Source organism: Malus sylvestris, chromosome 12 (genome assembly GCF_916048215.2).
Source record: "Malus sylvestris chromosome 12, drMalSylv7.2, whole genome shotgun sequence".
NCBI lineage: Eukaryota > Viridiplantae > Streptophyta > Magnoliopsida > Rosales > Rosaceae > Malus > Malus sylvestris.
This window is the reverse complement of record NC_062271.1, coordinates 20,762,992-20,835,080: the sequence shown is the minus strand read 5'-3', so window position 1 is coordinate 20,835,080 and position 72,089 is coordinate 20,762,992. Positions and strand designations below refer to the sequence as shown.

General features: G+C 38.4%; 3 protein-coding genes, 2 long non-coding RNA genes and 2 pseudogenes across 5 annotated transcripts; 5 read left to right on the top strand and 2 right to left on the bottom strand.

The window, feature by feature from the left end:
• Nucleotides 1-15,224: 15,224 nt before the first annotated feature.
• On the bottom strand, nucleotides 15,225-16,008 carry LOC126593796 (uncharacterized). The gene is made up of 2 exons (XR_007613028.1): nucleotides 15,792-16,008; nucleotides 15,225-15,454 (listed from the first exon to the last, which is right to left on the bottom strand). It is a non-coding gene; the product is annotated as an uncharacterized LOC126593796 (long non-coding RNA).
• A 7,881-nt stretch (nucleotides 16,009-23,889) lies between these two features.
• Nucleotides 23,890-26,761, top strand: LOC126594314 (uncharacterized). The gene is made up of 2 exons (XR_007613207.1): nucleotides 23,890-24,078; nucleotides 26,302-26,761. It is a non-coding gene; the product is annotated as an uncharacterized LOC126594314 (long non-coding RNA).
• A 774-nt stretch (nucleotides 26,762-27,535) lies between these two features.
• On the top strand, nucleotides 27,536-28,844 carry LOC126591749 (uncharacterized; annotated as a pseudogene).
• Nucleotides 28,845-44,332: 15,488 nt separating this feature from the next.
• On the top strand, nucleotides 44,333-48,655 carry LOC126592463 (uncharacterized). Its single transcript, XM_050258139.1, has 7 exons — nucleotides 44,333-46,191; nucleotides 46,290-46,380; nucleotides 46,684-46,841; nucleotides 47,020-47,071; nucleotides 47,172-47,251; nucleotides 47,348-47,441; nucleotides 47,526-48,655. The coding sequence occupies exons 1-7, from the start codon at nucleotides 44,530-44,532 to the stop codon at nucleotides 48,260-48,262; spliced, it is 2,874 nt and encodes a 957-aa protein (XP_050114096.1). The 5' UTR covers nucleotides 44,333-44,529; the 3' UTR covers nucleotides 48,263-48,655.
• Nucleotides 48,656-52,018: 3,363 nt separating this feature from the next.
• Nucleotides 52,019-54,808, top strand: LOC126592437 (uncharacterized). The gene is made up of 5 exons (XM_050258120.1): nucleotides 52,019-52,692; nucleotides 53,006-53,063; nucleotides 53,152-53,269; nucleotides 53,383-53,500; nucleotides 54,469-54,808. Exons 1-5 carry the CDS (start codon nucleotides 52,114-52,116, stop codon nucleotides 54,520-54,522), a joined length of 927 nt encoding a protein of 308 aa, XP_050114077.1. The 5' UTR covers nucleotides 52,019-52,113; the 3' UTR covers nucleotides 54,523-54,808.
• Nucleotides 54,809-56,046: 1,238 nt separating this feature from the next.
• On the top strand, nucleotides 56,047-58,050 carry LOC126592242 (uncharacterized; annotated as a pseudogene).
• A 696-nt stretch (nucleotides 58,051-58,746) lies between these two features.
• On the bottom strand, nucleotides 58,747-61,850 carry LOC126593770 (putative E3 ubiquitin-protein ligase XBAT31). The gene is made up of 8 exons (XM_050259885.1): nucleotides 61,494-61,850; nucleotides 61,356-61,418; nucleotides 61,146-61,217; nucleotides 60,925-61,046; nucleotides 60,680-60,820; nucleotides 60,484-60,591; nucleotides 59,683-59,941; nucleotides 58,747-59,434 (listed from the first exon to the last, which is right to left on the bottom strand). The coding sequence occupies exons 1-8, from the start codon at nucleotides 61,671-61,673 to the stop codon at nucleotides 59,048-59,050; spliced, it is 1,332 nt and encodes a 443-aa protein (XP_050115842.1). The 5' UTR covers nucleotides 61,674-61,850; the 3' UTR covers nucleotides 58,747-59,047.
• Nucleotides 61,851-72,089: the final 10,239 nt, after the last annotated feature.

The following is a 72,089-nucleotide window of genomic DNA, read 5'->3' as shown; positions in this document are numbered from 1 at the left end:
TAACTTAAGTCTTACAGAAAGAATTTCAATCACAACTTAGTGAATGTTAAGAGGCCATGAATGTAGAACTTGTCCCTAAAAAACAGGCTTGTATGGAAAGGGTGCCAAAAGCACGCTTCGTACCCAAAGTCCTCTCGTTGGCCCCCTCTATCGACATTAATTTGGCGATAGCTAACTCTTTCCTTCCTTTATAGCTACTTCACTCACCTTCCAGTTTATAGGTTGCACCACGTTCTGAAGAGTTTGAACTTAATTGCGTGATGAAACTAGACTCTAATACAAAATTTTAATAGCTCATGAGTAGAACTAGCCTTTAGAATACCAGTTGTAAGATTCCAAGAACTACTAATATGCAATACTACCTATATCGAGAACTAGTCATTTAACTAATATCAATTGCAAAGTACAGCTAGGGTTTTTCTGGAGTAGATCTTGATATGGAGAACGAGGTACAGAAAGTCATGATTATGGAAGATGTGTTGGGCTGGCTGGGATCTTATTTCCTGATAGAAGAGTCATGACTATACGAGCGACACAACATAGTGGGCAATGGTCCCAAATCTCCTTTCGACACATAACACGTGCATGCATGCTTTCATACATTGATCGTTCACAAAATAGGCAATTGGGCATGGAGAGATCAAGCTATGTGAGAACTTTCATGGAGGATCAGTTAGGCAGTTAATTTGTTAATTATTATTCTTTTGTCAAAGTAGTTTGTTAATTATTGATAAGTAGTGAGGTTCATGATCAATTGATTAAGGGAGTTTTAACGAAATACATCCGGTATTGTTCACTTTGAACGAAAAACCACATTTTTACATTTCCTTGGTACTATTCATTACACCTTTATTTGTCTTTTTTCATTAAAATTAAAGTTTTTTTTAACTTTTCGTTAGTTTTTTTATTGATTAATCCTTGAAAAGTAATTTTATATAGAGCTCAATATTCCTTGGTCTCAGTCAAATCTCTATATATCCTACCGACCACTTTGTTTGATTTGATGACTTTGGAATTCTAGAGTTGTTGGTATTATGTTATAGTATTATACAACACACATGCATATAAGTATTAAGTCACTTACACGCACATATAAATGAATGTGTGCATATGTTAATGTTAGTTGCTTGCACTTAAGCAGGTGTCAACTGTTGATGTTAGTCACTTACACGCAATGAAATATCTACATATTCAATCTACCTACCAATTGAGACTTTGTTTGATTTGATGACTTCGGAATTGTAGGGTTGTTAACATGGTACCATCCATGTTACAGGATATGACACACATGTTAATCAGTAGTTACACGTATATAGGTGATTGTCAACTATTAGTGCTAGTCACTTACATGCACGTAATTGATTATTAGCTGTTTATTATAGTTGCTTACCCACACACATAAATATTGTGGATGCAAATTTTCGTCGTCTTCTCCTTTGACGAAAATGCACCTGCAAAATAATAACACCTAAGATTAAGGTCAAAAGCCTCACGCGCCCATGATGAATGGGAGGGCTTTGCCCCGAAGAATCTCTGATGCCAAAGTTAAAATTCTGAAAATAATGTGTCTAGGAGTTTGCGGGTAACAAATGTCTTAGCTTTTTAGTAGAAGAATAGGGTTATTTATAGGGGTGTGGCCAGCCCTATTTGGAGAATAGTGACTGGCCATATATGGTGAAATTGTGTGAATAATTGCAAGGTATTATGTGAAATAATATCTTGCAATTAACATGGTAATTAATCCTAAATTAAAAAGGAAAATTGGGAGTTACCTTTTGAATAAGGATTTGATAAGGAGTGATGAGAGTGATTTGAATAAATACCATTTTGATCACCTTTGACTCTTCCTTGATTGAGCTGTTATTGTCTGTTGCATGCGCATGGGAATCTCGACGTGCCTCGAGAGTAATTTTGTCATTTTCACCCAAAAGTTCACATATCACCTCCATAATTTTCTTGACCATTTTTTGCTCCACAAATACTGTCAGCTATAATAATAATCGCTTACATGCACATATATAGATACCTATCATGGAGCCAAAAATAATCAAGAAGCGACACGTGGATTTTTGGGTAAAAATGATAAAATTACCCTCGAGGCACATTGGGATTCCTACACTCGAGTAGTGGACAATCATCCCTCAATCAAGTCAAAGGTGCCCAAAATAAGTAACAAATTCAAAGTTATTTCATCCATCATCATTCTATATTTTCCACTAGGTAATTATTTCATAACCTTCAAAACATTCCATATAAATTGAGTTAATTGGCTAATTAAGGAATTTATTCCTAATTAATCTATTAATTACCAATTAAATCACCCATTTCACACAAAAATACCCCAAAGGGCCGGCCACATTTTCTCAAAAGGGGGACCCGCCATGCTCTATATATTGAACCTCATTTTCTCTAAAAACCTAGTTCCAACACTCTTGCAAAACTCCCAAAAACTCTCTAAACAATTTTCTCTCTAAATTCTAACTTTGGCATCGGAGGTTCTTCGGCCAAAGCCTTCCCATTCATCGTGGGCGCGTGAGGCTTTTGGCCTTAACCAAAGGTGTTAGTTGTTTTGTAGGTGCAACTTTGTCCAAGATCAAGGAGGAAGAAATTTGCATCCACAAATTGGTGCTTTCATTGAGAGTTGAAGTATACACACTCGTACAAGACTCTCGCACAAAAGGTTTTTCTCTATTTTTTCTTGTCCATTTGTATATTTTTCGTACGTTCTTATATTAGAATTTTTTATTTACAAAGATTCTTTGATAAAACGTAAAAGAGAAATACAATGGCTAGAATTTTATAAAATTCCACAAGTGAAAATTTCAATATTCAAGAGATGGGACCACGGCAATCCACGAGGCTAAATGTGACAATAAGTGGAGTGACACCACCACTATGAGGCTCCACCATGGCAACCACCGTGGTGACCACTACGGTAACCACCCGCAATGAGGTCCATGGCACCACCATCACGGCCCGAGCCGTGCCATCTAAGTAAGGCCAAGCCGTGTCATCCAAGGACCACGGCACCAAAGCCACAGCCCAAGCCATGTCACCCCAAGCCTAACGTGAGCCCAACGCATTGCCAAACTGAGCCCTGGCCTTGCACCTACATGCGCCACATGCCGAGCAGCCTACTCCCGTGGCCCAACCTGCTCTAGCTGAGCAATCCACTTTCGTGGCACAGCCCACTATCGTGGCCTAGCCTGTTCTTACCGAGTAACCCACTCATGTGGCCCAGCTTGCTCCCGTGGTCTTCCAAACAGCCCAAATCGATCCAAGATTAGTTCAACCATCCTGGCTTCAAATTTTCGGACCGACGATCGAACCAGGAGCATTTTCACCACATTTTTCTGCGGATTTGACATTTCCCAACTCAAATCTCGCACCCGGAGTCTACCACACTTCCACTGCTCAAAGATATGCATTCCTTCCAAGCAATTTTAACCCAAATGGAGAACAACACTTGTCTCGACAAGTCATAGAGTTGACGAGCGCCCTCGCACAGCAGACGACCTTAGTGAACCAATTTTGCAGCGCACCGAGATGCAATGTGCCCTAGACGAGGTGTCCCAAAGTAGGACAAGGGCAAACAAAGAACCTCTCCAGCAGTGTCATGGCAAGTAGCCACTCGACCAGCCACGAACTTAGCGTTCGGGCAGTGTACAGTCCTGATTAGGCCCCCAAGATAGCGTATACTCCCATCTTAGCGTGCAAATGAGCGTGTACTCTCGACTAGGCCTACAGACGAGCATACATTCACGGTTAAGGCCACACTCCGATAGTCAACATGAGCAACCTTCCAGGCGAAGTGTTCATTCGTGGTTAAGCTTGTAAGGAACATCCTCCACCTCACATTGAAGTAGGCAGTACGACGGATTGAGAGAAGCAGTCACTCAATCTGGTTCAAGTTCAACAAGCAGCCTGCGAAGAACTCACTCGCCTGCTAAGAACACACCACACGTACCGCATCCGCGGCATAGACGAGCCAAACACATGGAATAGCAGCCTAGACAGGCAAGTCATGGCTGGGGGCAGTCGAGAACTCCGCTACCTTAACAAAGGCAAATTCAGGAAGAAGTAGAGAGACTATTAACCAAGCGATTACGTAATTTCCAAAGCAATGAGGTCACCGACGAGGCACTACGACGGAACATGACCAACATAAGCATGTCACCCTTCACGGACGAGATCGGACAGGCAAAGCCTACATGCGAGTTCAACATGCCACATTTCACATCTTTCAAAAGGGATAAATACCTGGATAACACTTAAAGTACTATCGAAGCGCAATGATCCTTTATTGAAACAACGATGATCTCATGTGTAAGATATTCTCCACCACTCTACAAGGCGAGGCGCAAGATTGGTTCTACACCTTACCGCCACAATCCATCCGGAGTTTCGACGAACTTTCTTTGGTTTTTGCCAAAGAATATTCAACATATCGCTTGATCAAAAAGAAGTTTGACCATTTGTTCAATGTCAAGAAGAACCCAAAGGGGTCGTTTCACGACTATGTGAAGAGATTCAAAGCAGAGAATGCAACGATAATCGGGTGCAACGACTCGATAACTAAAGCAGCCTTCCAAAAATGACTTTTAGCAGACTACCCGTTATTCAGAAAATTGATCATGAAATAAGATCTAACTTTGGCAGACTCTTTCACTCTGGCAGAGAAGTATACACTTTGGGACGAGGCTTGCCAATGCACATTCAAGGACTTGAAGAAATACCCGACATCACCTCCCTACTATCCAAACCAAAAATAGCCAAGGACTTATTCGTATGTTTGACGGTATCAAAAACAGTAATAAGCTCTACCATCATGCAAGAAGAGTTGGGGGCCCAACTACCTGTATTCTACAGTTCAAAAGCTCTCTTCGATGTTATTAGAAATTCAAAAGCTAACTTTGATGATAGTTGTTGTAACCCGGAAGCTTAAGTTTTACCTTCAAACGCATGCAGTCATCCTCATGACGCATTATTTCGCCCAATCCAGACACACGATGATAAAGGCGTAAGACCCTGGCAAATGCAAAGTTTTCTAACAAACGCAACAACTCGGCCCAAAAGACACGCCAAGGGCATACGAACACTGAAAGGACATATTCGAAATCAAGTTTTGTCTTCATCGTCCCAAAAGATTCTACATAGGAGCATCATGTACCGGCAGTTGAGCACCACCTCCTGTTATGCATCACACGACCCTAACCGACCCTTGCTCCATAATTTAGCTCTAGAGTGGTCCAATACCGGCAGTTGAGTATCTATTGCTACGTGTAACATGGTCCTAGCTCCACAACTCCCTACCAAGCATTCACAACGCAATAGAGCGGCCCAACGAGGCCCCGAAGGAAGCTGAGCACGCCCTAGCCGTGCCTGTTCTACCCGATGGAGACTTTTGGTATTTACATGTCGATAGTGCATCCAACTACAAAGGTTCGAAAGCAGGTGTAGTCATTGTCACCCTAGACGATTCGATACCCAAACAGGTGATCATTCTAGGCTTCAAAGCATCCAACAATGAAGCAGAGTACGAGACCCTACTAGTAATCCTCTGAATAGAAAAAGACTTAGCAATGAAAAAGCTGGCAATTCATTCTGATTCCCAGCTAATCACTAGCAAGATTACTTGAGGCATTTCAGACTTACATCATTATTCAAGTTCCACAAGCAGACGACGCTCACGTGGACGCACTAGCCAACCTAGGCTTCGCCTTCGATCACCAACTCAAACTCTCTATTCCATTGGAGTATCTAGACGAGCCAAGCATAGAGGCGAAGCCAGCAGCCGAGGTGTCACAGGTTAGTACAACTCCATGCTGACAAGATTCCATCGTAGACTACCTGGTCAATGGCACATTCCCCACAAAAAGATTGGAGTCTAGGAAGCTCTAAATCAAGGCAACACACTACTACATGTGGAACAACATTCTCATCCGAAAATCCTACACCGGACCACATCTCCGCTGCCTAGCACCCCCCGATGACTTGAAGGTTCTAAGCTCAATCCATAAAAGCGTTTGTGGAAATCACTAGAAGGTTCTTAACGCAGGCTACTACTGGCCTACCATGCACCAAGACGTTAAGGAGTTAGTACAAAAGTACGACTGTTGCCAATGCTACAAACATGTACCAGCACTGCGTGTCAGCGAGCTACACCTGCAGACGAGTCCTTAGCCGTTCATGCAGTGGGCAATCAACCTGGTAGGACCTATGCCACCTACTACTAGGGGCAAAGGCATGATAATCGTGGCAACCGACTACTTCACCAAATGGGTAGAAGCAGAGCCCAAGATGACCACAACTCAGATGGACATAGAGCACTTCATATGGAGGAACATCATTTGCTGATTTGGCATCCCTCAATCCATTATCACCGATAACAGCCCACAATTCGTGGGCCAAGATGTGGCAAAGTTTTTCCAAAAGTATGGCATTAAGCAGCACATGTCCATACCAAGATATCCTCAAGGCAATGACGGGCCGAAGCATCCAACAAGATGATCCTCGACTGCCTCAAGAAATCCTTCACCAACAAGAAGGGAAAATGGCCAAACGAACTCTCTGGATGTTTATGGGTATATCGTACCACCAAAAGACGAGCAACCGATGAAACTTATTTCTCTTTGGCATTTGTCTCAGAAGCAATCATTCATCCCAATGTCATTAAGCCAAGTATCACCGACCTACTACTAAGCATTGAGCAGAACAGTAAGGAGATAGCCATAAGATTAGATCTGGTAGAGGAGAAGCACGAGCAGACCATCATCCGTATCGCAGCCTATCAGCAACAACTCATTTCTAACTACAACAAAAAGGCCAAGATCCAGCAATTCCAGCCCGAAGATCTAGTCATAAGAAAAGCCTTCGTCACTGCTCGCAGAGAAGACTCCAAAAAGATATATCCCATAAGGGAAAGTCTGTACAAGATTAGCAGAGTAGGCGACAAAAGTAATTACACCCTCGCCATCATGAAACGATAAAAAGATCGAAAAGCAGTGGAGCGCCTACAATCTAAGGAAGTACCATATGTGACCTCCCGCTACATCAAAGCCCAAAGACTCAAGCAACTCAACGAGCACCACCTCATAAGCCGAGGACTATCCAATTGTTATGTAGTTTCTACCTTACAGCTAAGTTCTCATTCGTTTCACTTATTTTTCAATGAGGAATTCAGAAGTAATCACAACTTGGCCCGGCTGCATGCTTACAACAACTGATCACTCCTGCACTTCAAAAAAAGACCGCGCCCTTCATAGGGACTCATCGCATGAATTACGCCCCATGAGGGACCAACCATGCTCTCCAGACATGGATGAGCTTGGATGCCCTAGTATAACTAGATGCATGATGGCTTACGCCAGGATTCCTAGAAGTAGCCACAATGGTCTTTTTCAAGGCTTAGCTAACTGAAGAATTTTGGGTCTTTTGGCCTAATCTGCAAGGAACCGGGCCCTAAAGACGGATGAGGCACATTACGCAGTATGCCTTACAGACGGCTGCCCTGGAACCCTAAAGCTGTTACTGTGTGCACTGAGGTAGCCTACAATTTCTGAAAGACTGCCTACGACTTGCCTTTCGAGCAGTAAAACCACACTAGACTTATATAATCGCACATTATTATGAAAGGTTAAACAAGCTAGTGTGCATATACGAAACTTTATCCACTACCAACATGCTACATAGTCAATAAGCCTCAGCTCTTCCAAGTGCAGAACAACTTACACTAAGTCCTAAAGTGTTGTGATACTTGCTATGCAACCTACGGAATTGGAGAAAGTCAAGGGTAATAGCCTAGTGATTATGCAAACTTGTTTACTTTTGTAAGTAAGGCATCCGGCTACCAACCCTATGACTTACAACTTTGCAAAGTTCTACACCAACACTTACGGCTGCATAAGCTATGCGGGCCTGTTTGCTTATAAAAAAGTAGCACGCCTGCCACTAGTTTATAAAATCTAAAGGTTAGGGCATGAACCAAAGAAGTGAAGATGAAGAAAAACGAAGGAAGCATGTTTATAAACAACTAGCAAAGGCCGAAGGAGTTCAAGCAAAATAAGAGCTACAAGGAAAAACAAAGAAAATCCTAAAGGCTACTTAGAAGACTACAATTCAGTAGCTTGGACATCCCATGACTACCCGGTCACCACACCTTCAGCAGTTGCGACGCTCTTAGCAGTGGCATCATCCAGCGCTTCACCCCCGGCTGCTTAAGTCTGGGCACCAACTTCTCCAACTACTTCACCAATGGAAGCCTCAAAAGTAAAACCAAGCAAGTCTTCCGGAGAAATAGAGAAGGTCTTGAAACCTCGAGCTCATCCTTATCACCCTTCAACTGCTCATCCTCCTTGAGCAAACCAACATCGATGCGCTGCAACTCATCCACTTCCTTTTCCAGACTTTCGTTGATCTTCAATACACCTTAAAGTTCTAACAATTGGGCTTTAAGCCTATCGACGATTCTCTTAGTGAATCACTTGATTATAAGAAGCAATCAACTCTTTATCCCTTGCATAAATAGCGAAATAAAGCTCAGAAACTGCAAACTTAAGATCTTGAATCTGAGGTATGTAACATCCAATCTCCTTCTCTACACTTTCATACTTAACTTGGATCACGTCAAGCTTAGTCTTCAAGTCAACAATATCTTGGCAAACGATCTCAAGCTGTAGAAAAGTGGGGGCATAAATATTAGACCCCGTCAAAGCAACGAGCTCAAAATCCAACCTTTTAATCTCCTCGGTCGAGGAATAAGCTTCAGCTGCCATAGTCTTCGCCACCTCCTTGGTAACCTTACTATATCTGCATCATAACAAGTAGAGCAGTCGTTCTATATTAGGTCGTATGCTTCGCAAAGGAACTTAGGCAAACAAACCTTTCTAAACGCCATCAACAAACTTGGCACAAGCGTCCATGTCTTCAAGTAGATCTGGTTTCAAAAGCACACAGATCTCAGTAGCCTCCCTAGAAGCATGTTTAGTGAATTTCTCACAGCTACCCATGCGAATAGTCTCCTCCTTCCCAGCAGGTGAATCAGTCTCAGCAACAAAGGGAGTGAGCCTTAGCGCCACTTTAGCAGCAGAGTCCACCTTATCACTATTCATAATAGCAAGCCTTTCTGAAGGAGAACCGAATTTTGCTCCCAACGGATGTCTTAGCACAAACTTGGGTGTTGAAGGCATGACAAGACCTCTACACTGAGCAATACTATCAACAATCATATATGACATTCTCGACATGGCAGACGCCACATGCTCAGATCTAGCAGCCTCATTTTTCTTCCTATTGGAAAAAGTCATGTCAATCACAAGACTCTCGGCAGTAAGCGGTCCCTCACAAGCAGTGGAGGAAATCTTCAGTTTTCTTAACTGGCATCTCTTGAGCAGGCAGGGAAGATCTCTTCTTTCCACCTTCATTCATAATAGGCTCCACGACAACGTTTAAACGAGCCAATGCATCCGCCTCGATCCTTTTTACATTCTATCTTGGGAGCAGCCCACCTTTCTCCCAGCGAAACTAAGCAGTCAACGCCATTCATGGTACTCAACAAGGAAGCTCAACCCATACTGGCTTTTCCCTCATTTTTTCTTTTATACTAGCAGGCAAGAGGCCTGCATGCCCAACATTCTAGCAGCCCATGAAGCCCACGACCTTTTCATTTCTCTCAATCGCCGACCTGGCCCGTATTAGGACCAAGAGCCTAAAGGACAAGAACCATGCGACTCGCCTAGCACCGCGCCCCAGCCGCGCAAGCTGCCTTGGCACTAACCAAGCCAAGCGGCCCAAGCAGTGGTCCCTGCCACAATATCTCCTTGGCCCATGTCAAGCGGACTTCTGGCCCTTGCTAGCCAACATGCCACACCACCCCAAAGGCTGCCCTGTGACAGCATTATCCAAGAAGAAGACAAGGAAAATTAATTTTTTCTTACTTCGGTGCGGCATAAAGAAGATGAAGAAAACAACGAAAGACAGTCATTTGCACATGCAAGATGTAGAAGATTGCAAGAGAAGGGGGAACAAATATCCTCTAAGCTCTCTCTCTTATAGGGTAGAATAAATTACTCTCCAAAGTTGATTTAATAACCCACTTTAGGTGGACTTAAATAGGCTTTGAGAGAAATTTATTTCCCTTCCCTAGGAGGATTTAATTTCCAATTAAAGAGAGAATCAACATTGTGGGGGCATTTGTGGAGCCAAAAATAATCAAGAGATGACACATGGATTTTTGGGTAAAAATGACAAATTACCCTCGAGACACATCGAGATTCCTATGCGCGAATAATGGACAATCATACCTCAATCAAGTCAAAGATGCCCACCAAAATAAGTAACAAATTCAAAGTTATTTCATCCATCCTCATCCTATATTTTCCACAAGTTAATTATTTCATAACCTTCAAAACATTCCATATAAATTGAGTTAATTGGCGAATTAATGGATTTATTCCTAATTAATCCATTAATTACCAATTAAATCGCCCATTTCACACAAAAATACCCCAAAGGGCCGGCCACATTTTCTCAAAAGGGGGACCGGCCATGCTCTATATATTGAACCCCATTTTCTCTAAAAACCTAGTTCCAACACTCTTGCAAAACTCCCAAAAACTCTCTAAACACTTTTCTTTCTAAATTCTAACTTTGGCATCGGAGGTTCTTCAGCCAAAGCCCCCCCATTCATCGTGAGCGCGTGAGGCTTTTGGCCTTAATCAAAGGTGTTAGTTGTTTTGTAGGTGAAACTTTGTCCAAGATCAAGGAGGAAGAAATTTGCATCCACACCTATTAGCCGTTGATGTTAGTGAATAGATGGTGTTATTCATATACTCATTTTTACTTCTCATACACCCCTTATTGATGCGAAAATTATATAAGCACACAAATTAAACCCTCTTTTGACAATTGTAGTATATATATATAAGTAGGGATCGTTCTTAAACCGGGGATTATGAGGGATTGCTAAACACTCTAAACTAACTCAAATAGATAAAACTATGCTTTAAAACACTTAACTAGACTCAAAAGACTCAAAACAAGTTCACAAGACTCAAAATAAGCTAAAAACACTCAAAACTGCCTAAAAACACAATCTGGGCAGTTTTTGACTCTAAACACAATTTTGGACGAATTTTGGTTTTTCCTTGACTCAAAACACTTAAAAACACAATCTAAAACATATTCTAACTAGTTAGACACTCTAAAGTAAAGGGGGGGGGGGTTTGGTTTTGACGAATTTGAAAACAAAACAAGTAAATTAAAAAACTAATGAAATCTGAACAAATTTGGGTAAAACTACAAATGATAGGCTAGCTAGGAGGTTCTTCTCCACACATGACACACTTGCAAACAAAACGATTTCCAGTTACTTTTCAATAAACCATGAATTCTTAACGCCCCAGATTAATCGTGAATTGCACTAATTAACCCTCAGATTTTCCTAATTTCATTGAATTGGATGATTGCATACAACAACCCAAAGCATTCCCCACAAGTTCCCTACATGAATTATATAATAGAGATACAAGCAAGAATCATTAAGTTCTATGAAAATCATAAGCATTGACGAAGCACTTGTAACTATGAACTGCATGAAACTTATGCCAAGAATTTACTTAACGCGATTGTGACTAACAACCTTCACTACTTGGGAATATAAGTTCATAACGATTAGGTGAAACTCCCTTATATCCTAGCATCAGATTCATGCATGAAAATTAAGCGTGCACTCTCAACCAACACACACAAATCAGTTTTAATTCAAACGGATAAGTAAATTGAATTCACAAATTATGAATCACAACTGAAAGTAATCAAATCATATTGCAAGCATGAACATGGCTTCGAATTCCCCCTAGCTAAGAGAGGTTTAGTTCCTCATACTCATAAAGCAAAGATAAACAAATTTAGACATTGAAAACAAAAGAACGAAAACACCTAGACACTCCAGCGATCCAAATTGAACAGCAAGCACGTTTACAAACTTCCCTCATTCCTCTTTGTTGCGGCACAAGGTTTAAGGTCAAATTTTGGGGGTTATGAATGGTGTAGAAAGATGGGGTTAAGGCTAGGATAGGTGTATGGTGCGGCAAGGGGTGTTTTAGGTCAGGAACTATGGAGAATGGTGAGGGATGGCTGCGGCAGAGAGGGAATAATGGTTTCTAGCGTGAATTGTGAATATGGGAGGTGGTGCTGCGGCAAAGAATGAAACATGAGTATATATAGGCACATAAAACCCTAGAGAAATCAGATTATGACTTGGACTTAGCAGAAAATAAGGATTAGGGCCCAAACAATCAGAATCCAAAAGGGAAAAGGTATAAAAGGTGCGGCAGATATGGATATGGCTTCTAGAAAGCCTTGCAAGGCAAGGAAACGGATTCTATAAGGGTTTAGGTGCGGCATAGATTTTTAAGTGTTCTAGAACCTTCATTTCATGTCCTCAGATGCTTTAGGAAACCTTCAATGTTGCGGGAACTTAGGCCTTTTAGGTTTACGAAAGATCAAACCAAAATAGGAAACTTAGGCTTAACTTTCCTACTTCAAGTAGGAATCCTTGTTTGAGTGGGAATCTTCATTCTTCTAGGAATCCATCTTCAACTAGGAATCTTACGTTGATTAGGAATCCTTCTTCAATTAGGACTCCTTCATTGATTAGGAATCCTTCTTCAATTAGGACTCCTCACATCTTCAAATCTTCAATTTCGTCCATTCCTTTCGCTCCAAGCATGTGATATCCAATCCAAGCTCAATTTTGCTCAAGAAGGCTCCAAAATACACTTCTTTGCATACTTTGCCCTTAAAACCTAAAAACACATGAAAGTGGCTTAAAAGACTAACTTAACTAAGAAAACACAACGTAAATGCACAAGAACAAGCTAACTAAGTCGCATAAATATGCTCCTATCACTTATTAATTTATGTCATTTGATCTTCTTCAATTCTTCAATCAAACGGCCAAAATTTGAAAAATGTGTATAGAAGGCAAAAATGGGCGTGTGAATAGCACCATCATTATGAATCTCACAATAATACAAGTATATGCCACAACAATATTGTAAGGGTGAATTGCCAATTTAATCCCTGAATTATCACCTGAGTGAAAATTAGGTCCCTAAACTATTTTATCAGAAAAATCAATCCAAGAATTATATAAATTTGCCAATTACATCTAGGGCTGGGCACTGTTGGAAATGTGCCCTAAAACCAATCATGTGATGATACTTTACGGACATTTCACATGTTAAACTAATCTAGTTTAATATCAAGGGCAAAGATTATTGTTTTAAGCCATCTCATATAAATGTTATATGCTTAAACGATAAGTCCAAGGAATATGTAATTAGGAGAATGTAATTTAAACAAGTTAGATTTATGAGACCATTCTCTTTCGTATACATATCCTAAACGTTCCTGATCATAGGATTGCCAATTGGGCATTGACAGTCCGTTAAGATCAGTACGTGTTGTGTCTTCTCTCATGGAGAGTGACTGGTCTCGAGTCATTGGTGTGACTGACACCAAGACAAGTACGTAGGTGCTCAATAAGGAATGAGTTCACTGAACACGATCAACGAAGAGTTCTCATACTCATGTCACATGAGAACTCATGGTTGGGATAATGCAAAGTAGTCCTTTGACCTGAGGCATCATAGTTGTCTTATGGTTAGGTCCTTGATCTTTGATTATGTCAAAGTCACTCCATTCGTAGGTGTCCACGGCATAGTTGGGGTTAAGCCACTTAGCCATGGAGGCAAGTGAATGCGCAACAAGGGATCTCTAACCTTCAAACCGTTTGAGGGATAATACTCTATGATATGATTAAGAATCTCTGGCCAGAGTATGAATGAGATTTAGGAAGTCGTTCCAAATCACATTCAAGATAATCATATAAGTAAATGAATCACATTGGATAGTAGACATGAATAAACTATCAAACCAAACAATGTGGTCAAGAGTATTGTATTAGAGAAAGACCGTATTGCATTGTAATCCTAAACTGAATAGGTTCTCCACCTCTTCTGATTAGCTTGGGTAACCATGATATGCTGCTAGGTATCACTCATGGTTTGTGGAAGCCCTAAACGTGTATAAACACTAAAGGGAGAATTGAAAGTAAGTTTCAATTCACAATCGATTTGAAAGAGTTTTAATCGCCCACTGCCTCGCTAAAAGGAACCTAATGGATCATACACCGTGTAAGGTAGAGATTGAAGAAACAACGGAGATGAGTAAGAATAATTAAATGGTTAATTATTTATGGCAAGGATTAATTAATATGTTAATTAATCAAACGAATAAGTTCGTTAAAGACCTCGGGATAGTATTGGACCTTAAGGCCCAATGGGCTTTGAACGTCAAGTCCATTGACTTAAGTTGTATGACAACTTAATGAATAATTATTCACAAATGCCTAATAGCCCAATAATACCCTAAGGCCGGCCATTTAGAGGAAGGGTAGTGAACTTGCTTTAATTACAAGTTTGCCACTCCAATGAATAAAGGTATAAATATGACTTTATAGCCAAAATTCATTTAGGGTTTTTTGAGGAAATTGGAGAGAATACAAAGCTCTCCTTTCTCTCTAAAGAGGCCGGCCACCCTTGGAGGGATTAGCTAGTAATTTTTCTCCTCCAAGGTCACTCATCTCTTCTTCACATCTTACCTTGGTGTGGAGACTTAGAGGTTCTCAATTTTGGGAACTTGGAGAAACCTATTCTTCCATCCAAATCCATGGATCTAAGAAGCAAGGAATGAAGGCCCTATCTCTTGGGTGATTATCCTTTTCTTTTGCAAAGAGGAATCTACAAAGGTATAAATTTCTCAACTCACTTTCTTTTGAGTTGAGTCTTGGTTCACCTAACTACTAGGCTTTGAATTTCATGGGTAATGTTTTGTTTTGAGTGCATGCAAGCATGATTCCGCCTTTAATTTGTTAATTGCATGCTATAGATGTTGCTCAAATGAACTTGTTTTTCACAAAATTTCCTTCAGGCACAGGTCGAGCTGAGTCCAATTTTGAAGGTACTAGACCGGACCCAGGTTTAAAAGAAATGAGTTGGGGCGGGCTAGATAATGAAATTTCAGAATCATAAACCAGACCTAACTCGACCCGTTTGAAACGGGCCAATTTAGGTTGGGTTCACAGGTCCAATAACATTTTTTTTTTAATTAGAATAGGTTTTTTTTTTTTTTTGGTTAAAAGGTTCAACTTTTATTACCAACACAAAACTTACAAGCACAACTGGAGGCCCAAATTTACAACAGCCACAAAACAACTAAGAACCTCCAAAACACCAACAAAAGAAGAGCCCAACCCAAGAGTTGAGCCTAAAACAAAAACACACACACACACAGAAACCTAATCGACTAAATCCTCTGTCGCTGCCAAAGCCTTTCTGCCGACCATGAACCAAGCCCCTTGCAATTGCTGAAGACAAATCACAACCAAGCCCTATAAATAGAAACATAAATAAATTGGAACTATCACAAGACATGCATATATATTCAAATTCAATTTAATTCAACAATAGATTTGAAATTGGAACATAATAGAGGTCAAGATTTAAGAACCTAACAAAATTCCTTCGAGTTTTACAGAAAGAGAGATTGATTTAGAGAAAGTGAGTGAGAGAGACATAGCAAAATCAAGGAGCACTAGATCATTGACCACGATTGCATTCCCATTCCCAATTTCTTGCATGCATTCAGAAATTAAAGCCACACAAAAAAAAAACAAAGAAATTAACTATAAATTGACAGGAAAAAAGACGAGAGAGGATTTTAGTGACCATGGATCAAGATCTGATGATGATGGCGACAGACGGAGCTGATGATGATGGCGATGGACGGAGCTGATGATGATGGTAGCGGAAGGAAGTAGGACGGTGGGAGCGAGTCAGGATGAGAGATATCAACGTCTTAGTGAGAGGAGAGGAGCCAGGAAGAGAGATTGAGGGAAAGGGAAACTGAATAAATGGATAGATGATTATGAATGACTCAGATTAGGACATGCTAGAAACGGGTCAGGCCGGAAGCCTGTTCACTCCTATTTTAAGAACCGCCCCAACCTATGGGTTCTAGACCCATTTGTCCACCCCTAATTACATCCCTAATATTAGATTCAAGGGTACTATATTTAATTTTTCGTCAATTTAAGTCACGTTACTTGTATATGATACACATTTTAGGCGAGATTGGTAATTTTTCATAAAGAAATAGTGTATGGAGTTAACTTTAGACGGTAAATTAGATGTTAGATTCACAGTCTATATGAAATGTTAAGGGCTTATAGGCGATCAAATGACGGTATTACACTCTAAAGTATGTCAAGTGACTTACGTTGACGAAAAATTTGATAAAATAGCTTTGAATGCTATATTAGGGAAGAAATTAGGAACTTATTTTACTGAAAAAATAATTCAATGACCTAATTTTCACTAAAGTAATAGATCATAGACTAAATCAGCACTCATTCATATTATAATAGAAAACAAGAAAAGTTGGGTCATACAGCTAGCAAGCCAGGCTAGGAATATCCTGGGTAGGGTTGTGATTGGCAGCTTGTTAATAAGAAATAGCAATTAATAATGCAAATTTCAATGAAGATTCGTAGGGTTAAGACTCGAGAGTGAGTGAGAAGGGTGTTGAATCTGGAGCATGAGAAGTGATCATGGTTGGCGCAACCTGGCGTTGGGGCCATAATCATGATGAAGAATATGCATAAACCCTTTACAATATTCCCCATGCGAGTTTGTGCCGTCTGCAGTCTGTACACTGTTTTGTTTATATTTTGTATTTTATTTTTGTACGTGACTTCACCTCCCATCATTACTAAACAAGCAGATGATCTTTCTTACCATCTTAATTAATTGCAACATTAAAAAACACTTGTGATTCTTTTTTTTATACAACGATATATTTTATATTAAGGGAAGATAAATGTTCGGCTAAACTACTTAATGGGTAATCTAATTTGATATCAAACTCATCATTCAGAAAATTCGAATCTAAAACCTCTCACTTATAAATGAAGATGAATACCACTTATTGCAACATTGAAAAACAGTTGTGATTCTTATTCAGCCTTAAGAACTTGGGACTTGGATTGTCTGCCCTCCTATTTCGGTGCCCTCTCTGTGCCCTCCTGTTTTATGTGGTCACGGTTAAGCCACGTCAACATTTTATATTATTTTTTTATAAAAATAATAAAACAAAAAAAAAATAGTAATATAAAATGTTGACGTGGCTTAACCGTGACCACACAAACAGGAGGGCACGAGGAGGGCACCGAAATAGAAGAGCAGACAATCCAAGTCCAAGAACTTGATCAAATTCTTGAGGTACACGTCTAATGAAATGACAGCACTTATTCCTTCAAATTTTGCAAGAGATTTTATTTTGTTTTATTTTTTGACAATCGATATTATTATTATTATTATTATTATTATTATTATTATTATTATTATTATTATTATTATTAAGAGAATTCTCATTGTCAAATTTTTGCCCTTTTTTTTCTATTTTGCCCTCACTTTTGATACACATTATTGACAAAAATGAGGGTAAAATAGTAATTGTTGTACCTTTTGACAAAAATGACAACTATATCCCTATTTTTCCTATTTTTATACTTATTTTTCTAATTTTACCCTCACTTTTGATACACAATATTTATATAAGGATGATAAAACAGTAATTACGTAATATTAAAAAAATATGCACTTATTAAGATAAATTATTCACATACATACAAAGTATATGCTCTCTGCTAGTTATTGATGAAACAAACAAATTAACCAAATAAAGAAAAAAAATTGGAATGAAAATGAAACAGAGACTAGTGAAAGATTAGGCGAGCCGAACTATAAATAACGGCTTCGTCAAACTACTATAGACAGTTTCTTGAACAAAAAAACTACTAGAAAACTTCATTTTAATCCTCGGCAAAGATGACTTTTTGATTAAAACCATGAGTAAGATCAAAATCTAATTTTAGTCCCTTGATACATTAATAGCCTCATTTATTAATTATATTTTGATTTTTTAATTATTTATCTTTTTCTTTCTAATTTTTAATGTATTAATTTTATTTCATTATAATTTTTATTTTCATTTCATTCATCGTAATATATTTTGTTGTGAACATTTAAATAAACTAATTTTTGTTATACAATATATTTCGATGTACTTTATCTTCTTCATTTAGGTATATTAAATTCATTATAATACATTTCGGTGCATACATTTAGGTACACACATTTCGGTACATACATTTCGATACAAATATTTAGGTACATTAATTCAATATAATACATTTTCAGTACTAACATTTCGGTGCATACATTTCGGTACACATATTTAGGTACATTAATTTAATATTAATACATTTCGGTGCATATATTTAGGTACATACATTTCGGTACTAACATTTAGGTACATTAATTGAGTCTTTCAAATTTGAAGAATGTTAAATAAAATTAATAGATTAAAAAACTCTTTTTTGGTCAAAAAATAAATTAAAATTTGTGTATTAATAAATTGAAATATTTAATGGGAGACATTAAATAAAATGCACATTAATTATTTTGAATTAAGGACACATTAGGGACTAAAATCAATATTTAATCTAACACCAGGTTTTTTTTAAATTTTAATCTTCTTGAAGGATTAAAGTTCAAAAACCCCAAAAACTACCTTATATACAGAATAATTCTCTTTTCGAAGGTGTAGAATAAGTAAGTGTTCTACCATTAGACCTAGAAGTATGCTATAATATGTGGGTGGTTTCGATACTTCTATGAGAGATTAAGACTCATCTTTGAGATCTCGTAAGAAAGACTCATCTTTGAGATTAAACTGAGCATCTGTTTTAACAAAGCGAAAACTGTTAAAAGTATTAATTTTACATAGGGAAAAGAGTGTACTTTGCATGTGTTTATAAGTAATTGGGTTACTCTTTATATTGTCAGTTGGTTTTATAGTGAAACCTCAACTTTCTCAATAGTATCAAAGCAAATTGACTCATGTGTAAAATCCAATGGTCACACATGCTTTACATCACCAAATTTATCTTATCCATGTGTTAGGCTTGAAAATTATCACATGTGAGGGGGTGTGTGGAGAGTATTAATCCCACATCGAGAAAAGAGACCTTGCATTTGGTTACAGGTAATTGAACTACTCTCCATTTTGCCAATTGATTTTATGGTAGAACCTCAATTTTCTTCAAAACATATGTGCCATGCATTAAACCAAATTATCATTGACACATGACTTACTCGTGTTTTATGTATATAAGAAGTGTAAATTAGGAGGTGTAGAAATAGAACTCATTTCGTGAAAGTCTTACTCGTCTAATTAATGAGATTAAGCTGCGCATATCTATCTAGAAGGTAAAGACTGAATGTCAAACCAAACTCGACACATGACTCATTCACATTGTATGCAACATGAATTGTAAATTTTATAGGGTCCCCTGTAATTTATCATCAACTCATTGGATTTGGAATGGAAGGTTACCAAATCCTAACCTCTCTATTTTTCATGAGTTTTGGGAAGGAATCCTAAGCTATAACAGCATCACCTTGTATCTTTTTAGCTCCGGGATGGTCGATAAGATCTACCCATTTGCTCATTTAGTCAATGACTTGGTTGAAATTTTATTCGGTTAGGCTAATGGAGAGAGGTGACCCATTCTCCCTATTTATTTTCCTTTACAAATACTAATTACCCTTTATGGTTATGGATATTAGAAACTAAGAACCAATATGTATAATTTATGGTGGGACTATTTCAATTTTACTTTAGCTTTTAATTTACACGTTATAATTTGAGTAGTTGACAAGTTTAATTGATTCAAATTTAGGTAGAGCAAATAGAAGATCAAGGGATTAGCTTCAAATGTCTGTTTCTAATTGTTTTTGGAATGACTATAAGCATTTTATGACTACAAAAAACGATTCTGATTATGTTGGACAAAAAAAATTAAAAATGCTTATGAAAAGTCTTTCTAAATCTTTAAAGCACTTTCTAAAAAAGCATATTCTAGTACACCCAAGTGTTTTTTTTTTTTTTTGTAAGCACTTAAATTATAAATAAAACTCCAGTGTGTTTCTAATAAAAACACTTGTAACTAGCTAGAAGTGCTTATTAAAAAGCAAAATCTCAAACGAGTTTTAGAACACTTATAACAATATGGTTTGTACGTAACATGACCATGTCGCAATGCACAAAAGTCGCATTGAAAAACTTCTCGTGCCAACAACTCTTTCACACAAGTTAGATGGGAGATATTGCTGCAACCATGTTAGTTAATACTTGCCTTCCCAAACTTCGTGAAATGCTAACCAGGTCCAGTAGTGCCATGCATGACTTAATTGGAGAAAGTTAGAGTTATATATATGCATGTACATAATGTCGATATGGAGTAGCAATTCTTCATTATGTGGGTTTGTCGCAGTATAAATGAAACTGCATGCATGGTAGAAGTAGTAGCGTAGGACTTTATATTCCATAACCCATGGAGTTAGATGGTAAGTTTATTTATTGTTACCCACTTTGTGAGTCGGTAGTTCCAACCACTTATGGTGGTGAATTCCTTTACATGAAGACTACCATCTACTTTACATTTTTTATTTTTGGGATCATGATGAAATTTTCCAACATAGTTTTGAACTATCTTGTATATTTTAAATTTAAATCACGTGTAATCATATGCAAAAGTATACATGTCAAATTTAGGTGTGTTTGCTTTTGTGTTTTTTTTAGTATACATGTCAATTTTGTGTTTTGAATTTATAGCTCGTTTTACGTTTTTTAGTAATAAGAAAGACTTATATGACTAAAATTATTACAATTTTATGTGTTATTCAACAGTTAGAATTGTTCATCATTTTAGATTATTTTTCACGGGTTTCATGCTAAAAACCAGTTAAATTATAATTGTTTGTAGTTTGATTATCCCAACTTTATCTAACGAAATCGGACAGACTAATCCGTGAAAGTCTTAAATTAGGAGAGTTTATAGCTCGCTTTGATACTATTTGGTACAAATTTATTATAACCATGACATTCAAACTAAAACAAATTTTATAAACCCAAAAAGAAAATAAAATTTAAGGTAAATTACATTTTACTTGTTCAGTTATTGGTGCAATTGCAATTTTATACAACATTTTTAAACATTTTAATCTCATATATTTAGTTACTATTTCATTTCAATTTCATATAAACGTTAGAAAATATATTAAGTTAGCCATTAAGTAATGAAGTGATAACAATGAGTTCAATATCATACTCTTACTCATTATTCAATTTCAATGTCATACATTATCCCAATTTCTATTAGTTTCTTCGTTATCTGCTTATGTACACGTCACAAACCCCACATAATTTGTGTCACGTGAATAAAAACAAATAAAGTAATTTTAATTATAAATGGTCCACCTTCTCCTTCTCCAGCAACCTTTCGACAAGTCCTTCGCGGACGTCTATTTCGGTAAATTTAATTAACATAATTTACTGAGATCTTTGTGGTGTTCTTGAGATGAGAACACTGAAGCTTTTCTAGCTTCTCTCTTCTTCTTCCATTTGTTTTTTCTCATTTCATGAAGTCACAAGTTTTTTTTTGGTCTTCTTAAGCAATGTATGACATTGAAGTGAAATAATAAGCAAATGTATGAGATTGAAATGTTTTAAGGATGTTGTGTGATGTTACAATTGAACACAAACCTGAGAGTAGAAAATGTAATTTACTCAAATATGCTTAGTTGTTGTTTGGCCATGTGCACTAGTACAAAAACATGTTTGCGCGACGGAAACTTGCGCGACGTAGCAAATTTCGTCGCGCAAAGTATGTTTGCGCGACGCTATACAGAACACGTCGCGTAAACTAACTTTGCGCAACGACACTTTGCGCGACGAAGCCTGGCGTCGTGCAAAGCTGTTTTGCGCGACGAAGGTAACCCTACGTCGCACAAAACAGCTTTGCACGACGCCAAGCTTCGTCGCGCAAAGTTTTGGCGCCAAACCAATATGCTTTATGATTTTTTCCTAACTTTGCGCGACGTAGGTGCACCGACGTCGCGCAAAGATGTTTTGCGCGACGTATGTCTTCGTCGCGCAAAGTGTTTTTTTTTTTTTTTTTTTAATTTGCCTTTTTGTTTTCTTTTGGGGTTCTTGCATTGCCTTTTTCTTTTGTGGTATCCACTTGTGTAAATGTTTTAAACTGACAATCGAATTAGTTCATTGTATTCATATAGGATCAAGGAGTGTAGCTGTAAAAAATCATCAAAATCGGAGTTAAAACTACCGTTAAATCGTGATTTTTCGTTTATAACCGTCGAAAAGTTTTGTCCCGTTACTTGATCTCTGAATGTTTGTTTTTTGCGAGTTTTGGCGTATGCAATCTCGAAGCATATAAAAACAAGTTTTACGGTTGGATTGTTGAAACTAGTTTCGTACAATGCGTTTCCCATCAAAACGATACATTCACTAACACTTAGAGTTTATTTATACTTTCATTAAGTGTAACAGAAGATTTGTGGTATCCACTTGTGTAAATATTTTAAATTGACGATCGAATCAATTCCTTGTATTCATATAGGATCCAGGAGTGTAGCTGTAAAAAATCATCAAAATCGGAGTTAAAATAACCGTTAAATCATGATTTTTTTCGTTTATAACCGTCGAAAAGGTTTGTCCCGTTACTTGATATCTGAAGGTTTTTTTTTTTGCTATTTTTGGCGTATACGATCTCGATGCATATAAAAACAAGTTTGACGGTTGGATCGTTGAAACTAGTTTTGTATAATGCGTATCTCATTAAAACGTTAGATTCCCTAACACTTAGATTTTAGTTTTACTTTCATCAAGTATAACAGAAGATTTTGTGGTATCCACTTGTGTAAATATTTTAAATTGACGATCGAATCAGTTCGCTGTATTCATATAGGATCTAGGAGTGTAGCTATAAAAAATCATCAAAATCGGAGTTAAAATAACCGTTAAATCATGATTTTTTCGTTTATAACCGTCGAAATTTTTTGTCCCGTTACTTGATCTCTGAAGGTTTGTTTTTACGATTTTTGGCGTATGCGATCTCAACACATATACAAACAAGTTTGACGGTTGGATCGTTGAAACTAGTTTCGTACAATACGTATCCCATTAAAACAATAGACCCACTAACACTTGAGTTCATTTATACTTTCATTAAGTATAACATAAGATTTTGTGGTATCCACTTGTGTAAATGTTTTAAATTGACGATCGAATTAGTTCATTGTATTCATATAGAGTCAAGGAGTGTAGCCGTAAAAAATCATCAAAATCGGAGTTAAAACTACCGTTAAATCGTGATTTTTTGTTTATATCCATCGAAAATGTTTGTCCCGTTACTTGATCTCTGAATAATTTTTTTTTGCGATTTTTGGCGTATGCGATATTGGAGCATATACAAACAAGTTTGACGGTTGGATCGTTGAAATTAGTTTCGTACAATGCGTATCCCATCGATTTCAATGGTATATATATTTATTAAGTAAATTTAATTTTATTTATTTTGTACATATAACACTTAAAAAATTTAATGGTATGTATATTTATTAAGTAGCTTTAAATTTATTATTGTAGATCGGGTCGGGTTTTTGTTAGAAAAATATATTATTGTGGGTTTTATTTTTAAAAAATTGAATTTGAAAGAAGTAAAAATTACATTTTCAGTATATTTAATAATAATTTTTTTTTTATAAATGCCTTGCGTGACGTCACAATATGATCGTTGCGCAAAATCATATTGCGCGACGTCAAAATGTATACCTGCGTCGCGCCATGTAAAAAATAGGCGCTTTTTTTAAATTTTCGCAGCAAACCGTGCAATTGAAAAACTGTCTCTTCCCTCTCTCTCACTCGGTCTCTCTCTTCTTCCTGTAGCTTCCTCCTCATCCTTGCTCCCCATCGCTCATTTCAGCCGGTCCTCATCCTCCTCATCCTTCCCTCTCACTCATCGCTTCTTTCCATCGCTCATCTCAGCCACTCCCGACTGCAAACCGTGCCATAGATTCATCTCAGAATCAGGTATCTATCTTTTCTTAATTCTTAATTTTTCTTCTTTCTAAGGTCAGAATCAGGCTTTAATGCCTTAAGTTTAAGATTTTGGTATTGTAATTAGATTCAATTTGGAAAGTTAAATTAGAAATTGGGGGTTTTAGTGTTAAATCGAATTTTAGGGTTAGGATTCAATACTGGCGAAGTCCTTCAATGGTATTGGTGGATTCTTCACCCTCTGCAACCAGCCATAGATCTCACACTCTGTAACCAGCTAAGTTTTTGTAAGTTGATTGCAATTTTTTCTTCGTTCCCTTGTATTGGTAAGGTTCTTTTGTGTTGTCTTCGACATGTTGTTTTCATCTGCATCACTTAGTTATATGTGTCGGTGTTCTGTTCAACTTAATTTCTTGGGGTTGTGGTTGTGGATATATTGGAGAAAATTGTGTGTGAAATAAATTACTTGTTTCTGATATTAGGATGCATGGAAGGAAACAATTCCAATATTCTAATTTACACATTGAGATCTTATAATTTATTGTTTGAAGGTTGATGTAAAAAGTGTTTATTTTTTCAATGACTATTTATTTTTCGAATTGGAGGGTTCAGGTGAATTTAGTTTAGGATGATGAACAATAGCATAGCAGGATTAGGACTTTCGTTTTGATGGAGAAAACAGAGAAAGTGGGAAGGTGGTTTTGGTTGAGAGTTTCGATCATGGTTGGTTACATTGTGAACTTTGAGAGAAGATGTATGCTTTTGAGCATTGGAGGAAGTTACTATCAGTTTACAACTGTGATTAGTGTTAAACACTATTTTCTAGCAAATTTCATCTCCTAATGTCTGATTGGTTCTATCAATTTCAGTCCCTTGGATGAGAAAAAGTTATTTGTGAGAAGATGTATTGATCAACGTAGTCTTGTTCTGATCGTAGCAATTTTTTTCTTCTTTCTTATGTTAATTTGTTACTGAGTTTGATATTTGAAATTCATCTGATTTGCATTACATACATGGTCTAGCTGCTCGAGGAGTTCATTATATACATTGGGCAGGACAGAGCCTACATCAGTGAGACCCTTTTCACCTTCATCTTCTTATCTTTTGTATTGGTAAGGTTCTTCTGTGTTGTCATCGACATATTGTTTTCATCTGCATCACTTATCGGTAAGTGGTGGTAATTTCCTTTTTGTCTACACCATTTCATATTTTTAAATATTTTTTTTTTATTTGTTACTTTAATTGAATTGAGATCTGGACTCATGCTGGTATAAACTATATTGTTGTTATTGTGGTTTAATCTTATCCAAAATTGTCCGATTTGGTTACATAAAAATCTTCTGAGCATGCAAAAGCACCCCTTTCTGATCTATAACCCATATAGCCTTTTTTTTAAATATTGTTCTGGGCTTCCTAATACAGAAAGCACCCCTGATTGATTATTATCTTGGGTGACATTGTTTAATTGATTCTTAAGTCTTGACATACAACAACAACAACAACAACAAAGCCTTTTCCCACTAAGTGGGGTCGGCTATATGAATCCTAGAACGCCATTGCGCTCGGTCTTGAGTCTTGACATACATACGCAAATTCCCTTGTTGTTAATATTTGACATGAGCACACTGGGTTTGGTTGTTGAGTTCATATTTTCTCAGATGTTTCATTCCCATCAATGAATTATAGTTTATCATGTGTACTCTGGGTTTTGTTGGTTGAAATGTGCTTTAAAATCATAGTTATGACTTTGGTATCAAGCCTTGACCCACTTGCTGCTAGCTAAAATATTTGATTAACCAGAATGAAGTTACCATCTTATCATCTTATTTTCAAGTGCCTCTATTGTTGTAGTTGTACACTCAAAATTATGGTGATATTGGATTGCTAATTGGATCTGACGATAGTACTAAAGTATGAAATGGCTAATTGGAGATGATGATCATTCAAAGTCTAAAGGATCACAAAATTGACCACCATCGTCTTGTCTGATGTTTGCTACATACACCCATCAACAAGAAAGCACATAAGATAATGAGTACAAAATAGCTCATTACTGTATCCAGATTGGCAGATTCTAGGCAGAAATAGGATGGTCCATCTTGTTTGGGGTTTGTGGAGTGTTCTGAATAGATTTTAAACACTTGGGATTCTTTACAAATGAGTTTCTTTATTTGTGGATGGTCCATCTTAACTCTTACTAGAGTAGTATTTTAGCCGAGTATATATTTTGCATAGTTTATTAACCCTCCAAATCAGGAAAGTAAAGGCAAGTAAAGGCCAAAAGGCGAGGATGCAAGTTTTCAGATCCTGAATGAGGTCCTGGATCAGAAGTTCGGTCGTTGTCATGGCAATGTTGTTCGGTGTATGGGGAAGGCGTGGGTTCATGAGACGGGTGCCTCTTCTTCCAGATCGACCACATGAGAGGTCAATGCCTTGAAGGAGGACGTGACAACCTTAAAAGGTCAGCTTGCGGCCTAGGGTGAGAAGATGAGGGCTATTGTACGGGCCTTACAGATGTCCGGCCTCCAAATCTCGATGCCAACACCTGATCTTGCTCCACCTTTGACCTTCCAGCCACTTCACCCTGCTGATACTAGTAGCTTGAAGACTACTTGTAGTTTTTTCTTTTTTGTTCGGACATCTTGTATGTACATTTTCATATATTTTATAATCAAATACTTTTTTCTTGGTTTATTAATTATTATTTAGAATTTAATTACAATATTTATTAAAAATTAAATAAAATTTTTTTTTGCCCAAAAAAGGGTTTGCGCGACGCAGGTCCTACGTTGCGCAAAACTACTTTGCGCGACGTAGGTTACTTCTTCGTCGCGCAAAGTAGTTTTGCGCGACGCAGGTCCTGCGTCGCGCAAAGCGGGTTTGCGCGACGTAGGTTACTTCTTCGTCGCGCAAACCCTTCTGTCACTGCCTTGCCGCGACGGTTAACGCGCGACGCAGGTTCGTTGCGCTAATTTTTGCGTGACGTTTTTTGGACTTTGCGCGACGAAGGACCTACGTCGCGCAAAGTGTTTTTCCTACTAGTGGTGGCAGAAGTTGGGAGCCACATTAACACAAATATGGAACTCATTGTTAACACATCATCACTTAACTACTAACTTAATAGATTTCCAAATGGTTGTATGAAATTCAAATGAAATAATAACTAAATGTATGAAATTAAAATATTTTAATGATATTGAATGAGGTTGTAGTTGCACGTAAATCTAAAGAAATAAAATGTAGTTTACCCGATTTTTTTTTTTTACCCAATTTATTAAAATTTATATTTTGACCATGCTTTGCTTGCAAGATAAACAAAGCACCTACCATGATATCACGGGATGTTAAATTAGATTATTTGACAAAAAAAAAATTATAATATATGTGGTCCCATGACAAAGCCACGTGCATAGATACATCAAAAGTTCATATGAGATCAGAAAAGAAAAACCTAGCGCACTCAAACAAACATGTTATGTTGTACCCTCTGTTTCTAGTACTAAATTGTCATATCATTCCACCATCCGATCCACATCCAAAACCTAGAGAGAGAGTTTCAATCGATTTATTAGTGTGAAAGTTACAATATCAATCCCTCTCGCTCTCGATGTTGGATCCAATGCACACAAACTCTCTCCCATCTCATCCGTCTTTCCAGTTACACCGAAAAATTACTCCATCTTCTAAAAGACTTTCGAGAAACTCAAGTCTTTCATAGGGTTATGTAGCTAAAACAGTTTCCCATCTTTTCTCTACCTCTAAAAGTGCACATGGCCAAATAAGCAAAGCTCTCACAGAAACACCAGAAAACCCAAACCGATTGGGAATAGGAATACCAGAGCAATGTGAATTCGATCAGTCGATCCTATTTATATCAATCAATACTTCCCGTATATTCTAAATTTCCTTTCTTTCTTCCCACCCACCATTGATTCCGATATCTTCTTTCCGTCTTCTTCTTTGCATGATCGTCGTTCATGGAGTCAAACCTAGTCGACCGGATCTCCGTCCTCAACGTCTCGGATTCACTCAAACAGGACTGGAGCGAGAAACCCACGTCGGAGTTTCAATCCACGCCATCGGATCACGATCATGCGCCTCATGATCATCAACAACAAGAACAGCCCAAGAAACAAGAAACAACTGAGCAGTCCCAGAACATTACACCAGATCACATTAACACCCCGGCAAAACAAGACCGCAAGAAGCCGCCGTTGCCGGAGGAAGATGAATCGTCGACGAACGACAAGGACGTCATGGATGAGGACAACGACGGGTTCAAAACGCCGACGTCTCTGGAACACAAAATCCCGCCGATGACAGTTTGTCCGCCTGCGCCGCGAAAACCCTTTCTAAAGAGAAGGCGGTCGCCGTCGCCTCCGCCCCCGGCTGCTCGCAGAAAGGTTCAGTTTACTCAAGCACAACTGGATGATATTTTCTCCAACTTTTTACTCATCCCGGATGCGCGCGCCAAAATCAAGAAAGCCAGACGATCAGAGTGATTTATTATATTGTTCGATATTCGTTCATCCATATTATTCATGGTAACCCATAATACATAATTAATTTAAATTCTGATCTCTCTCAGCTCCATCTCTTTTGTTATAATTTTTTTGGGTGGGTGAGATAGATCTTGGTTAAAGGGAAGGTGACGTATTAAAGTCGGAAAAAAAAGAAAGATAAAGATTTTATGTTCTTTTGTGCTCGAGGTGTTATTCTCTTCTTCTACTGAAGATAATGAGACTGAAGAAAAAAAAATTATTATGTTTAGTACAAATGAAAGTTTAGTTCTTTCAATATTTTTTTGAGTTGAATTATTTTTTTTTTTTGAATAGTTTATTTCTTTTTTTCTTTCATGTTGCACCTGAATCTGGTGAAGTCACTTCTTTGGATTCCATATTATCATGGTCTCATGGACATATTTCAATTTGTTTCTGAGTGTATTTTCTGTTCAAGTTGAATTTCAATGGATATATCAGCCTATCAGGGAAGAAAAATTGTTTGAACATCGTCATCAAAAACTTTAACGACCGTTTTATATATTTTCTCTTTTGTAAATTTTATTTTCAAAATTTTAATAAATGCATGCACTATGATAATTGATATATTAATTTCTGGGTTTATTTTTCAAACGTTTGTGTTTTTTCTTTCATGGACTATTTTAAGACAAAACATAAGTATGGTATTTATTATTCGAAATAAAGTCTAAAATAATAATAAAATTTACTTAACCCAAATAAGTGTAATTACATTACATATTGTGTTTCTAATTATGCCCCTTCTATTCCATATCAACTGTGCCAACAAAAAAAGAATGTGAGAGAATAGAAATAAGGGATAGAAACCCATAAATTAGTAAGTTACAAGTTAAAACCGATAGGCTATTAGCTTATTGGAGAATTTTTTTTTTAATTATTAAAAAATTGATACATATAGTGTTTCGTATGCGGGAGCCTTGTGCACTGGGTACGACCTTTTTTTAGTGTTTCGTATGTAAAATTATTAAATTTTTTAACGATATATAGAGAATGAAGAATCACAATGATTCCAAATCTAGGATAAGAATCAACAAAGAATTCAATTTGAAGCTTAAAAAAATTAAAGAGCAATGTTGAACACTGTCACATTTGTTAAAAACTAGTCTAACCTTTACCCTCGCCTCGTCGTTTTTATTTATTAATTAGTTATCAATTTCTATTACATATACATCATTCTAATAATTTTCTATGCTGATGTCTCTTTTTTTTTCCTCTCTTTTTCATCAATCTCCAACTAAAGTAAAATTAACATAATAATAAGATAACAATCTTATAAAAAAGGCTATTTGATGTTTCATTTATTTTTAGGGTAAATTACGTTCTACGCCCTCAGATTTCGGTGCAATTGCAACATCATACAACATTTTAAAAACATTTCAATTTCACACAACTGTTACAAAGTCTGTTAAATTAACCGTTAAGTGATGACATGACAAATATGGGGTCCTTATTTGTGTTGACGTGGTTGCCACATTTGTGCCATTTGGTTAAATACTTAATAAACAAAATTTAGAATATTAAAATAATTAATTAAAGAAAAGTAAAAAAAAATCCCCTTCGTCTTCCCCACCAGAGCCCACCCCCTTCTCCCATCCCCCATTAATTTTGCACCTCCATCTAACCCAAAATTCCAAATTCCTCACTAGGGTTCTCGTGGACGCCCTTGTCGACAAGAACCAAGACTCCGACGAGAGCACCGTTGTGCACAGAACTCTCGACTGCCTTCAAGAATTTGATGGAGGTGGAGTGCAGAAGTCTCGCACCGACATCACAGTAGAACCTCGATGTCCCCGTTGCCTAATTTGGACCCCGCCAGCATGACCTGCAACTCGAAGAACTCAATTCTGAACCCAATTCCACCTAGATTTGAACTCGCTACTAACCCATGCGCAAATTGAAGAAAGTCTTCATTATGAGTAATTTTTTGCAAGTTTTGGGTTTAACGAGTTCAAAATTAATGGGGGAAGGGGTGGGTGATGGGGGATGGGAGAAAGGGGTGGGCTCGGGTGGGGAAGACGAAGGGGAATTTGGAATTTTGGGTTAGATGGATGATAGAATTAATGGGGGAAGGGGTGGGTGATGGGGATGGGAGAAGCGGTTGGGCTCGGGTGGGGAAGACGAAGGGGATTTTTTTTTTTTTTTTTTTTGTTTTGTTTTTTACTTTTTTTTTAATTAATTATTTTAATATTCTAAATTTTTTATTAAGTGTTTAGCCACATGGCACAAATGTGGCAGCCACATCAGCACAAATGAGAATCTCATATTTGCCATGTCATCACTTAACGATTAATTTAACAAACTTTGTAACGGTTGTATGAAATTGAAGTAAAATAATAGTAAATGTATGAAATTGAAATGTTTTAAAGATGTTGTATGAGGTTGCAATTGCATCAAAACCTGAGGACCTAAAATGTAATTTACCTTTATTTTTATCATATGATCTTAATATTTTTATTGGTTCTAACTTATCAATTGACAATATGTGGTAAAGCTTGCTTTGACATTTTTTTATCGTTATTTATTGGTAGGCATTTGTTTAGAGATGGGGGAGATGAGAGTTTGTGGGATGCATCAAATTATTCAAATCCCCTTAGCTCGCTAATCTTTTTGCTCCATCTGTTAATAGAATCTTCTCTTAAATCTGTGTATATATGTATAATTAGGATGGATCCGTGACACTATTTTTTTTTACTCAACTTTTAACACAAAAATTGTAAGGTCCACTTCATAATGTATTTCAACGATCCAAACTGTCTATCTTTTAGGTCTTTTCTCAAATATCATGTTTTTCAAAAATCATTCAAATTTGAAACCATATGACTGTTGAATTAAGGTTTTAGGGTTTCTTTGTAAAAACGTATTCATCCATTTTCTTTACTGCAAATAAATATCTTAATGATTTTGATTTATCTAACTTTTTGCAATGATGATTTATAAATGATGTTCTAAAAGATAGATGATTCAGATAATTGAAATACATTACGGAGTAGACCTCACAAAAACTTATAACAAAAGTTTTGTAAAAATAATGGTGTCATGGATCCGTCCTCTCTCTCTCTCTGTCTACACACACAGATTTAAGAGAAGATTCTATGAACAGATGGAGAAAAAAGCATAGCTAGCTAAAGGGAATTGACAATTGGGTTTCCAAGATAGGCAAACATGCTCCTAGTCCCATGATAAACTAGTTTTATAAACTTCTAAGTACCAGTTTAATAGTTAATGAATATAATTAGAATATATAGACGTGGGATCCAGTACTATTGTTTCTCCATGAAAGGCCAGTGATGGATCTGTCTGCTTATTATTTTACAGGTGAATTAATCCAAGCAGACAAAGTGTTTTATAGGTAAGAACATTCTTATTTGATCCACGAGATTTTTACTGTTTGGAATTCGGAAATCTCACCTTTCTAATCATGGGAACTTTAACTCGGTGAAGCACGCCGGGTGGATATCGTTTTTTAAATTTTAGAAAGTTGTTATTGGTATTGTAAAAGAAAATGAGAAATGCAAATATGGTAAGAAGATTCCCCAGATTCATGTTTTTGGCATAATATTTTATAATGTTGGCATGAAAATTGTGTCAAAATGGAGAGTCTCACTTTTAAGAAAGAGTCTCCTTAACATTTATCAAAGAAAATTATCGTGCATTTCTTTTAGTGCAAAAAATAGAATATGAATAAATGCATGATGACTTTTTTATTATAAAAGTTTCCGCTTTATAATCAACAATAATTTTAATGTTTGCTTATTGTGAATTGTGATCATGTTAAATTTGTAGTAACTAGTAATGTGACCTCACCACTTCTATATGCTTAGCACTTAATTGTTAATTTGGTACTTGAATATTTCTCTTAACATAGGAAATTGGGTAAATTATACAAAACTACCTCAATTATTGAGCCAGTCATAGTTTCATACATCTTCTTTAAAAAATATCAATGTCATACATCATCTACGAATTTATTATAATTTCATATCTTCTGTCAGTTGTTTGTCAATTCCTCCATTAAATGCTGATGTGGCTTGAGGCATGACCTTTCTATTAAAAAATTAATTACATATTAACTAAATATTAAAAAATAAAAAATAAAAAAAACCAAACCTACACCCAAATCTTCCCCATCGACCTGTGTCCCCCCTCCCCCAAAACTCACACCCCCACTTTCTTTCAGCATCTCCTGGTTTAGATCTTCGCCTTCTTCACCAAATTCCTCTCCCGCAGAATCAAAATCCAAAACCCTCTTAGCTTCATTGCCATCTTCGCCGCCACCCAAACCATCAAAACTCGAATTCATCTCACCTTCACCGCCCAAACCATCAAAATCGGAATCGATTTCCCCTTCGCCGCCCAACCCATCGGAACCAGAACTCATTCACCTTCACCACTACCCAAGCCGTCAAATCCGGAATTAGAATCCCTTTTGCCACCCAAATGTGACAATCCATCTCGAATTAATATATATTTTATCCTCTTATGTGTGGAATTAATGATTATACCCTCGAGTTGTAGTGACGTGAATGTATGTTTATAGTTTTAAATTATTTTTTTTAGCGGACGTGAGTAAATTATACGCGACGTCACGAGAGCATTGACGTGAGTTAGGGCCGAATTGGGTTCGTAACGAAATGTTACGAATAAACGAATGGGTAAACGGGCTAAGGAAATTGACCAATCACCATATCTCCTATTTTCTTGGGTCCAATTGGAATTGTGGGTTGTTTTGATTTAATTGTTAGCCATATATCTTATGGCCCAATCATGGCCCTATTCCTTCTATTTCTCCCCAAACCCGTGACCACACGCACACACTCACACACATACCCTCACCCTTTCTCTCGATCTTTCTTTCGTCCGTATAGTCCGTACACCCGCACACCCAACCATATTCATCTTGCACATATCGAACTAGTGGAGGTCACTTTCGAGTTCCTTGCAAATTTAGGAACCTAATCATACCCTTAGTTTATAGAAAGGACCTTGGAAACCTGAGAACTTGTGAGCTCCAACGTGGTGCTCTGTTACTCCGTTGTGATCGTGGTTATTTCATGGATTTTAAAAGCTTAAAGGGGTCTTAAAACTACTCCATAGAGGCCTGGGAACAATTTTTGGGAGGATTTGGACGTCGGGATAGGTCAGTTCCACGAGTTGCAGACTTAGCCAAAATATCGAAGAATTTTCTGATAACTTCTCGTCGGTTTTAGGACCCCAAATAGGTATGATTATGTTCTCCTAGTTGAGAGCTTCAACTTCATATAAACCTTGTGAATTTTGGTGTTGAAATGAAGTAGAAACTAAGATTTTAAGGATTTCTAATTTCTGGTGACGCAGCGGTTGCATGCGATGTGCCAGAGAAGAAAGGAGCATATTCCGTCAACTTTGACAGAATATATTGACGGCGTCAGGTAAAGTTAACAGTATATACTATTACTTAACGGAATATTCCATAACACCATTAGGGATTCTGTCTGTGTGCAAGGCACGTGACTGCACGTGGCCGGCGCGTGAGTCATCGGAAAATTATTCTAAAAATATGGGGATGCTCATGGTGTTGAGTAGGCCACGATGGTATATTCAAAAACCTCAATTGAGAAATGTATGAGAAGTTATTATACGGTTTTGATTATGTGCTTAAATTAACATTAAATCAGTGGTTTCACATATAGGCGAAACGTTCCCGGAGAACGAGCGTAGCCAGGCGAGACTCGGGAGTTACGACCCAGCTACATACCAGTGAGTGGGCTTTTGGTTTTCTATATATATATATAATTTTCATTTTCCCAGAAATTTTTTTAAATGAAATTATGTTTCAAATGCCATGTCGATTGCTTTATATATTTTAGTATATGCATTATGCATTAGTATAGATATGCATATTATTGCATGGTGCTGCAGACGCACATGTAAGCTTCAGGTGAGTACATATTGATGATAATGATTGCAGTGTGTATGATTATGTTGAGATATATTTAATGCTTATTATCCTGCATCCCGATGTTAGTGCTCTGCCCGAGGCCAGGGCCTAATCTTCACGTGATCGTTCACCTCTCGCACCACACGCTCACCTTAGATACAAGGCAAGTGCCAGCCTGTTGTACAGATCACATTAAGTGGTTCCGACTCGTAGGTGACTTGCAATACTTCGCACAGCCTTCACGTGACTGTAGCACTTGAGCTTATCTATTTACACCCAGCCTATTATACAGACCACAATAGTGATTCCAACTCGTGTGCAGGAATTGGTTATGAGTTATAGGTCCAGCCGTACAAGTCACGTTAGGTGACTCTGGTTGATATATCATTTTATATTGATTTACATCACCTGGCTTACATAGTTATTATTGAGATACTTGACATGACACATACTTTGGTTTTCATTGTTTTCGAGCTTGATTTCCATATACATATATTTTTATTTTCTGGGATATACGGGTTTTACGGAGAGGGGTTATATGTTTTGAAAGTGAAATGGTTTTCAAAAGTTTTATTTTTTCCCACTCACATTTTCTGTTTTGCACCCATCCAGGTTTTAGATATAAGTTCGTGTTGGTAGCTCACGAGGACTCTACAGCGGTTCTGACGGACATCCATCTATGTAGGCTTTCTTTCATATCATGTATAATTAGTATTTAGCCTACTGGACTGCACCTTGGTACATACGCTTTGATTATGTGTATCTACACTCTAGCACTTCCACTCGTACTTATATACCGGTCTAGTGTAAGTTAGTTAGTTTGGTTTTTATTTACTCACACTATCTTATCACCTTCACTTCCATACGGCGCACATGGCTACGTCACCCTCACGTGACGGCTAACATGTCTCGATTTAGGTCGGGGTGTGTCAGTTTGGTATCAGAGCCAAGTTCGGCAGTCCTGCATATTTTGTGAGTATTCTAATTATTTTGAGGTCTTATGTCAGAACTATACCGCCTCGTAGAGAGCTACGTACTTCCTCCGAATCTAACTTTCCTGATATTGGCCAATTTGGTGAGGCCATTGCTAATGCCATTCAGTATTCTTTGCGCCCTCCCTAAAAGGCTCCCCTGGAGACAGTTTATAATTTAAAGTTGAATAATTTTGTTGGTACTAAGGGGTCCGAGGGAGCTGAACGTTGGCTTAATCATGTCGAGAAAACTTATCGAGTGATGCAGAGGCAGGGGAATTTCCCTGATGATAGATGGGTAAAGACGACTACTTGGTTTTTAGGTGAAGAGGATGCATCCTGGTGGATGCAGTAATCTTTTCAGTTGTCACCAGAAGAAGTCGTAGACTGGGAGGTTTTTAAGCAGCTATTTCAGAAGAGATTTGTACCTCAAGAGTATATAGATTATAAGAAGCAAGAATTCACGCATCTAAAGCAAGGGAAAATGTAAGCTAATGAGTACTATAAGAAGTTTACTGATTTGTCTCGATATTGTCTGGAGATTACTAAGAATCATGCTGAGATGCTTTGACGATTTAAGTGGGGTACTCGAAAGAAGTAGTGTTCAATGGCGACCACGACTCCCTGTTCTACATATCAGGAGTTTTATGAAATTTTACTGCGGGTTGAGGATTCTGAAAACTTGCCCAGTGAGAGTGAGGAAGAGGAATGAAAAGATAATAATCAGAAGAAAAACAATAATAAAGATAAAGATCAGTCATCACAGGAACCTCGCAAGATGCAGAGTTTTAAAAGAAGTGGTACTAGTTTTGGTTCTTCTAGTGGGGGTTCAAATTCCACGACGTCACAGAGAGGTGACTGTTCAGGCATTTCTCGCTTCCAGGGACAAAGAGGTTTTAGTGGTTATGGTGGTCCATTCTGCCGCAGGTGTAATAGTCGACACTTTGGGGAGTGCAAGCAAGGTAATATAGGATGTTTTGTTTGTGGTCAGACGGGACACCAGGCTATTTAATGCCCACAAAGTTAGCAGAAGCCTCAGCCATTTGCCTTGCCACCACCAGTTCCTATTCAGTATATTCCCGGGCCTAGTGGTTATACTCATAAGGGTTATGGTGGAGCATATCATTATCAAGGTGATATAGCTCCATATTCTGGAGGACAATATCAGTACTCGCACGATTAGTATCATCATAGTGGGTATGCTCAGTACTCAGGAGGTTATATGCCATATCCACCATATCTAGGTGGTGGATCACAGTGGTATCTCGAATGGCAGTCCTAGAATGTTGAGGTTGCTTCTAGCAGTGCAGAATCATCGAGGCAGCCTAACTAGCTTGGTCAGGGATGAGGTACTCAAGGACGTGGAAATCAAGGTAACAGGGGTCATGAAGGATGGCAGCAGCCACATGGCCGTGTTCACCATATCACCTTACATGATGCTCAGAACAACCCAGATCTGAATATGGGTACTTTAAATATTCTTGGCCATTTTGCTATGGTATTAATTGATTTTGGTGCCACACACTCTGTTATTTCTCATATGTTTGCTCAGAAGACACAACCCTAACCCACACCTCTCGATTATGAGTTAGAGTTTTCGATGCCTAGAGGTGAGACATGTTATGTTAGCTGGGTATATCAAGGACGTCCTGCTCTGGTGGAGGACATCGTTATGCTAGCTAATCTTGTTCCATTAGATATTATTGACTTCGATGTTATTCTAGGCATGGATTGGTTACACTACAATTGTGCCAAGATGGATTGTTATGAGAAGACAGTCACTTTTCATCTGCTGAGCTTGCCTGTGGTTATATTTGTGGGTGTACGTAATAAATTACGGCACGACATCATTTCTGCCGTGAGGGCCAAACGGCTATTGAAGAAAGGTTGTCAGGGTTATTTGGCTCACGTGGTATTGAATGAGGATACTTCTATCCGTGTGAAAGATGTTCGAGTAGTTAGGCATTTCCCTGAAGTTTTCCCTGATGATTTACCTAGATTACCATCAGATAAAGAAATAAAGTTCACTATTGATCTACTTCTAGGTAAAGATCCTATTTCCTTAACTCCCTATCGACTGACTCCTGCGGAATTGAGGGAATTGAAAACTCAGTTGCAGGAATTGGTTGATAAAGGTTTTATTCAGCCTAGTTTCACCTTAGGGAGCTCCAGTTTTATTTGTACAGAAGAAAGACGGGACTTTGAGGATGTGTATTGACTATCGACAGCTAAATTGAGTAACAATTAAAAACAGTTATCCGTTGCCGCGTATAGATGATTTATTTGACCAGCTTCGAAATGCGTGCATGTTTTCCAAGATTGATTTGAGGTATATGTATTATTAATTGAAGATCAAAAGTGAAGATATTCCTAAGATGGCTTTCAGGACGTAATATGGTTATTACGAATTCCTTGTGATGCCATTCGGGTTATCAAATGCACCTGCAACTTTTATGGATTTAATGAATCAAGTATTTAAGCCATACCTGGACAGGTTTGTCATCATCTTCATTGATGATATTTTGGTGTATTCTAAGTCTAAAGCAGAGCACACTTGACATCTTACTTTGGTTTTGAAGAAATTGAGGAGCACCAATTATATGCTAAGTTTAGCAAATGCCAGTTTTGGTTAGATCAAGTGGCATTCTTGGGGCATGTAATATCAGCCCAGGGCATTCAGGTGGACCCACATAAAATAGTTGCAGTTGAAAACTAGGAGCAGCCACAAACCGTCACTGAGGTACGGGGTTTTCTGGGCTTAGAATGTTATTGTCGACAGTTTGTTAAAGATTTTTCAACTATAGCTTTACCACTGACGAGGTTGACTAGAAAATATGTTAGATTCGAGTGGGACGATGATTGTGAACAGAGTTTCCAGTAGCTAAAGTATTGTCTCACTCACACACCTGTTTTGGCGCTTCCAGACGATAATGGTAATTTTGAGGTTTACAGTGATGCTTCCTTAAATGGCTTAGGCTGCATATTAATGCAGCATGGTAGGGTAATTGCATATGCCTCGCGACAGTTAAAGCCACACGAGATGAACTACCCTACCCATGATCTCGAGCTAGCAGCCATCATTTTGTCCCTGAAGATTTGGAGACATTAATTGTATGGAGAAAAGTGCAAGTTTTTCACAGATCATAAAAGCCTTCAATACCCATTTACCCAAAAAGATCTTAACCTTCGACAGCGGAGATGGATAGAATTACTCAATGATTATGATTGCACGATTGAGTTGAGTATTATTCGGGTCGTGCAAATGTGGTAGCAGATGCACTTAGCAGGAAATCTCAAGGCTGTATTAATGCTTTTTATGCTTGCCATATCCATCTTCTCACAGAATTGAGATCTACTGGAGTTGATTTGGGAATGATAGATCGGGAAGAAGCTTTACTTACTAGTTTCTAGATCAGACCGATTTTAATTGATCGTGTAATAGAAGCTCAAGCGGAGGATGAGGAATCCCAAGAATTAGCAGAGGCAATGTCACGAGGGAAGAAGAAAGATCTCAGAATTCAGGAATCTGATGACATGCTTATGCAGGGAAGTTGAATGTACGTGCCAAATATTACAGAATTAAAGAAAGATATTCTTGATGAAGCACATATATCAGCCTATGCGATGCATCCTGGGAGTACCAAAATGTATCGCATTATTCGACCTTTCTACTATTGGCCTGGCATGAAAATAGAGATTGCTGAATATGTGAGTCGATGTGCGATTTGTCGGCAAGTTAAAGTTGAGAGGAAGAAACCTTTTGGATTGATGTAGTCAATTCCCGTTCTCCAGTGGAAATGGGAAAATATTATTATGGATTTCGTGTACAAGCTTCCTCGTACGCGAAATGGTTACGATGGCATCTGGGTGATAGTGGATCGGCTTACTAAGTCAGCACACTTTATACCAGTTCGAGAGAACTATTCTTTAAGTCGATTAGCTGAGTTATTTATAGCAGGGATTGTTAAATACCATGGGGTTCCGGTTAGTATTACTTCTAATCGGGATCATAGGTTCACTTCTAAGTTTTGGGTGGCATTTTAGGAAACTCTTGGTTCAAGATTGCATTATAGTACGGCGTATTATCCACAGACAGACAAACAATCCGAGAGAACCATCCATGTCACATCCCAGCCTAGGCCCCTACCACATCTCTGGCTCGACTCCACCGTAGCATGATATTGTCCACTTTGGGCCCTAACCACGCCCTCACAGTTTTGTTTCTAGGAATTCACACGAGAACTTCCCAGTGAGTCACCCATCATGGGATTTCTCTCGCATGAACTCGCTTAACTTCAGAGTTCCAATGGAACCCGAAGCTAGTGAGTTCCCAAAAGGCCTCGTGCTAGATAGAAATAGGAATATACATACAAGGCTTACAAGATCCACTCCCCTAGGCAATGTGGGATGTTACAATCCAAACATTAGAAGATATGTTAAGATCTTTAGTGCTACAGTTTGGAGACGCTTGGCATAAGCGTTTAGATTTGATGGAGTTTGCCTATAATAACAGCTACCATTCTAGTATTTGTATGTCACCTTTCAAGGCACTCTATGGTAAATCCTGTCGTACTTCTTTATGTTGGTCAGAAGTTAGTGAAAGGGTGTTAGTGAGCCCAGAGATTATTGATGAGACTACTCAGAATATTCAGGTAATTAAAGCTAACCTAAAAGCGGCCCAGGATCGATAGAAGAGCCTTGCTGATAAACACGCCACTGGGTGTATAAAGTTAGAGATTAGGTATTTTTGAAGCTATCTCTATGGAAATGTGTTGTGCGGTTTGGTAAGAAAGGTAAGTTAAGTCCTCGCTACATTGGACTATACCAGATCACCGAGCGAGTCGGTGAAGTCGCCTACAAACTTAAGTTACCTCCAGAATTATCACGGGTCCACGATGTCTTTCATGTTTCTATGCTTCGTCATTATGTCTCTGATCCATCACAGGTGATACCTCTTCAGCCACTAGAAATTAATCCAGATTTGACATATGATGAAGAACCAATGACGATCTTGGATTGGAAAGATAAGGTTCTTAGGAATAAAATTGTGCGCATGGTGAAAGTTTTGTGGATGAACCATTCAATGGAAGAGGCTACTTGGGAGACGGAAGATCATATGCGAGATTTATATCCCCGTTTGTTCTATGGATATTGATATGTTGTATGTTGATATACAGAAATTTCGGGGACAAAAATTTATTAAAGGGGGTAGGTTATGACGACACGTCCCGAATTAATATATATTTTACCTCGAATATGTGGAATTGATGATTATACCCTCAAGTCGTAGTGACGTGAATGTATGTTTATAGTTTTAAATTATTTTTTTAGCGGACGTGAGTAAATTATACGCGACGTCACGAGAGCGTTGACGTGAGTTAGGGCTGAATTGGGTTCATAACGAAATGTTACGAATAAACGAATAGGTAAACGGGCTAAGTAAATTGACTAATCACCATATCTCCTATTTTCTTGGGTCCAATTGGAATTGTGGGTTGTTTTGATTTAATTGTTAGCCTTATATCTTATGGCCTAATCAGGGCCATATCCCTTCTATTTCTCCCCAAACCCGTGACCACATGCGCGCGTGCACACACACACACACGTACATACCCTCGCCCTTTCTCTTGATCTTTATTTCGTCCATACAGTCCGTACACCCACACACCCAACCATCTTCATCTTGCACATATTGAACTAGTGGAGGTCACTTTCGAGTTCCTTGCAAATTCAAGAACCTAATCATACCCTTAGTTTAGAGAAATGACCTTGGAAACCCGGGAACTCGCGAGCTTCGACGTGGTGTTCTGTTGCTTCGTTGTGATCATGGTTATTTCATGGAGTTTTAAAGCTTAAGGGAGTTTTAAAACTACTCCATAAAGACCTGGGAACAATTTTTGGGAGGATTTGGACGTCGGGATAGGTCAGTTCCACGAGTTGCAGACTTAGCCGGAATATCGAAAAAAATTCCAATAATTTCTCGTTGGTTTTAGGACCCCAAATAGGTATGATTATGTTCTCCTAGTTGAGAGCTTCAATTTCATATAAAATTTGTGAATTTTGGTGTTGAAATGAAATATAAACTAAGATTTTAAGGATTTCCAGTTTTCAGTGACGCAGCGGCGGTCGATGATGGATCCCGATGATGTGTCAGAGAAGAAAGAAGCATATTCCGTCAACTTTGACGAAATATACTGACAGCGTCAGGTAAAGTTAATGGTATATACTACTATTTAACGGAATATTCCCTAACGTCGTTAGGGATTCCGTCCGTGTGCAAGGCACGTGCCTGCACGTGAGGGCGCATGGGTCATCGGAAAATTATTCTAAAAATATGGGGATGCTCATGGTGTTGAGTAGGCCATGATGGTATATTCAAACACCCTAATTAAGCAACGTATGAGAAGTTATTATACGGTTTTGATTATCTGCTTAAATTAACGTTAAATTAGTGGTTTCACATATAGGCGAGACGTTCCCAGATGACGAGTGTAGCTAGGCGAGACTCAGGGGTTATATATATATATATATATATATATATATATATACGTATATATGATTTACATTTTCCCAAAAATGGTTTTAAATAAAATTATGTTTTAAATGTCATGTCAATTGCATTATATTTTAGTATATGCATTAGTATAGATATGCATATTATGGCATAGTGATGCGGATGCATAGGTAAGCTTCACGTGAGTACATATTGATGATAATGATTCCGTGTGTATGATTATGTTGAGATATATTTAGTGCTCATTATCTTGCACCTTGGTGTTAGTGCTCCGCCCGAGGCCAGGGCCTAGCCTTCACGTGATAGTTCACCTCCCGCACCACATGCTCATCTTGGATCCAAGGCAGGTGCCAGCCTATCGTACAAACCACATTAGGTGGTTCTGACTCGTATGTGACTTGCAATACTTCGCACAGCCTTCACGTGACCGTAGCACTTGAGTGTATCTATTTACACCTAGCCTGTTGTACAGACCACAATAGTGGTTCCGACTCGTGTGCAGGAATTAATTATGAGCTATAGGTCTAGCCGTACAGGTCATGTTAGGTGACTCTGGTTGATATATCATTTTATATTGATTTACATCACCTGGCTTACATAGTTATTATTGAGATACTTGACATGGCACATACTTTGGTTTTCATTAATCTCGAGCCTGATTTCCATATACATATATATTGTTATTTTTTGGGAAATTATACAGGTTTTACGGAGAGGGGTTATATGTTTTGAAAATGAAATGGTTTTAAAAAGTTTTATTTTTGCCTACTCACATTTTCTGTTTTGCACCCCTCCAGGTTCTAGATAGAAGTTCGTGTTGGTGGCTCATGAGGACTCTTCGACGGTTCTGACGAACATCCATCTATGTAGGCTTTCTTTCCTATCATGTATAATTAGTATTTAGCTTGTTGGACTGCACCTTGGTACCTACGCTCTTATTATGTGTATCTACACTTTAGCACTTCCACTCGTACTTATATACCGGTTTAGTGTAAGTTAGTTAGTTTGGTTTTTATTTACTCACATTATCTTATCACCTTCACTTCCGCATGGCGCACATGGCTACATCACCCTCACGTGACGGCCAACATGCCTCGATTTAGGTCAGGGTGTGTCACCAAACCTTCCGATCCCAATCCTAACCTTCACGGCTCATACAATTCCTCCAAGCTTAGAGCTTCGAATTCTGAGGGATTCATTTGGCCGTTCTCCGATTCGTCGATGGAAGGTTCTTCAGAAACCCTAATTGCTTTCTTTAAGTGCTTTAGCTTTGTTTCGTGGACCGGTAGAGCAACCTCCGCCGACCGCAGCTCGAAATCGTCGTCGCTATCCATCTCCGCAATGGATATCTCGACATAATGGACAAAGAAAAATCAAATTAGGGTTTGATGGGACGCGGTGGAGAGAATGTAGGAGGGTGATGGGAAGTTTTCGGGAAAGGAAGGGGATCTGGGTGTAGGTTTGGTTTTTTTTTTAATTTTAATTTTTTAATATTTAGTTAATATTTAATTAATTTTTTAATAGAAAGTGGGTCCCGCCTCAAGCCATGTCAACATTTAATGGAGGAATTGACAGACAACTGATGGAAGGTATGAAATTGTAATAAATTCGTAAATGAGGTATGATATTGACATTTTTTAAAGATGGTGTATGAAAATGTGATGGCCTAATAGTTAAGGTAGTTTTGTGTAATTTACCCTAGAAAATTAATTAAAACAAATCTTAATATCGTTACCAATTCCCCCTTCATAGTCAATCTCCTCTCTAATTGAAGAAGATTAATCTTCATTTTCTAGAAATGTACGACGTTGTATTGACTTGGCGTTTACACTATCTACTTTCTTAGGTTTCACTTTGTTTGGGACATTGACTTTGTCTTGTTGGGCATGTGCTCTCGATTGAATTTGTGTTAAATGGGTTGTCGGAGCTTCCTTTAGATATTCAGGTTCGAGTCAATCCCTTGGAGGTGGTTCAAAGTGTGGGCTTTACAAGTGGCTGGTTATCGCCTTCTTAGCTGCGAGATATTTTTCAATGTGATCGGAACATGGAGTGATACACTCACATGTCACTATACAAATGGTAAGATATGTGTGTTGAAAAGTTATTAACTTAAAAAATACAATTTTCTACCACTTGTATAAAAACACATGTACCGTGTTCTGTTCAAAAGGAAAGATTTCTCCTCAGCCGCAGGGACATGTGACTAAGCTATTAGGTTTCTAGGCGGTGAAGTGGCAAGAAATGAGTGGTAAAAATGAGGTATATATGCCGCACGACATACACGGATAAATTTGTAATAATAGTCCTAATTATCATAAAATAATAACAAATCAAAGACGTGCAGGAATGTAATGCAATAACGTTCATTAACCACCAAACTCCCTCATTTTTCTCTCTTCCACTTTCTCAATCTCCCTCACGCAAAGACAAACAATAGTTTCTAAACACTCCTAAAAAATTCTCAGTTTCTCTACAGAATTTGATAATCCAAAGCCATAATTTCCATTTTGCACATTTGATTGTGCAATTTTTGCCTAATGCACCATGAAGATGGAGCGGAAGAGGACGTTGACGATGAACTGGGACGGCCTCCGGGATGACGACGACGACGACCGCTTCTTTGAGTCAAATGAACGCGCCTCTTCCGTCGTTCCTCTTGACCTTGAGGCATCTTCTTCCGAAGATGAGGATTTTGATGACAGTCGCATGTCATTCACCTCATGCGTTTCCTCTGTTCGAAATGACATCAATTTTAGCGCCTTCGCCACAGCCACTTCGACGGAACCGTCATCCACTGCTTCAGCTCCGATGACACCAGATTACAACATCTGGATGGATACGCCGGGGTCCATCACTGAAAGGCGAAAACGATTGTTGCAGGGCATGGGGTTAGCCCAAGGACCCGGGAAAGACCTTGTCAGCTTTAAGCAGCTAACTAGCATTAAACACCTCGTTTCGAACAAAATAGCAAATGACGTCATTCCAATCCCCCGGTCCATCTCTCGTGCCAAAGAAAATGTACAAGTACCGCCTGATCAAACGGTATCGGAGCCTGAGCATGATTTGTTACCGATGATGCTCGTCCGATCAAGGTCCGAGGGTGACATCGAAGCTTTTTCAGTCGACAAACAGAGGAAAGAGGAGATCATTGGAACAATCTCGAAGCAACGCCTTACGAGGACTTGCTCCACTATCGCCGCTCCTCGTTCAAGAATATGTCCGTATACAGAATCGGTCAAAGGATCGCCAAACCAAGTAGGTGGTGCCACCCCCGTGATCCAATCTGTTCAGACAGGTGGTGGATTATCATCGGTCTTCTCAAACAACCGGTTAGAAGCATTCTTCTTGATCAAGAATCTGGACACGGGGACCGAGTTCATCGTGAACGAGTATGATCAGGATGGGTGCTGGAATCGACTCAGCGATCTCCAAACGGGAAAGCAATTGACGATGGATGAGTTTGAGAAATGCGTCGGGTACTCGCCGGTGGTGAAAGAGGTGATGAGAAGACAAAATGTTTCGAGGGAAGGCGGTGGTGACAAGAAAGGCGGCGCGGTCAATGCAAATTCTTTCGTTTCGAAGAGCCTGAGGATAAGCAAAAAAAGAGGTGTTGCTCTGTTGAAGAATAGTATACGAGGTGTGGGGACTGCCGTGAGTGTGTTGATTGGGGAGAAAGATAAGGAAAACACCACGCCACCGCTGACGCCACCGGCACAAAAGCCCGCCAAGAACTCGAGTTCTTCTTCCTCAGAATGGGTCAAAGTTAGGCAGACAGGGAAGCATTACAAGGAGCTATCAGCATTGCATCTGTGTCAGGAGATTCAAGCTCACGAGGGGTCGATTTGGAGTATTAAGTTTAGTTTGGATGCGAGGTTTCTTGCGAGTGCAGGAGAGGATCGGGTAATTCATGTGTGGGAAGTGCAAGAATGTGAAATTATGTCATTAGACGGGAATTCGACCCCGCTTCATCACTCTTTCGGGTCCTCTACCCCTGATCGTTCACCATCGATGTCTGATCAAGCTACGCTTGGGCCATCCGATAAGGAGAAGAAGAAGAAGGGGAGAGGAGGGTCTGCTAGAAAAAACAATTCAATCCCGGAGTACGTGCATGTACCCGAAGCTGTGTTTTCATTTTCGGAGAAACCATTTTGTTCTTTTAAAGGTCATTTGGATGCTGTTTTGGACTTGTCCTGGTCCAGAGATCAGGTTAGCTCTTTGCTAATTGTTTCTTTTCCTGAATTGATTAATTTAAGGTTAGGCTAATTTAGATTATTTTTTGCTGATGTAATTTGATCAATTTGCAGCTATTACTTTCATCTTCAATGGACAAAACTGTTAGATTATGGGATTTGGAGACCAAGACTTGCTTAAAGTTATTTGCCCACAATGATTATGGTAAGATATTCATCCATGTAAACTAATGCTTAGCTCTTACGTGTATTTGTTGTCCTAAAACTACAATGCAGCATACAAAACGAGCGTAGGTAGTGATTTCTACACTCTTATTTTGTCTCCTTCACTTTCACATGGTTTATGACCTTTGAATTGAATAAAATCAACGAACATAAAAGAAGGGATAGCATAAAAGAAGAAAGTGGGAATGTCAAAATTACTACCAGTGCTGAGACATGGACACATTTTGTACTGTTGTTCCTTGATTAGTTTCTCGAGTTTTGACTTAGGTTATTGGTTTTGCAGTGACTTGCATACAGTTCAATCCTTTGGATGACAATTACTTTATCAGTGGCTCACTCGATGCCAAGATTCGATTGTGGAATGTAGCCGTTAGGCAAGTCGTGGACTGGACCGATCTTCATGAAATGGTCACTGCTGCTTCTTTCACTCCAGATGGCCAGGTACAACTCCATATGTATTGTTTTTGTCCAGATGCCCTACTTTTTTCGGGTTTGGGTATTTTTGAACATGCTTATAATTTTCTGAGGGCTCTAAGTTCTAACTAGTCATTTGAATCAACTTAGAAAATTTTATCATGATTTGTATTAATCTTTCTTCAAATTGATGTCATCCCTATAGGCTTCCCTCATTGGTTCGCACAAAGGAAACTGTCATATGTATAGTGCAGAAGGTACAAGTTGCTCTTTCTACTTCTTTTTTTTTCTTTTCCGTAAATGTGAATTAAGACAGTCAATAATAATTGATAAACCTCATGTTGTTTCATAATTCAGATTGTAAATTAAGTCAGCATAGTCATATTGATATTCAGAACAAGAAGAAGAATCAAGCCAAAAAGATTACAGGTTTGCAGGTAATGCAACTATACTTCATTCTCTAATCGAATACTTTGGTGCCTGTAAAACCATCTCAAGTGCTTTTTACCTCCTCTTATTTTCATTGGAAACAGTTTTCGCCAATGAATCCATCTGAAATGCTTGTTACCTCTGCTGATTCTCGGATTCGAATTTTGGATGGCACAAACGTGACTCATAAGTTTAGAGGTATCCAGAGCTCATCCAATGCTCAGAGCCTTTCACTTCTGCTTTACAATTCTCTAAATAAATACCCAAGATGTAATTTGACAGGTTTCCGAAATACAAGCAGTCAAATTGCAGCTTCATTCACTCCAAACGGAAAATATGTTGTATGTGCTAGTGAAGACTCCCATGTATATGTTTGGAAGCGTGAAGAACCCCGAATCTCAGCCACGGGTAAAAAGAGCATCATCAGTACCAATTCCCACGAGCATTTTCAGTGCAAAGATGTTTCAGCAGCAATACCATGGCCAGGCACCATAAAGGGCGACCCTCCACCTGTCTCCGTGCAACATTCCAAGAGAAACTCAAAACGCTCAACGCTACAGCCGCAATCCGGCAATGCATCCCCTACTCAAGAAGATGCAGGTGTAAGCAAGAGAATGCTACCGCCTCTCCCAAAGAAAAACAACAAAGACAGCAACACCACAACCAATAAGGGAGATGCATCAGATCAAACACCTTCAACTCCTCCGCCGGAAGACCAAGATCCTGCTCAAATCTCTCGAACAGAATCCGGGATTGGAGAGTCGTTTAATTCAGACCCTTCCTCTATTAGGTATGGTGATTCAAGTTCTATGTCTGCTGGTAGTGCCTCCACATCATCTTGGTCTTCCTCTTGGTCATGGCTCGACAATATAGGCAACAGCCATGCTAGCCAAACAACACAAGCAACAGCTTGGGGTTTAGTAATTGTGACAGCCACTCTGGAAGGCGAAATCAGAGCATACCAAAATTTCGGGCTACCGCGAAAGATGCAGAACAATATTTTTGGAGGCCCTACTTAATTGGTTATGTGCTGGTGAAGATAAGATCATAATTTTCTCTCCTTAAATGGAAACAAATTTAGTCTGCAAGGTCTCAAGTCTCCAATCACAAGAATCGCTTGTATTAAATTTCGTCTATGAACAAGCTTCTCACTTGTCATGGATACATACATAGTCAGAAAATTGATGGTGATCAAATTGCACATTAGTATTTTTGTTGTAAATGTCAAAGCTTGTTACCCTTCGTCAGAAATTTTTGTAAGTTAGACCTCATCATCCCTTTCTACATAATGGGCACTTTGTAAGCTGTAAGCCTATTATTTTTGTTGTATCAGGCCAAAAAACAAGAACGGTATTTTCTTGTAAATGTCAAAGCTAACCATTATCACAAGTTTGGTAAGTTATTTTTCTTAATGATACATTTTACTGGCTTTAGACGATGATGAAACGAATGAACGATGCTGATTATCACGTTTATAAGAGGAATGTAGTAGAATATCTTTTTACAGAAAAGTGAAGATTAGTGCAACTGAACAATACTAATTATGACGTTTTTACGAAGAACGTGAATCCACCTTCCTAAAATGTAAACATAGTGCAACTTGACGATTTTGATTAAGACGTTTGTACGAGCAACTATTACAAATTCTAGTTAACCCATTTTGATTTGTGCACGCCTAATCACGTTATATTAAACTGAAAAGCGGGCCAAACATTCATGTGTTCGACATGCTTAAACTCAAACACTGTGCGCAAAAATATGGCAGAAAGCAAGAAAGCCAAAACTTCAACTTCGAGCCCTCTCGCCACTGTCCAAGACATTTAAAAATGCCTCGTTCGATCGTCTTCCTCCTCCATTTTTTCGCTGCCGATCTCCTCCACCTTGTCCCCATAGTCCTTATACATCTTTATCACATATACAATTTCAAAATTCTTCGATTGATTTCATCAATTTGAATCTCTGACTACATAATTTTTTTGCAGGGGAGATGTTTAGGGATACCGCAAGGCTCGCAACTCTACGCAATTCAAGCTGAGAACGGCAACGAAGCTCGAAGATTACTTAGAATCAGCTCAGCTCTCTTATGTCTCCGCCAAGCTCAGCTGTGCGAAGAAGGTTCCGGAGATGGCAACGAGGTCGCCGATGAAAGATGTCAGAGATTTTGAGTGGCTGATCAACAAATTGAAGGTCTTTATGGATTTGGACAAGGAAACTGTGAATCTCAAAGACGACAGCGGAGTGGAAGCTTGCACTCCGTTTCAACGTTTTGAGCAAATCACAACTCGACATTTCAAAGGTTAAGGATCTCAAAACACTAGACTCTTATATTTCAAATTTTCTAGTTTTTTTTTTTTTGGTAATCAGGAAATATCAGTAACTGGGCAAAGATGCCAAAGTAGTACAAAGAGAGCCTACACCGAGGCAAACAGCCAATAACTACTAGAAAAGAGTAATGCGAGGAGGTCACAGAGTTATCACGACGTTGCATCTAATGCTAGAGTGTCCCTCCACGCACTACCACAAACACTTAGGGGGGACAAGGTAGACCATCGTTACACAAAACATGAACCAAGGAAGATGGGGGTCTATCGACCCATACATGATCACATACTTCCCTACAACTTCGCGACGCCAAATGGTCCACTGCCGAATTGGCCGGTCTTAAAACCTAAGACCAGCAGCATTCAAGAAACTCCTTTCCCAATCTACAACACTTTAGTATAGAGGGGAAGGCATCCCAACTGCCTTTCTTAGCCATGTCCCTAAGGCAAGAAATCGATTCCAACAAGTCAGACTCCATAATAATCCAATTCCAGCCCATCCTCTTACCAAGCATACACCCGTGCAAGATTGCCAATGCCCTTCCCAAAGCCAGACTAGTAGCCTTCACACCTGATCTACAAGCTGCAAGAAACATTCATTCCTCATCCCAAGCCACAATTCCTCGTAAATCCCTGACCATCACAAGATCCCCAGCTAGCATCCACATTTATCTTAACCAAACCCGGACATGGAGGAGACCAACGAACATCAACCAACGGTTCCAGCACACTAGGTGGTGGCAAAGTGAAAAGAACACCATTGGCTTCTTTGAATGTAGAGACCGACAAAGAGATGGCCAATATAACCTGCCTAGGATGAATTAGCTGCTGGTTGAATTGCAGATTACACCTAGCTTTCCATATATGCCAGCAAGTATAAGTGATATATGAGAACATATTGTTTCTCACTTCATTTGACCCTTTTGTTGAAGCATATCTCTGGAGCAACCCGCTTGCCTAAGAAGAAGTCTCCGTCTGATTAATCCTCATGCTCAAGCTTCCCCCGAACCAAACAACCTCTTCTAGTTTGTTACAAATGCAGTGGAGTCGATGACACGCGTAGTTTGTCTATAGATATTAAAATGGAAACACTTTTGCTAGAAGTAGGGGTGCATTTTGAGTTAGGTCAACTCGAACGTGTATATGTCCAACACGACTTTAAACTCGAATGACCATATTTTTTCTTAAACATAACCTGCCCAAACCCAACCCGATGTCAACCCGACCATTATTGGATTGAGTTGAGTTAATCATTTGTCACCGATTCCTAACCCAACCCAATTCGATTGTAGCTTAAATCAACTGATGCACATATTACACCAAAGTCCAACAGCCAACACCTTTCATAACATTATCTAAGTATAATGACTGAAGGGCTTTGATTAGTCAGCTTGAATTTGTAGTCTCAAACCCTATCCATCACTAACTCCATTTTAATATTAAATTTAGTGGCGATCATTCAACCACAATCAAGTTGCAGCCCTAACTAGAAGTGTCTTTATTTGAAACTTGTCAAAGCATTTTTAAGTTGTTCTACCAAACGTATTTAGAAATAATTTTAATTGTTTAGAATCATTTTAACCATTCCAAAAACAATTAGAAATAGAAACACAGTCCACTCTATTTTTTATTTTTGATGAGATTTATTGAAGTTAAACCCCAACCTTATTTGAGTTCATCCACGGTCTAACTTATAAATTTTTTAAAACTTTTTATAAACTTTTGTGATGAATAAAAAGTTTATAGAAGTATTATTTGAAAGAAAATGTTATCAAAATTATGCTTTCTACTAAAACCCACAATTTTGTTTTTTTATTTTTAACTACTATTTTTCTCGTCCAATACACGTTGATTTCCACACATTTTTTTAATAATACATATAATTTGTGTTTTCTATACATTTTTATAACGTAATATTGAAGAAATAGAAATAAATATTGTACATAATTAAATTTTAAAATTTTAAGAAAGGCCTAATTTTCTTTTTTTTTTTTATTACCAAAATTGTTGAATAACATGCATACATATTTTTCACATACTATATCAATTCCGAATTTTACTAACTATAGCTTAAGGGTTCGTTTAGAAGTGTTTTTAAAATGACAGAAAACTCTTTTAGAGAAAATATTTCTGAGTTTCAAAAGCGCTTAAAATGTTTCATGTAAGAAGGATCAATTATGTACCTTTTGTAGGAAGCACTTCTAGTGCTTTTCAAGATTCACTTGCATTTTTACTAAAGATTGATTTTAAAAAAAATTTAACAAAAAATGCTTTTGACCATATTAAAAGAAATTTCAAACAAGCTCTAAATTTAAAATATCGTTTGTAACGAACAATTGAATTCGTAAGAGATCCCTTATTTTTCTTTGTATCTAAGGAAATATCAGCTTGGACCCAATCAACTTGGGCCCAATGCTAGGCCTCATCTTACAGTGTGAAGTCCGGCCTGCAGACCATCGCTCCCCATCGTCCCCAATTTGAATTCCCGCGCTCTAAGATCTCAATTGTGAGCTGACTCTTCTTCCTCCTCCGCAGCAAATCCTTCACCCATGGCCTCCCCGACCTTCCATCCCGTCGTGGACGACAATGACCTAGAAGACGCCGCTCTGTGGGCCGTCATTGACTCCGCCGCCGCCTCCCACTCCTCCTCCAAATCCAAACCCCAACCCCAACCCCGCAGGCCCCTCGCTATCAAATACCCAAACTACCCTCGCTGCTCCCCAGTCTCAAACCCTTATCCTCCGCCCAAGCTGTTCAAGACCGCCGCAAGGCTCGACTCCTCCGTCGACTCCGACTCCAAGTCAACCGCATCAGAGGGCGAGGTCGTCGAGGAACCCTGGGCGTTTCATCCCCCGAGGAAGATCGCGAGGTCCTCTTTTTCCGAAGTCAACGATACGAGTCCTCTGGTCGTAGTTCGAAATGTGCAGCGCACGACGCCTACCACTCCTACGACTCCGTTTTATTCGTCGCCGGAAACGCACTTGTCGCCGGGGATCGGGAATTTTGCGAGCCCTGTGAACTATGCGCAGAGAGGGGAGAGGGATAACAGCTCTGTAGCTGTTCATAGCATGTCCGGGAGGTTCCCTTCGGTCTCTCTGTTTAAGGAGTATCAGAATGCAGCTATGGCGGTAATTTTGCTTAGATGATTGAATTTTTCAGTTCTGGGTTTTACTGTATTTTAATTTCTTAAATTTTCCTACTTAACTATATGATTAAGCTGTAAAATTTGGGAAATTTGGATTCTGTAGATAGTTTTGACCGAATTTGTGTTTCTTTTGCGCAATTTCAGTCGAATCTTAATGCTTTTTCTTTTTAATTTTGTTACCTTATATAAAGATTAAGCTATGAAATTGAGGAAATCTTAATTCACTAGCTAGTTTCGAGTGTCGAAGACTCAAAGGCCTAATTAGTTTGCCGTGTTTGTATGATTTAAACTGATAGATTTTGGAGAAAACAGATTACACCATGATTTCTGGGCATCCTTTCATTAAAAAGTCAGGTAAGTAGATTTACAGAGCTGTTTTTTGTTTCAAATCAAGCGGGAATTCTAGGTGAAAATGAGATGTGATTCTTGAATGTGTGTACAGGTTGGAGGAAGATATCATTTTACTTCAATCTCTCTTTTGAGATCAAAGACAAGACCATTGAATTTGATGAGAATCGAAATGTTCTCCGGGCCGAATTTGTAGTTCGGGCACACATGCAGTATGAATTTTGGATCTTGGGAGCTTTTGCATTTAAGATAGTAATGCAATTCCTATATCATGATTGTCATACCTTATTATGGTTGCTATTTTCCCTCCTTCCTTTGTCACTAGGGGCGGTAGGTTCTCAGATGGATGGGGTGCATGCGATCGGCGTGAGAAGAGATTCAATAAACCAAATCATGACATTCCGAGCACAGCGGAGACCAGGGCTAAAAGCAAAGCATCCCAGGTAAAATTCTCTCTCTTTTTCTGTATTCATTTGGCATGTTTTGGCAGCTTCATTTAAATACAATTCTATGCTAGTTTTAAGCTAGCATAGAATGCTCATCTCATCTGGTACACGGCTAGGAAGTTAGCTCCTATCACCTCAGCTCACTTAGATTAGATGATTAGACTCTTATATGTTTACCTTTTTTTTAGTTGATCTTATTGTGACAAGTTAGACAAGATTGTGAAAATCTAAAGTGTACGTAAATATTGTCTAACACCGTCGAAATCGTTGTGTTTGGCTCCAAATTTTGTGATTTAGAGGCTTATATCACATAACTAAAGGTTTTTTTTCTGAACCCCGTAAGATTTCCAAGTACCTGCTATTAATCTGTTTGATAACCTGTTAAAGTTTGGGACTCAATGTGTGCTTTCATAGAACTGATTCTCAAATTTTGCTGGAGCTTGCTTTTCATATGCTGAGTGAGGATTTGATTTTCTTTTAATTTTGATAAATGGCGAGGGCTTCCACTGGGAAGATGACCAAATACACAGATTTCTTGTCGGGTTTGGAGTAGAGTCCAAGGCACATAGCATCAGAGAGTTAGATAATCTAGTTTAAAGTGTCATAACCACGCATGTGCTATCTTTTGTAAGTGCTTCCAAGCTTTGTTTGCTAATCCATACATCAAAAGAGAAAGCTTCATAAAATACTATAGAGTAGACTTCTCCGAAAATTCTATGGTGCTCCAGAGTATTCTATTCCGGAGTTTTTAACCGTTAGATCTTGATCATTGTATCTTTGATTCCTAGGGTTCTCATGCCTAAAATTTAACCCTGATGTTATTTTTCTTTTAATGCATTTGTACTTTCCCTTTAGAAGTTATGTTGCAATGTTTGTAATTTGTATTTGGGGCGCTCAGCCGCCTGTTGGAAGAGTTCGGTGAAATTTCCGTTGAAAGTTCGAATTATGTACCTTCACATTTGCAGGATCTGCTAGGAATCGGAGAGTACCGACCAGGTGCAAGTCAGTTCAACCATTAACCGTGATCTCAACAGCTGTTTCTGAATTGCTTTATTAAGGTTCTGCTGTATAATTCTCAGAATTTCTTGTTTGAGAATGCCAGTGTTGTTGTATCTTCACAATGTCTTTTAGACTGGAAAACTTGTCCAGCGACAAATTTCCTACTCTAATTTGCCGAGGAGTGGTTCAAACTTGGGTGTAAGGAAGCGGGCAAACTACCTTAATCCACTAACCTAACTTATGTATATACAGACGAACAGATTGGATAATAAAAGTGCAATCCAACTACAAGGCCATTTCCCACAATTTACCCTAAATTCAGCAGCAGATGTAACAAATGACACATCCTTGGAGCTATTATACAGGACTATATTAGATTAAGGGCTCGTTCGGAAGTGCAACTTTATTAGGCGCTTTTACTTACCAATGCTTTTTGTTTGCGGCACTTTTCAGTACCGTTTTTATAAGGAACTAGTTGACAGACAACTAAGTGCTTTTGCATTGTATAAAAGCGTTTTTGAAATTAAAAAGAGTGTTTGGTTGTCAACACAAACATATTAGAGAGTCGTTCCTATGGAACTAACGAAACAGAATAATTTTTGTAAAAGTATTAACCATGTAGATTTGAAGTAGGGGCACTTGGAACCGAAACACGAACCAAATGGAAACACATCGAACAATTTGATTTTGCGGTTTTGAAACCGAACCGCAAAGTAGGAATCGGTTTGGTTTTGGTTTTGGTTTTGGCTTTTGAAAACTGCATCGAAACCGAAACCGCAGAACTTTATTAAATGTTAAATTCTAATTGATTATTTCATTGAGTCCATACATTTACTATGGACTCAATCTCATCATAATATTTTTGTACCACATTTTTTAAAAAGTTTCGCAAAACAACTATTTTTAAAAATAAAAGGGCTTTTACTTATTCGGAAGCAATGTTAACTCTCAAAAAATAATTGTCAAACGAACATTAAATTCATACAGTATGCTGCTACCATATATTTAAAACATTTGCAATCTCATCTCTCAGACCAAGGGCATCGTCTCCTTCTCTTTCCTTATTTTTCTTCTTTTCTCCCCTATATCTGTTTGATGATCTTGTGACAACGTTTTTATATGTTCTTCAAATTTACAAAGAATGTGTTGAAAGCCCCACGTAAGGATATTAAACTTCCTTTCAAAATGAACTTATAAAGTGACTGAATTCAACGTAATATTAAGAATTTGAATGACTAGTTACAAAGAATAATTTGAAATTTTGAACGCATAGTTAAAATTACATTCAAGCATTTTGAGCATACACATAGCTCCCATGAAAAGAAAAACTTTAAAGTATAAACATTAGCTAAATTATTTGGATTTGAATTCTATTATGTTACAATGTATATAGTCATTTAAATCAACTTAATCTTATATTTGTGTCATTCTTCTAATCTATCTATGTAAGCTTATTATAAAAATCAAATCTATTGTTTTTTAAATTTTCAATCCGAATGTACCTCAAGCGTTGTACGTACAATTCTCTATATCTTTTCTATTGAATGGGCGCTAGATGCGTAAAAAAAAAAATACACAAATTATCTTATATATAACCGGAGCAGCATCTGTTACGAAAGTAATAAGGAGAGATTTTTTCAATGGTAGCTAGTTTGGGGTTGCTGTGCTGTGAAAAAAAAAAAAACGTTGTTTTCAAAAGCAGGGGTAGAGCTGCTTCTGCTTTTTGATGTTTTGGACCCATGACTTTTTTTTTTCATTTACTAAACACAATTTAGCCCCAATTTTTTTAAAAAGCTGCTTTTAAAATAATTTCAACAGTGCCAAACCAGCCTTATGAAAACTCCTTTGTGTAATTTGGATTGCAGGATGAAGGGTGGCCGTTGGGATTGAGACCGCTGAATGCGAGAGTTAGGTTGATCAGAAACTCGGATTTGACCAGTGGTTCGGTCTCATTCAGCACTTTGATCACTGCCTTTCCGACTTCCTCCATTGCTTCTTCTTCTTTCTCCTCCCCCTCCTCAGATCATGATACAGAGGTCAATGGATTTAATGATGGAAAAATATTTAATGTGATTAGTATAAACCCATCATTAAGCATGCATTGTAAATTTGTACTAGCATGCCATACCACCATGCTTGTTGGCTCATCATTCTCCATGATTTCTCTCATGTCTCAATTTGTTATGTTTAGAATTGACTTCTTTGAAGCGTACGCCTGCCTTGTAGTTGGTAAGAGCACAAGATCATATCCATGGGGTGAGAAAGAGGGGATACCACCACTTTTAGACTCTGAGAAAAAACTTCAATAGATCAGTCTGATTAGATGTCTGGCAATGTAGCTAGTTAGATGCTTTTACGTGCGGCCCTAAATATTTTTTTGTTGGGGGGGGGGGGGGGGGGGGGGAAGGGGGGGAGTAACATGTGCTATAAAAACATGTAAATTTTATATCTTGAAGTACGTAACCTCTATCTGCTTCCTTTATAGGATAGCAACTTATATTGTATAGATACATCGTTACTGTAACACTTATTCCAATAATAAAATGGCAAGTGGAGAGAAAAACAAACAATATTATTATACCGTTAACACGAGACATCACGGTAAGTGTAACGGTATACTCATGTCTTATCCTTTCTTCTCTCATGTTAGAGCTAAAAAGGTTTACATCCTCAATGTTTCTATCCATGCAAGGGAAGCTAAAACCAGCTTTAGCTCCACTCATTCAGGATGCTCTAATGGGAATGCGCATGAAAAACATTTCGAGTTCTATAATTAAATCTCTATAATTAAGTCCCAATATATAGAGATTTCCCTAATTAAAGTTGGATTAGTCCATTTTTAGTCTTCCCCATGGAAGACCATCATGGTGTTTGACCTTGTTAACTTGATATTGTCTCTTGCTTTTAATAAAATATCAGCACTTGAAACTTCCCAATGCTCAATTATGTTTACTTAAGTGGAAACACACTGAAGAGGCCCATTTGCACTTAAGCTTGTAATACAGCTACAATGATGTTATTGTTGCATCTCATCGGAACATATTATCGTGATATTTTATGTAAATTGTGAGATTCTTATCTTAGTGATTCTTTAATCCACCCGGTTTCAGTCAACTGGATCTTTCTTCCATGACAAGAGCATCACACTGGGGAGCCTCATCGGCGTCCAGCATCTTAGACCTCTCCAGAAGATCCAAGGGATGGAAATGTTTTCCTTCTGCTCCAAGCTAACGAACGAATTTGTGAATGTGAGCAATAATACTCCATCACTAGGTCACTTTCTTGAGGCAGAAAGGAGCGCAAGTAGCAACAAATTAACCAAAGAAATTACGTCGTAAAAAGCCGAATATGGCCCCGATTTCACACTGTCCATGCCGGTTTCTGGCCCCAACGGGGTGTTTGTGGACGGTGCAGTTGCAGCTGCTCAGCCAAGTCCTTCAGAGAGTGGAGATGGCTGAGCAACATCCAACAGAGAGTTTTTAGAATACGGCAATGGATTTGGAACTCCATTACTGTTTTCATGTTTGTGTGGATAGCTCATCAAATGATCATTGACCCCTCATTGATGAAGGATTCTTTTATTAATTAATAAATAAATATAGGCTAATTAAACTCTGAATTCCACTGCTTGGTAATGATGTGTCAGTTTCGCACTTTAACATGCTCAATATTCTAGACTAATCTAATCTACGGAAAAAGGTAATGAACTCAGGTGAAAGTGGAGATACATGATACTACCCCGATCTAACCCACATCTGCACACGCTCTCTTAGATTGCAAGGAAACCGCAGCTTAAACCCATGGAAACAGATTCTTTACAACACAACTCCTTGCAGACGCAGATATGTTGAAGTGGCTCTGTTGATTCCTCGCCACGGACGGCTCTTACCGAAAAACTCAATAGTTTTTTTTACCTGACATTATAAGTTTCTACCTTAAAGTAGGAAGACGGACTTAATCTCTCGTCGTCACACAATCATACAAGAGTGAATGAGGCAAAAAGGACTAGAAAAAAACATGAAATAACAAAAAGAATCCTTTGTTTCCTCAAATGAAAAGGGTAATGTAATTTAACTTTTATTTGTTTCCTCAAAGAATCTTTGGTGCGATGGCAAGTGCCTTCGCCCATGAGCGGTATGTCTCGGGTTCGAGACTTGGGAGCAGCCTCTCCATAAATGGGGGTAAGGCTAGCCGACATTCACCTCTCCCAGACCCTGCGTAAAGCGGGAGCCTTGTGCACTGGGTACGACTTTAATGGAGAATTATATTTATAATTGGGTGAGAAACCCTTGAAAGTTTTGCTGCTTCTTTAATTTAAAGAAAAACAGACTCAAATGACTCAAAGAAACAAGACCTGGAGATCCAGGTTACTGAAGGACACCTATATTCTCATATGCTCTTTAGCAATTGAGACCCTCCAAACGAATTGGCAAACATACCGCTGAGGATCCCTCTCCATCTTCCTGAGCAAAATCAAGACAAGAAGCTCCTTCATCTGCTGCACTATCAACAGGTTCATAGAGAACAAGTCCATAACTCCAATTGTCAAAGCTTATGGATCTCCTCATTGCACTCAGCAGCTACCTTCCCTGAACTGCGATTTCCCATCCTTCCGAATGAGCTCATGGGAGACAACCCCTTGAAGCTACTGCTGCCTTCACTGACATTAGACTTTCTTGATCTCCTTGGCTTTGCGGGACTCATTTCCGGATCCACGTCATTGTTGGCCTTAATGTTGGCAACAACTAGTTGGGTAATGGTGGTTCGGCAAAAGGGGCAAACTGGGACTGTAGGACAAGTAGATGATGGATCGGGCTTCTTGTGGCAGCATAGAGCAAGGGTACAATGCGCGCACATTTGATGACCACATGGTCCGACCTCAATTGTGCATAACTGGTCAAAGCATATGCAGCACAGGTCCACATCACTAGCCTGTATGATATGATTTGACTGGTGAATAAGAAAGGGACATGCATTGTCCAAGAAATATAATTCTGCTAAGGTTTCATTGCATCGGTGCACAAAAAACAACGCCATGTACTTGCAATTCTGATATTCTGTTAATAATTCCAACATAAACAAATAGATAACCCTAGAAAAACTATGAACTCTTTCTACTGACCCAATCCTATCGAGAAAAAAAAAATGCAAACATAATCAAAAAGAGAAGGCACATGTACCTCAGAGGCATTATCATCAGCCTCTGCATCTGAATGCAGAGGAGATGGAAGTGAGTAAACTGTATCCTTCAAGATAGTTTTCTCCCTCTCCATGTTTGCCTCCGTTAATGCCCTTTCTAACAAAGCTTTAGCCTCTGGATTGAGCTCGCTGATGAACTTCAAAGGCGATGGCCAGACAAGAGGCTCTGCTGATGAAGGGTTCAATACGGCTGCGCAAGCTTGATGCTTGTGCTTCAGAGCAACTGTATATGGTATTCTCCTGCAGATCCACTTTCCAGATGTCATGACAACATATCTATAAATCTAGAATCTACCTTTTACCAAAATAAGAACAATTACAACTTAAAGAGGGAAGACTCGTGGGTTTAGGGGCACAATTCATTTATAACGCTAATGATTTTGCAGTACAAAATCAACAAAACAAGTTCGTCAGCCTAAATTTTTACTGGTGTACTGACAATGCTTAAAAAGATTTCCAATGCCAAAAATATGGTGCAAAGAAGGCCTTTTTTCTTGAGGATTGTATCCATATATTAATACCAACATTGGGTTCTTCCAAGATACCATTAAAAAATGGGTAAGCAATTAGCTGGCAGCGATAAGAAATCAAGGAATTAAAAACAACACAAATTCCTAATTAGAAATCCATTTGTTTTATGGAATGCAATGATTCCATTAAAGTCTATGAGAAGCAAAAACTCATCGACCTTATTGACTAATACAGACAACTGCCTAGTGTTTCAAACATGACAAGATGCATAATTATTCAGAGGCATTACACCACCCATTAAAGGAAGTTACCCAGAAGAGTCTTTTTGAAGCCGATCCGCTCCCCAAGCAAGCAACTCTCTGACACAATCTAAGGATCCACCACGAGCAGCTAAGTGAAGTGGTGTACTTCCAGGGTAGCTGCACATATATGGTACTACAATCAATCTGACTGTCAAAGTATTACTATAAATCTATAACATGAGTAATAATTAATATAGATAATTACCCATATCCACCAGTTAAAGCACAAACAAGAGCCCCATTGTTTAAAAGAACATGAACGCACTCTGGCTCTCTTTGGCGGGCAGCTAAATGCAATGGGGTTGCACCACCTCCATCTCTTATGTTCACAAATCTCGCAAATCCCCTGCCAATGCCATTCAATGTAGCGAAAACATCAATCATCACACACACAGAGAGAGAGAGAGAGAGAGAGAGAGAGAGATAGAGAGACAGTGAAGAAAGACCAACCAAGAATTTGCAACAGGGGTGGAATGCGCGGTGGAGAGAATGGCTTGAAGGCAGTCTGAATGGCCATAGTATGCAGCGTAATGCAGGCAGGTTCTTCCGTTCAGGGAATCAAACATCAATATCTAACAATTCACACAGAAAACTTAAATATCAGCATCTCAGCAGTATAATTCAAGTCAAAAAACTGTATACGAAAACAGAAAAAGGTAATCTGAACATACATTTGCTCCCGCTTGGATAAGCTTCTGGACACAAGTGATATTCCCATTCATCGCAGCCAACATTAACGGAGTCTAAAACCCCATCACATACACAAACAGTTCAAACCACATAAGAAAATTGGGAAGGACAAATTCAAAACAAAGCAATCCAATCCAAAGCATGCAACTAATCTTTATACACAAAAATCATCAAAAACAAAATCCCATTACCTGTTTGTATCGATTCACCACATCTGGATTGATAACAGACCGATCCAACAGCATAGAGAGAACCTAAACTTAATCCGATCAAGAACATTAATGAACATAAATTACAATTAAAAACCATCAATGAAATCCAAAACCCACCTCGATCCGGCCATTTGCAGCGGCGACATGCAGAGCAGACAGCCGGCTGCGGCCTTTGCTCAGCTCCAAAACACTTGGGTCAGCTTCCACCATTGCTCCAACGAGATCCAGGTCCCCATTCTCCACAGCTCCAAAGACTCCACTCTCACGAGGTTCTCCACAGCTCAGGCCCTGACCCATCTCCCTCAACACTCTTACCGTTATCGCATTTGAAAGGTGGCCTGAGAGATAAGTTTCACACGCGCCACTTTTCAATGGCGACGTGCTGCCACCGGATGGGCGGAGGTGGGACAGTTCTGGCGATAGCAGTGGCTTAGGCTGCAATGAATATCGATGTGAATGGTCAATTAAGTAGTAAACGACTAGTACTTGCGGGGACTGCCCTCGGGATTCGGACTGACCGCTCAGATTTAGGGCAGCTTGACCGTGCCGTCCTTTCTTCTTTCTATTGTTCTAATGAACAATTTTAATGTCAGAGCTCGGGCAGCTGTCAGATATTATTATTGGGCAATTTTTTTAGGTTTTATGTCTTATCCTTCGATGGATGGCTTTGACACAAATCTTTGTTTCACACACGGGTTTGCTGGCAAATTAGATAATCTAGTTTTAATCAACCTGCATTTTCCCACACTAAATCTTGATTTTCATGTTTTTTTATGAGGAAGTTTGGGGTAGACTGTTTGATTAGTTGATTGATCGCACCGTTTAATGTCGATAAGTATAATGTTGCATTGCTGCATGCTGAATCAAGTTGTCGCGAAAGTAAGTGTGTACTAAGTGTAGTTCAATTTACTGAGGCATACACTTCCCCTCTTCCATTCGTTGATCGAACTGCTGATGATCGGGGGTGAAGAAACTCAATTATCAACTTTGTATTCAAACAATTATATTTGAAAACTTGGCCATTTTCTTCTCTACAGCAACATTTGACAGGAGTTTGTATTAGGGGTGGGTTCGGTTTAATTCGGTTCGGTTTTTTGCCAAAACCGAAACCAAACCGAAATTTCGGTTCGGTTCGGTTCGGTTCATTTTTTTTTCGGTTTTTTTCGGTTCGGTTTTTTTTCGGTTCGGTTTTTTTCGGTTCAGTTTCGGTTTTTTGTTTTTTTTTTCTTTCAAAAAATGAAAAACATTGAAATTTTAAATTTTAACGTATCCAACACAATCATAACACAAGCATTCTAACTATAATCAAAGACAATGAAAATAAACATTTAAAGTTGAACTAAAATCATCAATCAAGTCTTCCAAAGTCCAAACTAACAACATCACAACACAAAAATCGTACAAATGACTTAGAAAAGTTAAATTGTATGATGTTGTTCAAAGATCAGGGTTGTTTGCTTGTAACTGCATGTTGACAACTTGATTAGTAAAAGAAATGCGTGGGTGGATTTATTTAGTGTGTGTTGGATTCTTTTCCATCACAAATTCCCTAAGTAATCTACCCGAAATAAATGTTTATAGATTCTGTTACATGTTATATGAGAGTAGATTTGGAAAAGAAAGCTGAGACAAAAGTAGACAGTGCTATGGAGATGGATGTAGGTACTTCAGGATGAGGTTTGGCTCCGGAACCTTATATGGGGGATAAATAATAGGTTAGGGTTTAAAGTTTTTATAGGATTTTTTTTTAATATTTTGAGCTTAAAGTTTGGCAACACATTGGGTTTAGCATATTTTAACTTACAAATTGGGTTTAGAAAATAATATCCAAAACAAATAATTAAATAAAAAAATTAATTTAATTAATTCGGTTCGGTTCGGTTTGGTTCGGTTTCTAGATCACTAAAACCGAACCGAACCAAAAGAATTCGGTTCGGTTCGGTTTTTTCAATTCGGTTCGGTTTTTTTGTTCGGTTCGGTTTTTTCGGTTTCGGTTCGGTTTGGTTTTCGGTTTTTTGAACCCACCCCTAGTTTGTATAGCTCAAAATCTTTGAAATCCTAAGAAATTCATAAAAATTCATGGAAATCTATAATACAAATCTATATAAATCTGGCAAAATTCATATAAAATCATTGAATTTATTAAAATCCTTTGAAATCTGTCACTTATAAAAAGTCTTTTAAAATCCTCTGAAATCCAAATTGACTACACCCCTATAAATTTCACCTAACAATTGCTAGATCAAACACAAGAATGATTGTGATTGTATCCTAAGAAAACCATCGGCCGTCGTATTAACTACTAAAAAATATGATTAAACCTATGATTAAGTCCATGCCATCTGTTTCTTATTAATTAATTTATTTTTGGTTATACGGTCTTCTTCCTCCCCCTTGCGTTTTGGAAAACCAAGTTTGGTATAAAAATGAAGCAAGAAAATATAGGTAATATTGGTGAAATTCAGAAAGCAGCCCAAGTATATATCTATATATATAAATTTAAGAAAATTGGCTGTTACATAATTATTTGAATTTGTAATATTGTTTTGAGTAAATTGTAACAATGGTACCTTAACTTTAACTCAATTGGAGCAATGGTCCCTCAACTAAAAATCTATCACCATTATTCCCTCAACTCATCAAAACATGCAACTATGATCCCTCAACTAAAAATTCATTAACATTGGTCTCTCAACTGTAATCCAACTGGAAAAATGGTTCCTCAACTGTAACTCAATTGAAGTAATGGTCCCTCAACTTTAACCCGATTGGAGTAAGAGTCCTTTCAACATAACTCATTTTGACAAAGTTGACAAAAATGACCTTGGCTACACGTTTTATGAGTTGAGAGACCCCAATTATGGCAATGGTCATTCCAACATAACTTATTTTGACAAAATTCTGACGAAGTTGAAGAAAATGACCATATCTACACATTTTGATGAGTTGAGGGACCAATGGTAATGAATTTTTAGTTGAGAGACCATTGCTCCAATTTGATTAAAATTGAGGAACAATTGCTACAATTTACTCTTTTGTTTTTGTTATGTAGTTGGAGTACAATAGCTTTTCCACTTTCGGACTTCTTCCTACTTCTTGTGCCCATTCTGGTTGCCAACCCTAGCTAAAGTTGAAGTCTGCTTGTTTCTTTTTATCCAGCTTTCATCAATTACATACTGCTTTGAAAGGGTAATGTTAAGTAGAATAAATTTGTAGATAAAATTTTACAAATTAAATAATGTGGAAGTTGATAATTGGATTATGAATTAAGCGTTGATAAACGTGCTCATTTCTATTGGTGACACATCACTTAATTTGCAAATTTTGTCTACAAATTTAGTTTCCCACTCATTACCTACTCTAAAAAAACCAACCATGAAATATAACGTTTTTAAAATACTTTTTTACATAATTTTTTCTTTTAAATACTTATGTACACTATTTTAGTTTTGTAGCCATTTGATTGAACAATTAAATGTCTTCTTAACTCTAAATATCAGCAACTGTTGAATTTTTGCCTATAATTGCGACTACTATCCATGTTAAAGGTGCCTTAGATACGAAACCTTATTTTCGACGTAAAAAAGATACGAAGCCTTATTACATAGTGTTTCATTAAAATTGGGTATTATTTATGGACAAACGATGCACAAAAACTAGAAGAAAAAGATAAATGCTTCTAACTATTTGAAACTTAGCGACAAGCCTATTCCAACTTTAGGAATCTCCGATCATGAAATACAACCACCAATTTGATCTGTTCCTCGAGAAGTTAGCAAATACTAGCCTGCAAAATTGGCCAAAAAGCTTTAACCCACACAGTTTGATCAATGAAGGTTTATTTGGTTAGACTAGATTGGCTCTACTCCCCAATACATATGGGACGAGTGATTTTTTAGTAAGGTCATAAATTTTGGCTGTTAGATATTTAAAATTTTAAATGGGAAAACAAAAGCGTCTAATATGTTAGAACTACCATAATTACTAAATTTAACTTGCTTTTACACTGTTATTGTTGTCTGACATGGCTATGACTGAGTTTTTATGGCATGTTACTTACTTGGAACGAACGAAATCACAAATTCATGAACAGACACAAGAAACAAATATAAAACCAACTATATCTTAGTTTGGATTACGAACGTAATATGAAACCTACTTTTTTATGATTATATATTTGTAAACACCAGGAAAGTCAGAAAATTGTAATAATTATAATATCCAATTAATCATAGTTTAGTGTTGACCTTAAAAACTAACAAGCTTACGTGGCGTGCAGGCCGAGTAACTAATAAGCTAACTATGTCCTTCATTTATGTGCAGGGCGTGCCAACTCGTCGGCTGAGTTCGGCTGGGGAGTAAAATATGCTGACGTTGCGTTGAGCGCGTTGCTGATTTCTCAATCTTGCGACTGCGACCGAAAAAGGAACACGCCTTAGCCTTTAGGTTCTAGAGCCTGAAAACAAGGCTAATACTTCTGCGAAGTTCACAAATCGTCGACGCCAGGTTCGATCACAGTAATTATATTCGTGAGAGTATAAGCCTGCCGAACTGGTACCAGACTATATGAACATATGACACGTCCCAATCCTGATGTCCGATAGACATTGGGATGGCCACTGGGATGGTCACGTACTGGCCGACACCCGAAGGTGACGCAAGCCATTTAATGAATGCATATGCTGAGAATAAGTAAATCATACGTATACATTTTGTTCGAACTACATAAGATAATATACAAATATTCAACACATATTGTTGGAAAAGAACTGCTAGGGTACAATATGATGTTTATGAATTGTAGCAAAATAATAAGAAGTGACTATTCATTCCTCCATGAAGATAGTGATAGTGCATGACATGTTTAGGGCATACATCTAATTCAGAATACAACGGAAGGTGTTATTACAATGATGTCAAAGCAGAGATGATGGCACAATATCACTGGTAGGGGAAAGCCTCGTAGCGCGGATCGTAAGCCTCGTTCCTATGTCTTGAGGGGGCGCAAAACAAATATGAGTGGACCAAGTTGATATATATGTATATATATATATATATATATATATATATATATATATATAATACTGAAACAGTTATCAACATAATAACCCCCAAAGTTTTAAAGAAAACTCATAACATAATATGTAATAGGTTTTAGAAAACCCTAGCATGCCATAAAACCTTCATAAAACATATCTCGTATATAGTGTGCTAACTAGTGGTATCAAGTTACCCGTAGGCGCTACATTTCTCTGCCCGAAGCCAGTGCATATATCTCTCGACCCGAAGCCATCTACATATGTTTCCCTAAGCCATCTACATATGTCTCCCTAAGCCATATATCTCTCTCGCCTGTAGGCAAAGTGCGGAACATGGATAGCTCGAAGAGAGGCAAGTTGTCCATACGACTTCCGCCTAAGTGCATCTGCTACGACATTGGCATGTCCAGGATGATACTCGATGTCATAGTCACTAATGAGCTACATCCACCTTATCTGCCTCATGTTCAAATCTTTTTTAGTAAAGACATGTTTCAGGCTCTTGTGATCAGTGAATATGCGGCACTTTTCGCCGTACAAGTAATGTCGCCAGATCTTTAGAGCAAAGACCACTGCTCTAAGTTCCAGATCATGAGTGGGGTAGTTTCTCTCGTGATTCTTAAGTTGTCTGGAAGCATAGGCGATAATTTTCCCATGCTGCATTAGAACACAACCTAATCCTGACAAGGATGCATCAGTGTAATTAACTCACCGCTATCATCCGAGAGAGCAAGGATGAAAGCCTAAGTAAGACGTTGCTTGAGCTCCTGGAAACTCTGTTCACAATCATCATTCCACTCAAATTTGACCCTCTTCCAGGTCAACTTACTATGAGGCGAGGCGATTGTCGAGAAGTCCTGCACAAAACGTCTGTAATAACCAGCCATACCAAGAAAACTCCTTACTTCAGTAAGGTTTCTCGGTTGCTCCCATGTAGACACTACTGAAACCTTCTGAGGGTCCACACTAATTCCCTCAGCAGAAACCACATGTCTGAGAAAACTGATCTGGTTTAGCCAAAACTGACACTTACTGAACCTTGCATACAGCTGATGATTTCTCAACCTTTCCAACACCAACCTTAAATGCTTCATGTGCTCAACATTATTTTTGGAATAGATCAGGATGTCATCAATGAACACAATCACAAACCGATCCAGATATGGTATGAACACAATCACAAACCGATCCAAAAGGAATGACATGGAACTCGTTGTGTCCATACCTAGTGCCGAAGGTAGTCTTCGACATATCTTCATCCCGAATCAATAGTTGATGATAACCCAAACGAATATCGATCTTAGAAAATACTTAAGCACTTTTCAGCTGGTCAAACAGATCATCAATACGAGGTAGAGGATAACGATTATTCACCGTCACCCGATTCAGTTGCCTGTAGTCGACATAAATGAATAAGTGGCACCTGGATCAATCAAAACCCTAGCCCAATTATCACGCACAAGTAACGTACCCGTAATAACTCTGGGGTCCTACTCCACTTCCTGCTGAGTCATGGCGTTGATACGTCCATGAACCTGATGTCTTGCTCTATTGTTACAGCCGCCTCAAGTCCTAGGACCCTGGTTGTTATAGTCTGCTATGTTCCCCTGAGCACGACTGCCTGAAGTTGATCTGGAATGCTGTGGCTGTTGCTGAGTAGAAAATTAGGTACTCTGACTATTACTACTGCCATAATTCTGCCATAACCCTGAGTATTCGGGTCATTTCCCCCACCATAACCTGAACCAGAAGCATAACTCCGAGGTGATGGCGTTGAAGGGCAATCACGGATATAGTGCCCTGTGCCACCACACCTATGACATGTGGCATAATTCACCCTACAATTTCCTCAATGACGCATACCATAATACACACAAGCTATGACTGCTGGACTAAAATGGTTGAAAGATTGCCTCGCTGACTCACTGCCTGAGCCATCACTAAATGATCATGAACCCTAACCCTGTCGCTTGAACGAATGAGAATGTCTAGGGCCAAAGGGGTTAGAAGAGGTAGAAGGCTCCCTCATACTCCAGATTGGAATTCTCGACCCCTTTGATTCTAATTCTAAGGTTGGTTCTGACTCCAAGGCTGGTTCTGACTCTAACGCTGATCCTGGTTAAGACTGTCTTATCTCGTTTGTTCGATCCTTAAGGCCGTCTCAATCATATCCTCGTAGGATCTATACCTCTATGATGCCAGAAGCTCACGATATTCTGGGCTTATAACAATCAACAGTTGAATCATCATCTCCTGCTGGTTCCTATAGGCTCCCTCATGGTGTTTTGCCAAACACCAAAAAGTGCTATCAAACTCGGTAATGCTCAGATCGCCCTAGCGAAACTCTAAGAACTTTTGCCCTTTTCTCAGTTGATAACTGGGGCTTAAAAAGTGTGCGTTGAAGAGTCTCCTGAATGTAGCCAAAGTCACCATAGAATTAGGTGAACAAGAGCCATTCGCTGACTTCTACCAAAACCTCGCGTTTCCTTGAAGGAAGTAACCAACGGTATTCACCCATTCAGATGATGGGCATTTCATGCTCTCAAGAGTACCCTTAATTTTCTCCAACCAATCTTCAGCTTCCTGACAGGCTCCAATTACCCTAAGGTCCGTAGCACCGTGGCTACGAGTAATCTCCATGTATATACGACTCGGCCTGCTATTACCAGGAAAAACATTTCGTAGCGCGGAGGTCAACTGCTGAATTCCTCCCATTATACCAGAACGAGGTCGTCGATATACATTCCCACCAGGATGGTCCATAATTCTGATAAGAGACAAATAAGATTTAGAAAGACGAAAGATTAAGAATACAAGAAAGCTTATGATTACCAAATGGAAGAATGAAGTCCTAAGTATGCTCTGATACCAATCTGACATGCCCCAATCTCGATGTCCGAGAGACATCGAGATGGCCACATGTTGGCCAACACTTGAAGGTGACACAAGCCATTTAATGAATGCATATGCTGAGAACATGTAAATCATGCATATACATTTCGTTCGAACTACATAAGATAATATACAAATATTCAACACATATCGTTGGAAAAAACTGCTAGGGTACGATATGATGTTTATGAATTGTAGCAAAATAATAATAGGTGACTATTCATTCATGCGTGAAGAAAGTGATAGTGCATGATATGTTCAAAGCATACATCTAATTCAGAATACAACGGAAGGTATTATTACAATGATGTCAAAGCAGAGATGATGGCACAATATCACTGGTAGGGGAAAGCCTCGTAGTGCGGATCATAAGCCTCGTTCCTATCTCCTGAGGGGGCGCAAAAAAAACATGAGTGGACCAAGTTGATACATATATAATACTGAAACAATTATCAACGTACTAACCACCAAAGTTTTAAAGAAAACTCATAACATAATATGTAATAAGTTTTCAAAAACCCTAGCATGCCATAAAACCTTTATAAAACATATCTCTTATATAATGTGCTAACTAGTGGTATCAAGTCGCCCGTAGGCACTACATTTCTTGACCTGAAGCCAGTGCATATATCTCTCGCCCCGAAGCCATCTACATATGTCTCCCTAAGCCATATATCTTTCTCAGCCATATATCTCACTCGCCCGTAGGCAGAACAGTGACCACTATATACGAACAAAAACATTGAATATAGTCTTTCCAAACATAGATACATATATCTCAAAACATCTTCATAGCATATAGTCATCCGTCATATATACTATAAAGAAGTGTTAAAAGCATGTTCATAAATAGTATATAGTCATCCATTATATATACTACAAAGAACATTGTTTCGATAAAATATGGTATTCTAAAATAATCTCAGTAAGCATAATATCTTATAAAACGTTTCATAATAAATAATCATTAAAATCATGTTTTTCATGTATGCATTTCTACTATTAAAACATGCATTTTAGAAGGGGTCCACTCATAGATACTTCATCATCGAAAAGCCGTACGAAATAGGAATGACGGAATCGTTGCTAATATTTGCACCTAATCACATAAAGGGAACAATATAAAACAGTGCGTCGAAGTCAAGGCGTCGTCTGGCCGAAGATGGCTTGTTATCTTGTACTTAGGGGCCAAGCCTGTCAAAAACTTTCTGGCGCTGGCCTGCACCAAGTACCTTTTAGGATGTTGCCATAGTTATGGGCGCTTGTTGTGGTATTTCAGTCTGAAGTGGCTTTTCCTTCGGCTCAATTAAGATGACGTTTGCTTTGCACTAGCTATATAAAATTATCGGCCTGTCAATTCCTTCTGCGCTGGAGTTCCACATTGACTCGACAATAACTGGTCCTGAAAAATCTTTGGGTAGCTCGTTTGAAAATAAATCAATCTTCAATTGTGGCCGAGAGTTGTGCTTAGGGACGAATTGGATTGGAACGAACTCGGCCTTCCCTTTTCCTTTATCCCTAGGTAGATGAGCATCTACCATGCTTATCGTCATCATAGGAAAATGATCGGGGTCAATGACTATTTGTTTTTCAGGAAACTTGAGCTTACCATTGTCAATCTAGCTCTGGATGGCATCGCGAAATACAACATAATTATTTGTTGTATGCTTGTTCGAGTTGTGGTATTTGCAATATGTCTTACCTTTTAAATCTTCAGCTTTGGGAATATTATGCCTTGGCCGAAGCTTGAAAATTTTCACGAGCAATAACTGGTCGAAAATGGCGTCAACCTTGGTGATGTTGAAAGTATAGACTTTAGACATTTTGACAATAACTTTCTCAAAGGCCGAGCGGATTTTGGCATATTTGGAGTTAGCATGAGCCAATGCTTTGCATATGTATGGTTTGTTGATTACTATCTCGGTCGCATCTATACTGGTATATTGAGACTCTTCTCCGTTGGCCGATACATAACTGACCGTAGGGTTTTTATAGATTATTCCTCGGGATGGAGATTTTGGGATATTCTCATCTCGGAGCAAATAATCATATTGCTCGACATGCTAAACTAGTTCGTACATATCTCGAAAATTTGACCCCAAGAATTTCTTGTACTCCACATCCAGGCCGTTTAGGACAAGCCTAACGAACTCGACTTTAGGGAGAGGTACTCGTCACCATTTTTTGGCCGACTTAAACCTCGTAAGGTATTCCATTGACGACTCATCAGAAGCTTGAGTTATTCTGACCAAAGAAGATACTGACACATCTATCCTTAGTCGATAGAATTGCTCATGAAATTTCTCGACTAGCTCCTCCCAGTTTTGGATGGAGTTGGGTGAAAGGTTGATATATCATACGAATGTTGAGCCGGTTAATGAGAGATTGAACAATCGTAGACTATGGAAATCACTGTTAACGTCCCCACATTAAGCAATAAATCGAGCTACGTGTTCCAGCGAAGACAATGATGATTCTTCAATGAAAAGGATAAAGTTTGGAATCTTGAATCCCTTAGGATACTCGAACCTTTCTACAAAAGCTGGATATGGGTGAATAAATTTTGGAAACTTAGGCCCCTTTTTCAAAGTCAAATTAATCATTATCTAGACCTTGACCATGTCAGCAGATGTCGTTATCCTCTGGTCAAATCTGTCTGATCTGCTGGTTGATCAACCACTTTTCTCTGAGTCAATCATTTTGAGCCGAGTAGATCATGTCTCAGCTTGTATCCTTGGCAGGGGGTTGTTCTTAAATGAAGGCTGTCTAGAACGATCGACGG

What these genes read in the sequence shown, in the direction of transcription:
- LOC126592437 (XM_050258120.1), top strand. Translation starts at nt 52,114, where the DNA reads ATGGCCTCCCCGACCTTCCATCCCGTCGTGGACGACAATGACCTAGAA. An exon ending in ATCAGAATGCAGCTATGGCG is followed by an intron (nt 52,693 to 53,005) that starts GTAATTTTGCTT and finishes TTAAACTGATAG; the next exon opens with ATTTTGGAGAAAACAGATTA. An exon ending in CTAAAAGCAAAGCATCCCAG is followed by an intron (nt 53,501 to 54,468) that starts GTAAAATTCTCT and finishes TCACATTTGCAG; the next exon opens with GATCTGCTAGGAATCGGAGA.
- LOC126592463 (XM_050258139.1), top strand. Translation starts at nt 44,530, where the DNA reads ATGAAGATGGAGCGGAAGAGGACGTTGACGATGAACTGGGACGGCCTC. An exon ending in CTTTCACTCCAGATGGCCAG is followed by an intron (nt 46,842 to 47,019) that starts GTACAACTCCAT and finishes TCATCCCTATAG; the next exon opens with GCTTCCCTCATTGGTTCGCA. An exon ending in CGTGACTCATAAGTTTAGAG is followed by an intron (nt 47,442 to 47,525) that starts GTATCCAGAGCT and finishes GTAATTTGACAG; the next exon opens with GTTTCCGAAATACAAGCAGT.
- LOC126593770 (XM_050259885.1), bottom strand. Translation starts at nt 61,673, where the DNA reads ATGGGTCAGGGCCTGAGCTGTGGAGAACCTCGTGAGAGTGGAGTCTTT. An exon ending in CTGCAAATGGCCGGATCGAG is followed by an intron (nt 61,419 to 61,493) that starts GTGGGTTTTGGA and finishes GATTAAGTTTAG; the next exon opens with GTTCTCTCTATGCTGTTGGA. An exon ending in CTGATGATAATGCCTCTGAG is followed by an intron (nt 59,435 to 59,682) that starts GTACATGTGCCT and finishes CATATCATACAG; the next exon opens with GCTAGTGATGTGGACCTGTG.